The sequence below is a fragment of the Artemia franciscana genome, unplaced genomic scaffold, assembly GCF_032884065.1.
Source record: "Artemia franciscana unplaced genomic scaffold, ASM3288406v1 Scaffold_986, whole genome shotgun sequence".
NCBI lineage: Eukaryota > Metazoa > Arthropoda > Branchiopoda > Anostraca > Artemiidae > Artemia > Artemia franciscana.
The window spans coordinates 1-64,809 of record NW_027069065.1 but is presented as its reverse complement, the minus strand read 5'-3'; the positions used below and the strand labels follow the sequence as shown (position 1 = coordinate 64,809).

Sequence of the window (64,809 nt, the reverse complement as noted above, 5' to 3'; positions counted from 1 at the left end):
TTGAGTTTATTTGATAATTCAAAAAAAATCATCCAAAAGCTATTGAGTACCCAAAAATTTTTGCACAGATTTCTTAGTCTTCAACAGAGACTACTAATGCTGGGTTGTCACAAATTCAGTTGTAGACAACTAAAAAATTCTGTTTCTAGTTTTTTTTCGACTGCTTTTATAATAAACATGAAATTTGAGTGAAATTGCAGTTATCAGCTTTTGTCCAGCTTAGAATACTGTTAATCCAAGTTAATAAAACTTTCAGGAATAGCTCTACAGTCCAAATTAGATTCCAAGTAGGTATTTCCAATCGTCCACTCTGCCTCTGTTCTCCTCCAGGACACTAACTTGTTCATAAGCTTGGAACAACTTTGTGCTAGGGGAATCAAACGCTCAGAAATGAACGTACAGCCTAAATAAGGGTATAGTAAGGAGTTTTCAACAACATACCTCCATTCTTTCTTATCTTAGATTTGAGGAACATCAGTCTGACTTTTTTTTTTTAGTTAGAATCCAACTCCAATGATGAAAATTGCTTGCCCAAGCCTACAGCCCAAGAAAAGGAAAGAAAACTCTTGGCACAAGCTTAAAAAAAAGTCTTTTCACACATCAAGGTAGTTTGAGGCTAGATATCAAAAAAATCTTTTTAGTACAGACAATTACTAAAAAAAAAAACTTTCTGGTGAAAGTAAAGAGCACAGTTGAAACTTAGAAGAAAACAAAATTATTTTCTCGCAATTTACACAATATACATCTGGAAGATTAACTCAAATAAGCCGACTTATGACATCCCCTTGCAATTGTAGAAATTATAGAACTAGTGTAAAACAGCTTGTATTTGTAGAAACGAATACAAATCAGGACAATGAGAAACATAAAACTCCTTAAGCAATCTGTAGAAAATACAAGATTAATTTACAAGGCTCCCAACAGTCTTTCACCAGCCAAGATATCAAATACTTTTAGTATATTATTCAAATTTGCTATAAAAAATAAGAAAAAAAGAAAAAAGTAAGCAAATATCTCAATAAAGCGATAGTTTTTTAGAATTATAGACAAATTGCAAAATATCATGAGTCAATTTATTTGAGCTAGTTTTGTAGATATGTGTTGCATAAACCACAGAGCAATAATTTTTGTTTATTTTGAGTTTTAACTTTGCTCTTCATTTCCATTAGAAAACTTAATTTTTTAATCTAAATTAATTTTATTACATTAAGTCCTTTAAATATACACAATAAACCCTACAAAAAATCTTTATCTGACTTCGGATGTGAAATTACAGAAGTCAACAGGAGTTGTTGTTATCATTGGATATTAATATAGCTTTTACGTCCAAACTCTCAAACTTTCCAAAATAAATATATGCAACTTTGTCACATAAAAAAGAGTTCTAAGCATCATATGATGTCCAGTATTTTGAGGAGTTGAGGACAAAAATACAATTATTAACGAAATACTGCTCTTGAATAGCACTATATTTTTATGCAACTCATTAACATGAGGCACAGTATCAGAAAAACTTTCACACAAAGCACTGCATACATTTGTGCTTACATTCTAGAGTTCCTCATATAGAGTCTCATTAAAATTATGTACTCATGTTCTTAAAAAAAAAAAAATAATAATAATTTTGCTTTCATCCTTTCAACTTTCGAAAATTCAAAAAAAACATCAAACATCAATCCATCTGGCTCGTGAAATAATCTATCACCTTGAAACACATAAATTTACTGGAGTCTATTTTAACTGGCTAACTGATGTTGGGCTTGTCAGCTGATGAATTTGAAAGAGTCTTTGAGACAAGTCAAAATGGTTAACTTCTCTTGTTCTGAGCATTGGTTTTGGATGCTTTGATTCCTGGATATTGCTTATAGTCAAGAATTCGGTTGTGTTTTAGCTAAAGTTTTTATTGGTTATCATTTCTCAGCTTTTGGAGTTTCTTGTATGTCCTGAAAATTATTGTAAGTGCCTTACAAGTCAACATTTACAATTAATAACACTTTTTCCATTAATTGCAAAGTTGCAACAAAAGAGGTCAAGTTGATTTTTTTCAGTAGTCGTTTTGCTTCACATGCTGCCTCACCATCAGAATTATCAGGGACTACTGCTAGTACAGAAACAATACAATCAAGTCTGACCTTCAGCTTGAAAATATAGTGGCATGCATAAAACCAGCAAGTTTGGGCTGTCCTCTGAAGCTCCAAGACTTTTTGCCTGCTGACACACTGAGATTCCACAAATAGTCCATTTTAAGTGCTGCTACATAATGTAATTCTTTGCACTACAGAGAAAAATTCCGAAAGTTACTTGACATTTTTCAGATAATCAGTCAAAACCAAGTGTAATCTGTGGTCAACACAGTGCCAAAACAAAACTTCATGAGGCACCTTCTTTCTAAGCTTTGCTTGAACTCCAACTGGTAGCACTCAAAATAAACATGGGGCTGGGTAGAACATCGTTGATTTTCATTAACGCATGTAGTTTTCAACACCTCTTTTTAATCATTTTAAGTATTGCATAATCGTTATGATGGATGAGCTTTAAATAAAACGAATGAAATGTGACGGAAACACGAAACATTTCCTTTCATGGTTGCAGCAATAGCTATAACCTAGTAAAGAGTGATTCATCGACCCCAGTAACCAAAAGTTGAAAAACACGGCTCAAAAAAATAAAACCAGTGATAAACTTGCAGATTCAGGAACGGTAACAATTATTTTGATTAATCTTAATATTAGAATTCTATTGCGAAAACAAACTTACAGGAAATTTGTAAATCAATTCGCGTGGTTTCTCTTGGCCCCTCCTAGACCCAGTATTGAGGCAGACTTACCTAATAGTCCCAAATGGAGAAGCAAAGTGGCCAACACAAATTCCAAATAATCGACGGCAGCAAGGACAAATAATACTAGACATGGACGCGTCTTCAACTAGACTTTTGATAATGTGGAGTGCCTGTGCTTGAACCCTGTCTAAATTATCATTTGAGCTAGGAGACACTGATGTTCTCCCTTTTTTCTCCCCCTTCTTCCTCTTCTGCTTCTTTTTCCCAAGGGTGATGATACGGAACCAGTCGTTGAAGAATGCTGGGAGAGGACTCGCTTGAAAAAAAAATACCATGTCTGAACCTTTTCTTAAGAGACAAAAGAGGTTTTTACGCTAAAGTTTGACTCTTTCTCACAACTCTACTGTTTAAAAAATAAAAAAAAACTTTAGTTTAAAAAGCCTGTTGTTGAGGAGGGAGCAGCCCCTTTCATATATAGAATAATTTCTGCTCGTTAAAGTTTTTATGTTGCTCCTTACTTTCAGTTGAAGAAAACTTGTTATTGTATTAATCAAACAGTTCGTGGTAACAAATTGTAGTAAGGAGTGACCCGGCTCAATAGTAACCGAAACTCTAAAAAATGGAATTTTGATACCAATAGTTAAATCAAAAGGATCGTTTCCTCCTCAACGCCCTGCTCTTTACGCTAAAATGTTTTACTGTTTTAAAAAGTAGAGTTAAGAGAAAGAGTCAAACTTTAGCGTAAAGAGCAGGGCGTTGAGGAGGTAAAATCCCTTTCATATATGGAGTAATTTCTGTTCGTTTTAAGTTTTAATGTCGCTCCTTACTTTCAGTTAAAAAGACTTGTTTTTTTTATTTAATACACTAGAGGCTCTAGATGTCATGGTCGCTGAAAGACTATTACGAAACTTATAATTAGTTGTTTTTTTTCTCTGCAAGCTAGTCTCAGAATTTGCTTCTAAGAGAGTATATTGTTTTTTGGGCCAACTTTGTGCTTTCTGTAAAGGCCTAGTTTTTAGAATTTTTTTTATATTGGAAAATACCACAAGTCAGTTTATTTGAGCGGTTTGTAGACATATTTTGCATAATCGATGTTGGTGAAGCAATAATTTTTGTTGGCTTTAAATTTCAATTTATCTCTTTACTTCCGTAAGAAAAACTTAGTTCTTTAAATTAATTTACATACAAATACAGCCAGGTTAATCTAAGGTAAAGACACAAGCTAGCTGAAAGAATAAAGATTGTACCCCTGATAAAATTTTTAGCAACACTTTTGGCAACAATGTCACTGATGTACAATATGTTTGTGGTGTCTATAATTATTTATGAGTAATGTTTGCGCTTGTTCAAGATGAAAACTGACTTATTTATGTACGTTTATTTATTTTGAAATAAATATTTTACGTTTATTTGTATATTTATTTTGTGTTAATTATAAATTTATATTATGAATTTCATTTATTTATTTATCTCTGGTTCTTTTTATGCAATGCTATTCTAAGTCAATAACAAATGGACAAAGAAAGAAGCTGGATAAACTACAACTAAAGTAGAAACTTGTAGAGATATTGAGCTCTATTTTTTCAGCAATTTTCACAAATGCTCGATTTTAGATGCTTTGGCAAACCATGCTAAATTTCAGAGTTAGTCTATTTTCAGCACGAAAATGCATATGTCATTCAAGCAAAAGTGAATTTACTTTCATTGACGATTTCGATTTTGTGGTTATAAATCTTACGGAAATGCCTTTTTCAAAGTAGATTTTTACTTTTTTTTTTTTTTACTGTTTTTCTCATAAGTAAGTCACGAATCTCAAAAATTAAGTATTGCACAGTAAAATTGACAAAAAAAGCTTTTTCTTTGTAGGGTTATCCCAAATAGGTCCATAACAGACATTCTAAGTTCTAACTGTGAGTGGAAATGTCTAATGAATTATCATCTTAGAAACATTGCCACCTATTTTTCCCAGAAATCTTCCAACAATTAAAATTTTCAAAGATAATATTCTTATAATTAAGAGCCTTGGAACAAACAAGGGCATATTTGACGACATTCGCAGAGGTTTATCCTAGAATTCAAGAAGAGGTTTATCTTCTAGAAAAGGTTTATCCTGGTAATATCAAGACCGAAAATAGATTAAAGATCCAGCCAGAGCAGTACGAGAAAATTTCGTGTTTATAGAAGCATCTCTACTCCTCCAATGGTTGAAGCAGAACAAGCTTCAGCTAGGTATTTTCAAAGGATTAGTGTAAGTCACAAATCAAATCAGTCACAAATGGCAGTAAAACTTATTTCCCCACGAATATCTTTAAGAGGTGATTTTGGGTAACTAAGAGTCAATACATTACGTTAGTACAAAATATAAAAGAGAAGAAAAGCGAAAATGGGCTTTATAAGGCCAACAAAAATACTAGAAGAAACAAAAACGGATATTTGAAAAGAAAACTGCTTCCCTGCTTAAGTAATACAAGAGAAACCACCCCCCCCCCCAAAAAAAGAGATCAATTTTACATATTCAAAAAAGAAGAAACTATTAAGACAAGAAAAAAGAGATTAAAAATACAAAAACAAAAGACGCGGATATCAAAATTAAACAAGACCTAAATTGGAAGAATTAAAAAGCTATCAACATGGATTAAAATAAAACAAAAATTAAATTCAAAGTAATAAACCCAAAGCAAAAAAGGTAAGCCAGTCAGAGTTGAATCTAGAGCAAAATCTTGGGGGGTGCTCAATGTGAAAAGGGTTCCAATGTGGAAAACCTTGGGAGAGGTGGGATATTACAAAGGTGCCAATAATTGACCAAATTGTTAAATCTATTTTTAAAAATGATTAAAAAAAGAAAAAAATAAGGAAAAAGGGTGCCAGAGAAAAATTTTGCTGGGGCCCAGGTTCCTCCGGCCCCCTAGATCAGCCACTTCAGCCATTCACTGGAAAAATAACGACTAACGAAGTTCACAATTAGAATCTTTGCAAGCGATTATCATCTGTAGTTTACCAGACTATAAAATCTGTAGTTTAGAATATAAATTTTACCTGTTACTTTGGTTTAATGCAGCTCTTTACTTTTCGTCGAAATACTTCCTTTATGCAAAGTTTTTTTTTACAATTAATTTGTATTCGTATTAATAAAATTGTCTTTTATTATTGAACAATAAAAGGAATATTTATAAAGTTTGTTTTATTTCTTCGGCAGTATCGGAAGAATTATTTACCTTGGTTGTTTATCTGACGTTTCATTACATCAGATTCTTGATAAACCAAATCGACACAACATCTTTTAAAATCCAACTATATTAGATTTATTTTTCCTTAGCAGTAAAGAACTTTTATAGAATACTAAGCACCAGTATTGAGTCCTGCATTGCTGAATCTGACAATGATGCCTTAGAAATACAGCTACAGCGAAAAGGTTTAAGCAACATGTCGCTCAATACGCTGAAATTTTATGCTGCTAGGTGGTAAATATGGGTTATAACAGCCAGACTTTTTCATTTTCAGAATTGGGCAGCAGCATGGCATATCAATTTTATTATAGGTAAGATGTGTTTTGTGCAGTTTGATAAATGTAATTTCTAATTTAAGTTTATCAGGCATAACTCAACTCTGGACAACAAGTATAAGTTTCATTCAAACTCCTTACGCACAAATGAAGTCACTGGCCCCTACACAAGAGGAAGATGCTTAAGGTCACCTTATGCTACAGGTATTCCGGCAACAATTCTTCAATTACTGATATTTCAACCAGCCCTTTGCCATCTCATTGTCAGTGATCATGTGAAACTGCAAGTGAGGTCACATCCCTTCGTCTAATCAGGCTGATCTCAGGAATCATCTCTAGAACACTCTTTTAGAGAAAACTGTCTCAGTTGCCAATCACTTTGTCTGGAGCGAAATAAATCTGTCTGGAAGCTCCACTGAGATGCTCTTGTTGTCCTTCAAAATAAATCAGGTCATATTTATCAGATGGATCTTTTAATTCTTATGGAAATTTTACACATTTTTGCATACTACTTTCTTTACAAAACAGATTGTTTTCAGCTTCTATTAAAATATTGAAAAAATATTTAAAATATTAAAATATTGAATTGCAAGTTAAATTTTTTACAAACTTTGAATATTTGGTCAAAACTTTTGATCAGCATCTAGTTCTGAGCAATGAATTTCAATAATAGTTTTACTATAAACATTTAAGGGGATGAAAAAGGCGGAGAGTGTATATAGGAATTGAAAATTTGCATAATTCTTCGTCTTCTATAGGGCAGAAGCCTTCCCCATTAAATTTTTAGGGCAGAACCCATTTTATGGAAACAGCTTGAAATATACTTGTACCTTAATCAACCGTTATATTAAAAAGGTTGTTGTCTTATATATTTTGCAATAACTGTCTCTTTGTTTAAATCATTGCATATCAATGTCATTTATAAAAAACAGTTTTGCTTTGCTGTCTTAAACAATATGGACGTTATAAATCAATATAATCAGATGTGTCTTTAATTTTTAGTCTTAATTCAGTTCCTTTGACCCTAATATTTTATTTGGGGACTCTATGCAACTTGAAGTTTTAAATGAGATGAAAAATAGAAAAATTCAATTTTAGAGAAAAGAATCAGTGATAATATTTATGCCAAAATTTGGTGTTAGGTTTCCTTGGGTCCAGTCTACTTATCCTGAAGGATTTATGCTAATTACAGAAAAATAAAACTTTTCCTCTCTTAGGTTGGTTTGGCCCAATTTATATGTTCAGGAAGCTGATAGTCGACAATATAAATTTGGCCTATTTCGGGCATCGGAGAACATTGCAATAATTATTTCAGTAGCCTTTGTCTTCATTGAGGTCTTCTCCTTTCCGTTACATGTCTTATTGCTCTAAGCCATTCTGATAAATCAAAATTTCTTTGGTCAGTTTTGAGCGTAACATATCAACAAAACTGATATTCAAAACGTGTCTCTATCAATTTTATTATCTGCACCTGCCCCAAGTTTCATCCCTTGTAAGTTATAAGCCTAACATAAATAAGAAGCACATTTTCTGGTGTCATGAATTGATACAGTCAAAATTTGTTTCAAATTCGTTTTTGGTATAGTGGTCCACGTGACCAAAAATTTTATGAATGTCTTTTTCAAGCCCATTCGAAAGACGAAATTTAAAACCCAGTTATTGTATATCCCAAACCTTTTAGCATTTTTTCTGAAATGTTGAAAAAATTCAATGTAAACTTTAAACTAAAGTACCATCTAACGAGTTCTAGCTGATCGAAAAATTTGTTCGAACAAGACAATTTTCTTGGCTATTTCTGTGCATATCTTTATTCCTTTGACAGAATATGTCACTTATACAAGTTTGAAGCTAAAGAAAAAGCTTCTATCCTTTTTCAGATGAAATGGTATATAGGAAAAAAAATATTTTTCACTCTTATCGCTTCCCAAGTAGTATTTTAAGCCCTTTTCCCCTCATCATTGCCGAAAGTTATCTGTAAAAAAAAGTACCGAAGCCGCTTCCGCCCTTTTGCTCCTGCGCTATATTACACACTTGACATTCATGTAAAGACTTCAATATTCATCAATTTAAGGAAGAACTTCAATATCAAACTGTAGCCTACCGCCATCGATTGTCAAAAGCCTGTCAGCAAATTATCCCTTTCCTGGAATCCGAGAACTACCACAAGACACAGAGAAAAAGGAAGAAGCCTAAATACTGTAAACTGAAAAGCCCATAAGTAGAAGAGTACAAGTGGCACAGTAGGTGGTTTTCAGAAAAGAGTTGGTTGTAGCCTAGTTCAACATTGCTTGTCTTTAAGTCCATTCTTCATTGACTAGTTCATGGGGTTCAATGTTAAATGACTAGGTTTCTAAGGGTTAGGGGTAAATTTGTAGCTGACAACATAATTAGGTTAGCCTAGCATATAAATGAAGACATCACTTGATTCCCTTCTTCATCCTCTTTTATCATTCAACAATTGTTTGGTAAAATTGTAGTTAATTGACTTCTTGCCATCTCAGAAAGGGTTTAGGTTAGGAAAATGAAACTTTCAGGGATGAATCTACAGACTAAACTATGTCCTGGGAAGGTATTTTGAAGCAACTACCTCCACTTCTTCTCCCTCTAGAGGGCCCTGACCTTTGATGACCTTTAAAAATATGTGTGTTATAAAAGTGGAATCTTGCAAAATAGATCTTCTGCTTAATTGAAGTACAACAAAATTGTTTTCAGTTTCATAACTTTGCTGGTTATGAAGATATGCAAATACATTTCCTAAATTTTGAAAAGAACATTGATATGGCTCAAAATTGTTCTCAAATAACAGGAATTGTATTTTCAGAACTAAAGGCAGAGAAGAAGCAACTAGTAATTGAAAATTAAGGTAAAATGTTGTTTTGTCAAAATTTCAATAGGTATAGACCTGTCATATAGGCACATTTCAGGGCCCTCTAGAGGGAGAAGGAGTATAGGTGGGTATTTTAAAATACCTTCCAAGGACATACTTTAGCCTGTAGACCCATCCCTGAAAGTTTCATTTTCCTAACCTAAACCCTTTCCAAGATAGCAATAAGTCAATTAGCCTAGCCTAACTAGAATTTTACCAAATTCTAGGCAACCTATTTTTGACTATCTTGGAAAGGAATGAGGCTAGGAAGGTATAGCCAGGCTAGCCGACTATGTTAACCCATGGTAAAATTCTAGTTGAGCTACTTTTTACTATCTTGATAAGGTCAATGTTCCTAGAACCATTGTTTTGGGCCATGAAACTATTGTTAATAGATGCATTTTGACTTTTTGAACATCTTTTCTCTCTTGCAAAACTACTGCAAACTCACCATTATGGAGTTATTCCAGCCCAAATATCCTGTAGCCTATTTACACATATAGAATTGCAATCATTTCTGTTTTTATTGATTGGATATTTGAAATTGCAAATCTGTAATAGTTTAGAAACAAATTTGGGCTATATATTTGCATATCAGGGGGGTGGGGGTAAAGCACAGCATATATTAAATATGTAAATTAACCATTGCTGTATTTAATATATGCTATGTTTTACCCCCTCCCCCCCTAATGTGCAAATATATAATAACTTCATAATGGTGAGTTTGCAGTAATTTTGCAAGAGAGAAAAGATGTTCAAAAAGTCAAAATGCATCTGTTAACAATAGTTTCATGACCCAAAACAACTGTTCAGGTAACAGGAACATTGACATTGATAGGAACAAAAACATTCCATGGGAAAGTATAACCAAGCTAGCCTACTATGTTAACCAATGGTAAAATTCTAGTTGAGCTACTTTTTACTATCTTGATAAGGGGTAATGTTAGGAAAATGAATTTTCAGGGATGGATGCACAGACTAAAGTATGTCCTGGGAAGGTAGTCTAGGCCTATTTTGAACTAACTAAGGTAGACTACCTCCACTTCTTTTCCCTATAGAAGACAGTGACCTTTGATGACATTTGAAAATCTTTGTGTTATAAATATGAAACCATGCAAAATAGATCATCTACTTAAATGTAGCAAAAGAAAAGTATTTTCAGGTTCACAACTTTACTCAATCCTAATTTATGAGGTTTCCAAGATCTGCAAGTACATTTCCTAAATTTAGAAAAAAAACCATTGATATGCCTTAAAATTCTACTCCAATAGCAGGAATTACAATTTCAAAACTAACACCAGAGAAAAGGGACTGATCTGAAAATTAAGGCAAAATATTTTGTTTTGTCAAAATGTCAATAGTTAGCCTTTAGCCTAGATAGACCTGTCAAGTTGGCAAATTTTGAGTCTCTAAAGGACCCTGTAAATTTGAGTTTTTTTCCATTAGCCTACTTAGCTATGCATCTTTTATGTTTGTTCTAATTATAATGATTGTTTTCTTTTCAAATTTTATTTTGAGCCCTTAATGTGATACATTTCTTTTTAGCCTTAAAAAGATTACCAGATATTTTGAAAACTATTTTATTGGTAACTATTTCATTTAGAAGTTGCCATAAAATACAGTGTTACCAAATATAGCAGTCACTTCCTTGACAGTTGTAGGATGAGGCTACTTATCTAAGATAAATCAGTAAATTTTCAAATTTTGTTTGCTAGGTAGAAGATGAAGACACCACCTGATGCACATTTTTGTGGCCTTCCTAGACATGTATACATTTAAACATAGGGTGAAATTCTAGTTTAGTGACTTTTAGCTATCTCAGAAAGGGGTTAGGTTAGGAAATTGAAACTTTCAAGGATGGATCTACAGGCTAAAGTATATCCTGTGGAAAGAATTTTAAAGTACCCACCTCCACTCCTTCTCTCTCTAGAGGGCCCTGAAATTTGCCTACATGACAGGTCTATACCTATTGAAATTTTGATAAAACAACATTTTACCTTAATTTTCAGTTACCAGTTGCTTTTTCTCTGCCTTTAGTTCTGAAAATGCTATTCCTGTTATTTGAGTAGAATTCTGGATCCATGTTTTTTTTTTTTTCAAAGTTTAGGAAATGTATTTACATATCTTTAAAACCTTATAAATTGGGATTGAGCAAAGTTGTGAAGCTGAAAACAATTTTGTTGTGCTTAGTTCAAGGAGAAGATCTATTTTGCAAGGTTTCACTTTTATAACACACATATTTTTAAAGGTCATCAAAAGTCAGGACCCTCTCAAGAGAGAGGGAGGGGAGGTAGGTACTTCAAATACCTTCCCGGGACATACTTTAGCCTTTAGATCCATCTCTGAAAGTTTTATTTTCCTAACCTAACCCCTTTCCAAGATAGCCAAAAGTCCCTAAACTAGAATTTTACCAAACATACAAACAAAACAGGTCTTTCTAACAATTTCTTCCATTGAAATCTCCATTTTAAGTCCTTAGTGATACATTTTTCCTTATTTCTTATGGCTTGCACCTTAAAATGATAGCAGTCCATTTTTCTTCTTCATTTTTTAACTACTATTGAATAGGGAATCAAGTAGTACCATTCTTTTGTCCTTATATGCATAGTTCAGAACTGGATTTCTGACACACTATTACCAAGAAAATTGCCATTCAATGCTCTTTTGAATTATGATAACCACTACTATCACAATTGTGTCCCAGCACCCTCTCTATGTCTAGATATAGCCCTAGGATGTATAAAAAGGCTGGCTGATTTTTTTTTTAAATTGGCATTACAAACAAAATGGGGATTAGAAAATTTAGTACAAAAAAGAATGAAAACTGACAAAAATAGCAAATTTGGAGTAATTGCAACAGTATGTTGATTATTATGCTTTGTTAGAGTATTAACTAGGAAATCAAATAATGTATTTTCTAGCAAAGTTATAGTAATTGCACCAGTCCCATGATTATTATGTTTTGTGAGAGTATGGACTAAGAAATCCAATAATATATTTCTTATTTAGGTATTTGATTTGTGTTAGTCTTTTTAGTACTATAGGACAGTGTGACCTGACACCAAAAAACAAAAAAAGTTTGAACTGACCTAGTTGCCTTCTAGAGACCCACATAGAGGGTGACTTTAAACCACTTTAAGTTGCATACCTCTAACTGATTGGCAGTGTGTTGAATGAAAATGAGTGGCTCTATGAAAAAAAGGTAAAGGGTATGGCATTAGACTTTACAGTCCTTACTGGTGGTGCTGATCTCCATTTCTTAGCCCTTCAGCCAGGAAGTGCAATTGGGGGTTGGGGGCCCGCCATCCTGTGCTTTCGCACATCCTTCCTGTTTACCTTCCCCAGATTTCTCCAGGTACCCATTTAGAGCTGGGTCGACTCTGGCTAAGCTTACAGGGTCACACCACTGACCCTGGTCCTAAACCAAAGAATTGGGTACACTGGGATTCAAACCCGTGTCCTCTCAGACAAAGGATCCCGAATCCAGTGCACCAACCCACTTGGCCAGGACGGCTTTTCCAATAAATAGTGGCTCTATTTATTGGAAATGGCAAGAAGTAAAGGACTCTGGATGGTATCATGAGTTAGCAATTTAAAAATGATTTTTAAATAATGGTTCAATGATTTTTAAATCATTGAACCCTAAAGTTTAATAAAGGCCCAAGGTACTTTTGCTGTTCCCAAGATGCAGGAAGTGTATCTTGCAGGAACAGAACACATATAAGATCAAGAAATATCTTCTATTGTGTCTGTAAATAGTTTCTACATTAATTTTATTCAATTATTTTTTTAATTTTATTATTAATTTGATTTAGTTAATTTTATACATTAATTTAAGTGAACAAAATTGCTAGTGCTACCTACAAGAATTTACAATATTTTCTGTTTCTGCAGAAACACAAAAACTAACTGCTTTAAAACTGCAATCAATGACTAATTTTTTGATACTGAGATTTTTCCCCAAAAGTTGAAACATTTTCTTTCTGTTTTATGTAAGTACAATTGCTTTAGAACCATTTTTTAATTCTTAATGAATTTTCTTAACCTTCCAGAAAATTCTTGTGTTTTTGTCCTAAATATTTGACTTTAACTTGATCAAATTCTGCAATAAAATGGCCTGCAATATGTCAAAATGTTCTATTTTAGGTGTGGTTTCATGAGACCTCCATAATACAGGGGAATAGCATTGAAAGGTATGAGCTGGTTTCAAGGCCCCCCCCCTATTTTTCACCACTTGACATTGAATGGCAGAAAATATATTTTGCATTTTTGTAGCCAAGATTATGACTTGCAAAATCTAGTAAAACAAATGAAGCACTTAAAAAGTTTAACCAGGTGTGGTTGAATGTAATGTGGAATGAACCTGGACCAGTATAAATTTAGCTCTCTTTTCAGCTAAGTTTGTCTATTATGTATTAAACATATCCTAGTCAAAATCTTTAAATCAGCTAGCAAGACATCACTTGGAAAATATTTTTTGAAGGAGGCAGGCTACTTGTTCTGAGTTTTGGTTTGAAAGCACAGTTAACACCTTTTTGAATTACACATTATGCTAACACAATTCTTACTCCATTACATTAAAAAAAATTGTATGGGTCAGTTTTGACACCCAGTTTAACTACACCCTCTTCCCTAATACCTAATAATGTGGTCACTTGTGAAATTATGAGTGTCAACCTTAAAGGAATCTGGATGATCCATAAGGATGAGATCAAGACAAGATGATCCATTTGGTCCATGGTAGGTATTGAGTTCAGCAATTTGTACATACCCATACAAAAGAGAAAAATCATACAGTTTTGAGCCCTCCTTCTCAATGTCTTTACCATAGAGCCATATGCTATGGTGTAGATTGAAATATCCATGGAGGATGATGGCAGATTTTGCATAGTTGCCTTAATATAACTAAGAGAGGTTTCAAGGTAGCTAGTAATCTGGCAGGTTGGAGGGTTGTATATAGTCCCAATGACCACAAACTTATTTGGAAGGGTTGTCCAAACCCAATGAGCTTCATCATCAAAAGAAAGTCAGGTTTTTAACCATACCTTATGGCAAGAGGGTATGCTAACAACATATTTGGCCAAACTGAAGTGAGAAAGACTAGGATTTTTTATCAAAACAATCTTTACTTTCTAGGCTTTGTTCTTGAACCTGGTAACCTTCATCACTTCTAAAAAAACATGTCACAATCACATACAGTCCATCTAGTTATGTCCTGTTAGAAGCCACCACTGCACTTGGAAATGGAGGGATGACTGCAGACAAACATTTCATTCACAAAAAAATTCCAGCTGCTTTCTACCAAGACATCCTTCCTGTAATAGGCCAAAGAAGTTTTGAATAATTGGCTAATGGTAATTTAGCAAATCTAATCACCACCTATAACCATTACACTGACAACACTTTTGAGGCCATTCTTTCATTTGTTTATCAAACTGCTTTCTTGAACAAGTAATGGTGTGCAAATGCATCTTTTTGAAATTCAGGTTTCTAAGGAGATTTTGGAATCAAACTCAGGAAATCTGTGTGGATCTCTTTCTAGAACCTCAGGATTCAAGTTCTCTATAGGAGTGAATATGGAAAAAAAAAGTTTATGTTGCTTGTAGCAGTTCTGAACTGGATGAAAAAATTTTTTGCTAAAAAACTGATATAATAGAAGATTCTCTGGTTAGCCTCTTCATGACTGTTTGCTAGAATGTAGCTTTGGCTTGTAGTGATAGGACCAAAGTGAGTTATATTCAAATAAGAGGAGAGACCTTAATCACAATATCGTTTTACTCACAAAAGCTATCAGATAGCTCCTCCACAGCATACAAAGATAGGTTGTTAAAGATTTTATCTTTCCTAAAGTTGAAATCTTTACACATGGCATTAATTAATTCAATTCAATTTATTTCTGACCTGTGAACAAAACAAGAGGGTTTGTAGCCCTAGTGATAGAGGAAAAAAAATAATAACAAGAGAATATTAATTAAAGAATATGTGAACTCCCCTAACAACAAAATCACTTTGATACTGGGAATTTTATTGATTAAATTTTTTCTGTCAGCTCCAAGTTGTTCTGGCTCAACAATTTCCTTATCCCTTGTTTGGAATATTTGTTGTTAAATTTGAGCAACTGTGTGACTGATACACTTGCTCCTAAAAGTCTTGATTGACAACCAGAGCACAGAACTAACTTTACTTTTATTTCATGTTTGATGGTATCTTGTAAAATCTCACTGCTCATTAGTAGCCAATTCTTGATAATTAAATCTTTTGAGCTAATAGTTACAATAGAAACCCATGAATATTGTCCTTAGATTTGTTCATTGTTTGGTGCAAGTTCCAGTTTTTGCACCGTATTGCATTTATTGCTACCATTGAAGTGAATGGACATCCATAATAAACAACACCCCACATTGCAAATCTGTGATCTTCTCTGCCTTCTGATTTCAAATTCATCATATGGTACATCAAGACAAACAGCTTTTACATCTTTCACATAAGAATACTTGGTCTAGTCAAAAATTATCCTTGTGCAAGGGACAGGTACTACAAGCCACATATGTCAAAGTTGGTTTTACATAGAGACATGTTTTAAGGAAAGTCCATTGATAGTGAAAAATATCAAGGAACACTGCATACCCTTCAACATCTTGACTGCCTTTGCTTACCTCTCTCTGTACTTTCAGGTACAGTTTTTGTTGAGAGTTAGGAACACTATATCTTGAGCTTCGTAGATCATCAATCCTTTTTTAAGCATGCCCTTGAATATGTTCATGTTGGTAGACAGCCCTTGGGTAACATCCTTGTGTTCAGAAGGTAAATTAGGTGCAGGTTATATTTTATATTCTCCAAGTACATTATCAGACATTTGCTTGCAGCAGTGTAATTCTTTAGATATATCACCTAGAAAGTTATCCACAACAAGATCGGAATGTTTATTGTTTTCTTCAGCCAAACATTCAGAAAGTCACTTTCCTAGTTTCTGTGTGAACATTTTTCTAAATTTCAGATATCCCTGGGCCATTTTGTGTCAAAAAAGGTTAAGACAGGAACTCATATGAGCCCTACAGCTTACAGAAAGCATACTTCACAACCCACATTTCAGTAAAAAGCCAAGAAAGTATTGCTCAAAAACCACAAATAGTGCAAAAATTCACATCAGATCTACTAGGATTATGTATCTGACGACTTGAATCAAAAGAAGAAATATTCTGTTCCTCAGCATAACTGGTATACTTTCTCTAGACACGTTGAAAAATGAGAAAAGGAAATGCCCAAATTACCCATAACCTAGCAAAAATATAGCATTCAGGTAACTGTGAAACTAGAGAATTCAAAATCAAGTCTTGTTTGCATTTTTATGCAATAGAGACAATTCCCTGTTTGTCTGTAATTAATTCTAATGGAAAGATGATAGAGAACTCAAGTCACTTTCAATATTGGTTAGGTAAAAGTTAAAGAATACAGTATTGAATTTTACAATCCCTACTGATGGTGCTGATCTCTGTTTTATGGTCCTTCAACCTGGAGATGCAAGGGGGGTTGGGGGCCAGCCATTCTGTGCCTTCACACATGCCTCTTGTTTACCTTCCCCCATTTCTCCAGGTACCCATTACAGGTTGATTAACTCTTGCTGAGCTTACAGAGTCACGCCACTGATCCCTGCTCAAGCCAAATAACTACAAACACCAGGAACCAAAACCCTGTCCACTTGGACAAAGGATCTCAACTCTGGCGCACTAACCACTTATGGTTAATGTGGTCCTAACCACAAGTGACCAGGGCTGTACAAAAAAGCTCTAGTTTTATAGGAAAATAAGTTTTTTTTTGACAATTACTTTTCTTTCAGTAATAATTCACCACCAACAATAATAGATACCTGGCTCTAATGGAAAGAAGGTTACATATAAGTTTGGTGCCTGTGTACTAACTGGTGGAAACTAACAGGAAATTTAGTAAGTGCCAATCTGAATAGCTGGCCAGCTGAATAATAATATAAGGTATTGGAGCAAAGCAAAGCTAAGATTTTACTCTGTAAACCAGCAGTAGTTAAAGATCAGCATGGTTCTTGGTAAAAATCTAAAATTCTTCACCAGATCTGGGCAAGAAGTTGTATCCAGTGCCATTTTGGAGCAAAGAGGAAATCAATCATCTATTCTTTTAGAATCTAATGCCATACTTGAAATAGGTAAGTTGTCTGTACTTTTATTTATATTTCACTAAAAAAGGGACTTTTCCCATGTAAGTATGGATAGAAATATAGTACAATAAAAATATTCTGCAACTATTCTGGGTTATTTTATGCTGGGTTTTATATGCTTCTGAATAAAGGTGACTTAAAGAGGGACAAGATGGATTACTATTGGTATTGTAAGTTCTTACTTTATTTACCATTATTATTTCAGAACCGAAGGTTAATTAGTAAATATCAGGCAATGGCTATTGTTCTCTCAGTGGAAAAACTAAGTTCAAAATTAATCGACGAAGTTCCAATCCGTCTTGGTCCTAACAATCATCTTATCTGCCTTTTTTGCTAAATTTTTATTTCTTTTTCTTGTATTTTGTGTTATTTGTAGTTCTTTATTTCTTTTTCTCCTTGTACTCCACTTTTTCCCTTTTGTAAGTGGGTAAGAAATAAATTAATATTATTATTATAATTCGCAAGGTAATGATGGTTGTACATGATAAAACGAACAAAAGTGGGGGAACTATGAGGATTAAACCAAACCGAAAAATTAGAAAGAAGCGGTAAAAGGTGAATATTTTGGCCTGACCTTAGGCTCGGACATGGGTAGAATATTGAGCTTTTGCTGTCCATGTCTTCTATGCTTGTTTTGTTTTATCCTTTTTTAAAATGTCTTCCCCTTTGATTCACCCCTCTCACATATTTGCATGTCCAACGTGTTTTTATTTGTCCGTATCACATTTCATTGGATTTGTTGTCAGCTTTTTGTCAACATCTTTTTATTAATAATAAGACTTAGAAAATTAACTTCTCATTTTCTATTTGTTCTGAGGCATTCCTGGTGACTTTTGACAAAAAAAGAGAACATATTATAAAAAATTAACCAAAGAAAACAAGGGTAATTTCAATCGAGGTAATAAATGAGTATTTGCCAAACGCGGCTTTAGAACATATTTAAGTTTTGGTGATTGCCAAAATCATGTCAGTACATGTCTAACTTGTTTGTGAGTTCTTCTTGGTCTAGAAGCTTTGGCAGTTAGACAGTCCCCAGAACAGGCTCCACTGTGCTGTATCTATGATGTTCTTTATCTTCTTTCTCTGCACCATTTATCCCTCATCATGTAATAGTTTTGTAACCTTCTTAGTCAGTGAGGATAGAGATTCGAACCCTAGTATTGCTGGATATTTGGTTTGGAATGAGGGTCAGCGGCGCGAATCTGTAAGCTCAGTGAGAGTCGACCCAGCTCTAAATGGGGCCTGAAGTAATCTCGGATGTGTAAACATGAAGAGTGTGCGAAAGCACAGGATGGCTGGGCTCCAGCCCCCCATCACACTTCCTAGCTTAAAAGTCATGAACCAAAGATGAGCATAGCAGGTAGGGACTGTCAAATTCTGTATTCATTACCTTTTTTACCGTCTTAGTCAGACTGACAGAAGTCTATCTGCGTATGAATCGACAATTTTTCTTCTCTGTTTTGGCTCATCAATCTTATTCACTGCTCAACAACAAGAATACTGTCCTTATTTTGGAGGTATGGAATTCCTGAAACTAACTCTGGAAGCTTTGGCAGTTGGATAGTACCTCACACAGGCCACCATGATGCTCTGTCTATCATGCCCTTGATCTTCTTCCTCTCCGACATTTATCCCTCATCGTGTAATAGTTTTGCAACCTTTTTAGTCAGAATTACAGAAGTCTGTCTGGGCATGAATACAGGCTTCTGTGGGATTTCCTGGCACTTGATGAGTTAGATTCATCAGTCTCTCTTCCAGAACCATATGTACATCTTTTAAATCAAGTGCAATATAGAATTATTTTGGTACAAAAGCAGATCAGTAATCTGTGGTCAATACCAAATCGATTTCAAACAATTTTGAAGTTAAAGAAAAATAAGATATTACCTGAAATTTAACATTTCACTTTGGAACATTTCATTGAACTTGCACTTTGGACCAAAGAATGAAAACGCAGTGTACTCAATGTGGAATCCTGAGAGGCGAACAAGAATTGATCTTCAAACCCACAATGAAGAAAGGGACTTCGGTGTACTCGTTGATAATCAGCTCAAGTTTCACTCCCACATAAGAAATGTGGTTTCTAAGTCTAATACAGGACTTGGCCTACTCAAGAGATCTATTACAAGCATATCACCCAAAGTCTTTCTTAAACTTTATAAGGTCATCGTAAGACCGAACCTTGACTTTGGAAGCTGTATAGCCGCTCCCCAATATAAAGGCGACACGAGACTTCTTGAGGGCGTGCCACCAAGGCTATTACCTCCCCTACGATGAAAGACTAAAAAAAAACTCAAATTACCCACTCTGGTGCACCGCCGCAGACGAGGTTATATGCTGCTTACCCATAAATTCTCTAATGACACATCTAGTCTCCTCAACCTGAATATGTCCTACCAATCCCATACAAGGGGCCATTCAAAGAAACTTCCTAAATGCCTTGTGAACACAAGAATGCGTCAAAACTTCTTCTCCGAAAGAATTGTCAACGACTGGAATTCCCTCTCCGAGTCTACAGTGTTAGCAACCTCACCTATAACTTTCAAGAAGTCACTGGATAGTAAATGATCATGCAGGAAGTGGAAATACTGCTGGCAAGATCCATATCAGTAACAGATGTCACTCATCATCACTTACAGAGCAACACAGATCCAATAGCACAGCTCTGAAGTGCGAATTAAGGTAATTAAGGTAATTTCAATTGGTTGTGGTGTCTGTTTATATAAATTATTCTGGTAAGCCATGCTATGTGGTCTCTCCAGTAGGTTACGAGTCTGTACTTCTCTGGCTGCAAATATGTCCTGCAAATAAGTTACAACACTGTTGATTCTTTGTAGGAAATTCCTTGTCCAATTTCTAAGAGACTTAGATTCTACCATAAACTATAGTTGATCTCCCAAATGAGGTTTAGCACATTCCTTAGCCAAAGCATAGTTAGATTTCCTGAGCAAAGTTCTAGTAGATTCCTAAAGGAAAATTCAAGTAAACTAACTTGCCGAAATTTAAGTATATTGCCCAAATACGCATTGGCACTTTTTTTTTTGAGACACAATAGAAACAAGTACGCTGAAAATAGAATAGAAAGACTGCCCATGCATATGCCTGAGACATATTCCAGAACACTGTCTGCAAAATTCCAGCATCTGCTAGATTTCCTTAGTGACATTTAGGGATAATAATTGAATTATAATTTAGTATATTTCCTAAAAGGCGACAAGTACAGGTGTTTTTTTTTAAACCTTTCCTCTACATCGAGTCACAAAAAAAGTTAGGGGGTGAGAGAATACAAAAAATGACCATTGAATAAATTAACAATAATTTTTTCCTCAGAAATGAAAAACTGGTCTTTATTTCAAGGGACCAGTTTCAAATATTGGTCCCTTAAAATAAAGGGGCCAGTTCAATTTCAGTATTAATCACAAGTATTTATTTTTAAGGGACCAGTTCCAAATACTGAAATTTTAAATTTATTAAATTTTAAATTTATTGAATTCAGTATTCTCAACGTATATCGCATTTTGAGGCAAGCAGAAATTCTTGTAAAGAATGAATTATAGTCGCAAAAGGATTTTTTAACCGTTTTATTCCCCTTGAAGAACTACTGTTTCTGTTCTAGTAAGAATCCTAGTTATATAGTGAAATAAAGAAAATTTTATTTCACTATATGAAAAACTTATACTACTAGATGAAAAAGTGAAAGCTAATTTCTAAGATAGTCTCAATTTTCTTATAAATACTTGTTTCTACTTTGAAAATGATTTACCATCGTATGAATGTATTGTGTATATATATTAGCTATTCAATACTTTATTTAATCGTCTTTTTTATTCTGTAGTCGTTATGTCTATAGTCGATTGGTTTGGGGGACAAATTTTAACAAATTTCGCTCTCTCTCTCCTTCTTCCCTTATATGAGAAGAACTGATGTTTCTGTCCTGGTAAGAATCCTAGTGGTTGGACGGCTGGAAATTGTAAAATTTTATTTCACTATAAGAAAACTTATACTACTAAAGAAAAAAGTGAAAGCTAATTTGTAAGATAGCCTCAATTTTCTTATAAATACTTATTTCTACTTTGAAAATAATTTATCATTGTATGAATGTATGGTGTATATATATTAGCTATTCAATATTTTTTATTTAACTATCTTTTTTATTCTATAGTCGTTATTTCTATAGTCGATTGGTTTGGGGGACAAACTTTGACAGGTTTTGCTGTCTCTCCCCTTTTTCTAAGCTGCTGATTTGTTGGAAATACACATTGACTTTTAGAACACCCTGTAATGTACCTTGAAGAGTTTTGAAGTCGATTGAAAGACTCTGTAAGTTAAGTCATGTGAGATTGCTGTTTGTTTTAAAATTATTTAAAAATGCAAATTTCTGAAAAAGAACTTTTTCAAAGAAAAGTAAAGAGTCATATTAAACTTAAGACGAGTAGAAATAAAGCTTTATAATAGTTCAAAACGACCAAAAATTACTATCAAAGAATAATCGAAAACCAAAAAGAACAAATTAACACAAATAACCATATAAACCCTAAAGATAAATAGGTAAATCTTGAAACGAGTGAAGTTTAAATCGAATAGTCAGGGTAAAATTAAAACGAGCGAAAATTGCTACAAATATAAGTTTAGCTACTGCCCCTCTCCCCTAACCAGAAAAATTTTAAAGCTTATTGTATCATTTGCATTAAATGAAACGTCGATATTTGCAAAATATCGACGAAAAGTAAAAAAAAAAATCATTCTAATGATAAAGATAACTGGAAATAACTAATGAAAATAAACTAAATGTTTAATGTATATTCGTATTAGTTCCTGGAAATATCAGCAATTCAATATTTATTTAACTGTCTTTTTTATTTTTCAATATTTAATAAAAAAAATGTTGATAATTTATTTTGTTTTTTGTTAGGTGCAACTGACACGATATGCTTTAGAATCTTTACGGTTAGGGTAGCAGAAAGGAGGAGTAGCCAAACTCATATCTTTTAAATTTTAGTTCGTTTTAAGATTTATTTATTCATCTATATCAATATCTGTTATCTTTGTGTTTGAAATGATTATTTATTTTTATTTCTTTTCGGTTTGAATGTTCAAAATTCTGGGAGAATGTTCAAAATATTATATATAAAGGAAATGTGTTCAACTAAGTGCCATTAGCCGTTCCTTAGATATTGCAGATACGCCCTTTTGACAACTAGGATGTGTATAGTGCCTTTTTATTGAGTTCAATATACCCCTTCACCTTTTCTAAAAATTTCAAGCTAATACCTTTAGCTTTTCCACAGTATATAACTTTTCCATACCCTTAACTTTCAATATCTTTAACTTTTCCATACCCTTAACTTCGCATGCCATTTTAATAGCTGGATTTACATAGGAGCTTTAGATTGAGTCCCCTGAAACTTTGAACCAAATACCATTAGCTGATCCTGAGATGTTACAGAAATACCTTTTTGACAACCAGGGATGCATATAGTTTTATTTTGATTAAATTGAATATCACCCTCAACATTCTCTGAAATATGTAAGTTAATGCCCTTAGCTGTTCCTGAGATATTGCTGACATGCTATTTTGACACACGGATGTATATGATGTCTTTTGATTTAGTTCAGCATCACAGTCGACATTTCCTGGAAGTTTTCACATATTAATCTTAGCTGTTGCTGATCAGATGCAGCTACGTCTATTGACAACCGGGATGCGCATAGTTTCTTTAAGTCAAATTCCCCTTCAACAATCTCTGAATGTTTCAACTTAAAACCATTTCTTGAATACTGAAGATATGCCATTTTGACAACCTGGATGCATATAGTGTCTTTGGTTTTGTTTAACAACCCTCTTAGCATTTCCTGAAAGTTTTGACTTAATACCCATAGCTGTTCCAGAGATCAATAGAGATACGACCTTTTGATGACTTAGATTCACTTAGTGTTTTTTGATTTGGTGCAACATCCTCTTGAACATTTTCTGAAATTTTCAAATGAAAGACCTTAGTCCTTCGTGACATATTGCAGATAAACTATTTTGACAACATGGGCGCACTATGCCATTTTGACAAGTAGGATGAATCTAAACTCTTTTGGTTTAGTTCAATAGTTATAGTTGTAGTGGTAGAAGTAGCAATAGTACTTGCAGTCACAGTCGCGATTTGTAGTTGCTGTTGCAAGTAGTAGCAGTTACAGTCATAAGCTGTTGCATTCCAGTCGCAAGTAGTCACGGTAATAGTCAAGAGTAGTTGCAGTTGCAAGTAGTCACATTCGCAAGTAGCCTTAGTCGTAGTTGTAGTAACTGTTATGGTAGTCTGTCCCATTTAAAAATTGTTGCAGTCGTAAGTAGTCGTAGTCGCAAATTGCCGCAATCGCAAGTAGTTGTAGTCGCAATTAGTCACCATCCTAGTGACAAAGTTGTTGCAGTCGCAGTCGGAATAGCCGTCGCCAGTAGTCGTAATCCTATCGGTAATCCTAGTCGCAGTTACAAGTGATTACAATTATTCATATTCGTACTTCCAAGTAGTATTGGGCACAGTTGCAGTCGCAAGTAGTGTCAGTCGCAGTTGTAGCCGCAGTAATATTAATAGCATTGGCCCTGAAAGTTTCAATTAAATACCCTTGGCTGTTCCCAAGATATTTCAGATACGCCTTCTTGATAACCCGGAAGTGTTAAGTATCTTTATTTAGCTTGACATCCTTCTTAATGTTCACTGAAGTTTCACGTTAATAACCTAAGTCTTTTTGACATAACCAGGATCAAACGTTCCCCTCTTTCCCAATGATGAATACTGTAAGTAAACAATGAACAAATTACATAATTTACAACTTCTGCCCCGGGTGCTATGGGGGTGTGACCGTTTGACTATTGTGAACATTTCTCCCTCCCCAAACTTTCGAATAGTGTTTGGGAGGGAACATGTAAAAGGGCAAGGCTGGTTGCCCTCCAAACACTTTCCAAAATCCCCTCAGCATATCTTGAAAGTTTCAACTTAATACCCCCAGTTGTCCCTGAGATACTGCTGATGCGCCCTTTTGAGTATGCTTATAGTATGCATCAGTGTTGCTCAATATCCTTCTCAGTGTTCCCTAAAAGTAGCCGAAAGTAGAAATAGTCGCAGTCACAAGTACTTGTAGTCACAGTCATGAGTAGTCGTAGTCGTAATCGAAATCGCAAATAGCCACAGTTGAAAATAGGTGCAGTCGTAACTAGTTCCAGTTTCAGTCATAGTAGTAGCTGCCCTGAAGGTTTCAAGTCAGTACCCTTATCCGATCCTATGATATAGATACGCCTTTTTAATAACCAGGATGCACTTAGTGTCTTTTGATTTAGTTCAGTGTTTCCCGAAATTCCACCTTGACGCCCTTTCAGACAGCCCTGAGATCAAAGATTCCCTCCTTTCCCAATGAAACATCATGCATATAAACAATGGGCGAATTGCATATTGTACAAAGCTTCCCCTGGGGGCTGTGAGAAGCATGGCATCCCTAGAGGATACCATGGATTTTTAGCAAATGACTGTTTTAAAATTTTTATTAGACTTCTTTTGGGAGAGGGCAGCTAAAAGGGGCGTAGTGAGCCGGTTATCCTCCAATCTTTTGAATTTTAAAAAAGGGCACTAGAATTTTCAATTTCTAATCGAATAAGTCCCCTCTAAAATTTTTACAACCGCTCTTTCCATACTAAGTGGTTCTGAGGAACAACACCACTTTGTAGCCCCATGGTACTTTACTATAGACGACACTCGAGCTTTGTCTTTAACTATTCAAAAAGCTTGTTGGACAACAGACATAAAAAAAAAAAAGAAAAACAGAATATATATTCTCTTATAAGAATCAGTAACCTTAAGGCTACTGACTCTAGTAGTAAAGTGGAAGTTCTTCGCTTCGGGTACCCGTCATATAACATAACGTGGTTGTTCCAGGTTAGTGATTGGCTAGAGTTGTGGACACATAGGAATTACATAGAGAAAGACTTTTTGTGATTGAATTTACTAGCAATCAATGTCATTGAAATTAATTATTCCTTCTGAATAGGTTCTGACGAAGATGAGAGATTAAAAGAACATGGAATTACAAGAAAACAGTTGACGCTTATGCCTGCTTAGGGGTCTTGCAGTTGAATGCTGGTAAGACTTTATTTGAAATATAAGTTTTTTTTTATCTATTGTCCTTTTTTTCTATCTTTCTGTTTAAGGTTAAGCATATATTTTCAAGTTTTAGTTGTTATAGCTGTTGAACAGGTAGAACAAAAATTTATATCTGTGGAAATTTTGAAACTATATGGAATGGATGGAACAACGGAATAAGAATACAAAGGAAAAACTGCTTGAAATTGTCAAGCAACTCTTGGAGAGCTTAAAATATTTGGTTGTAAGAATCAACTTGCTTTTTTTCTAATCTTTCTAATTTTCCAAAACCATGGTATAGTCATTGATGAACAGGGTGAATGATTCCACCATAATTTGAAAGCTATTTGGATATGGTACCTATGTAGGTGAGATGAACATTTGAGGGTAACTATTATGGGAGTATTAAAGCGAGAACCACTTCAGGAAAAGCTATAACCAAAAAAATATTTACCTTCTTGATGCGAATGCTTATAGTTTGGTAAAGTAAAACGCTTATTATTTATATGATTGGAATTGAACTTGCAATCGTGCATATATAACAAAAAAGCGCCTTGACTGAATCCGGAAAATTAGAAAATGCATCTTAAAGTTTTCTTCAAGTGATTTAATATAAGGTCAAACATCGAGTTCACGGAAATAAAAACATTTGGTGATTGCTACCTCATAGGTTTAATAGAAGTGTAAGGAGGACTATAATAAGCGAAAGTTTGCAAACATTTACGCAAGGATTCGAACTTTTGACTAGGCTATATAAATAAGTTGAATACGTAAAATCCTTTTATTAGACAGTGAACGACAACAAAATAACCTCTGGATACTTCGATCGTATATATAGTGGTCGTCATCAGCAGATAAATTCATACAGTTTATCTGCTGATAATGGCCACTGTATATGCGACCGAAATATCCAGAGATTGTTTTGTTGCTGTTCACAGTCATTTTCCGCATTTAACTGTTGTTTATATGTCATTGAAAGGCAGTGTGGTCTCCGAAGATACCTTTGAATAGGTTAAAACGATTCTAGTGGCAACACGAAAGCTAAAAGTCACCAGCTAGTATAGTTGTTAGGATTGGGCTGGGTAGAGGCTAGATAATATCTAAATTTAGTTGAAGAACAGGGTTGACATGCAAGAACCGTGAAAATTCTCTACAGCGTCATAAAAGTATACTTGTAGCATTTATTTATTGAGAGCTGATTAAGCCCAAAGTCCCCCACTCATCTCCGAGCACGACTTGTGATGTTCATGTAATGTAGCATTAAAAAACATTTTGAATAAGATGTGCCATAGATTATAAATTTATTGAACTCATAATAACGTAATTTGAGCTGGAAATTATTTTGTAGTGGTTGAAAAAAGTAACTGAATAGTCAATTGAGAAGTATAAAATAGCGCAGATTTCAGGTAATACCGCTTTAAGAGTTTAGAAGGTCTGTTGAAGGGCTAAAGTAGGGTGGCAAAAATGAAAGTGTCTCGTAAAACTGTTAGAAACAGTGTTTTTTTTTTACTCGCATTTTGTTCAAAATACAAAAAGGTTGCGCGATAAAAGTACTTGAATCATGAAGAAAAAATATAAAACAGGAATAATAGAAACTGGAGGAGATCCTTGAGACCAGTGTTGTGCCAAGTACTTCTTTTTTTTACTCAAGTACAAGTACCAAGTACTGAGAGAAATTTTTACTTAAGTACAAGTATTAAGTACTTCTCTAAAAATCTACTTAGGTAATAAGTACTTTTGAAAAAGTACTTTAGTACTTAAGTACTCAAGTATTTCGATTTTACTTCAATATTCAGTATTTTACTCAAGTATTAATGTTTTACTTACAGTAAATCACACACAAAACACTTCTTTAATATCCATTTCCTTTCCAAGTAGACAAGATAAGCAAGATTCTGCCGAGAAATCGACCGCTTTTCAGAAAAAACGATAGTTTTCATGAAAAAAATTAATTGGTTTCGTGAAAATCGAATTTTACTTCAGTTAAGATATAAAAAGAAAAGAATTTACAAGGTTCATTCATTACAGCTTCATCATAACTTAACTTAATTTCTTAGTTGCTCCTTTCAACAGCAGAAGCTTTTCAAACATACCATCTCTGAGTATGTTTCTTTTTGGAGTAAAAATTCCACCACCTACCGAAAATAGTCGTTCTGCGGATGCAGACAAAGGAATGACACAGTTATACTTCCTGAAAACTTTCGTCACCCTTGGGTACACTTTGAGCACATATAGTTCCTTTCGCCTCTCATTCAAATATGATGAAATCTCCATCTTCACAGAATTGTTTTCACGACCACGGCTGCCAGAATTATAATGAGTTGTTTCTTTATCACAAAGATCAAAGTATTCATCTCCAGACACTAAGTTTTCCAAGTCTTTGGCTAACCAAACACTTGGAAAACTATAGGTTTCTTAGATTTTTGACTATCTACCCTGGTTCTACTGCCCTAGCAATGACGCATGGACGGATAATAGATAGACACATCTATTAACAAATGAACTAACAGCATTTTTATACAATCCTAATGAGGGGGAGGGGGATTAATGCCAGGTCCGCTTCTCACTCTAGTGACAACATAGTTCGACTATGTGTCTTGGCCTTTTCTACAATTAGCCATGACTTAATGCCCACAACTATTCCATTTTAATTCAAAAACCAACAACAATGAGAAGAATGAGAGGCAAACAATCGTCTAAAGTCAGAATGGGGCCATTCTGCATTGAGTTTCAGGCAAGGCAATTGATTCAGTTTATAAACTTAGACTTTTGTACTAATAAGAAAGTTAATTTAATGTTAGTTGAACAGTAAGTTGACTGAAATTGCAAGGGGAATAAGCGTCCAAAGCCTACAAGGGCCTCCTATCTGGCTCGAATGTCATGCAAGTGAACCCAATTATAAGCTAAGACAGTTGGTCCAACAAAAACTGAATTGTCTGTGCTTGTGTCTTGGGTTTGTCTGTCTAGGCTTTTTCACAAGCTCAGGTAGTTTTACCAATAAAAATGCCCAAATAGTCAGTAAAATGGTATTACCCTAGACTAGGCAGCTAAGGAAAGAAAAAAAGCAAAAATTTTCATTAATTAAAATTAAAATTTGTAACCGAAACCATCCACAAACCTTATATGAGGGGGTCACTATAGATACTGCACCATCCTTCTGAATTTTTCCTTTATCACAAAAAACTTTCCGTTCAATATATATGGTAGTTCCACCATGATAGCGTCCTTTTTTGAAATTTTGTACCAGGCTGGGAGCCGCTGTTCTCAAAGACTAAAATCCACCGACATATAGGCAGCGACAAGGTCACATCAGCCCTGCATTATGCTGGTATAATTTTTCTGTACCAAGAAGAAAGTACTTAAGTACTTAAATAACCTTAAGTACTTCAATTTTTTACTTAAGTATAAGTATTAAGTACTTCAGAAATTTTGTACTTAAGTAGAGTACAACTATTCAGAATTTTTACTTAAGTAATTACTTAAGTACTTTACTTAAGTATTTCCCAACACTGCTTGAGACACATGACTTATTTTTAAGAGTTGTGCCTAGATTGATCTAAAGCCTAACCCATGTCTTAATCTGAAAGAAGTAATAGAGAATGTTTATTTCAAGCAACATAAGACATATAATCTTTTTTATTAATTGTGGCAGAATTACTTTAGGGCTGGTAAGAAAAATAGTCCTGACAAAAAATAGCTGGCAAAAAGTCCAAACTTGCACATTTTAATTCTTTGTTAATTTTTTTAATTGCCATTATTTATTAAGATTAGTTCATTCTCTGACCAGGAACATAAGGTAACTTGTTTTGTAAACCGTTTTCCAGTTTTTACACAAAGGATGGTGTAAGAGTACAAGCAGGGAAATTTCTTCCTTTTGTATTTACAATTGAACGCCTGTTTATGTCAATGTATGAAGCTCATCCGACACTGATTAAAACTTTTTTTTCTGTTTTTTTTCCTCAAAAATTCTTAACTGATTATTTTTCTTAAAAACTAATGGTTTTTTTCGTCTCTGTATGTGTGTCTGTTATCTGTTATAAACTTACTATATTTTATTTTGAAAGGTCTGCTCGCAAGTCTCGGAGGTGGTAAGTGGTAATGTTTAATTAATGCGTAGTTGTATTTTTATTCTTTGTCTGTGCATGTGTGTCTGTTATTTTCCTATCAAAATCTGTCAAGACATCTCTAAAGAAATCTGTCATCAAATAGTTCGAGTGGCTTGTACTGTTTCTATGGATCTAAAAATGAAAAAGAATAGGTAGCGCTATCATAGATATTAACAGCCTATTGTTAAAAATATCCTTTTACCCCCAAAATCGAAGAAAAATCAAGGACAAATTATATCCTTCATTCTACTTGGTGTTTGTTTTATCGCTAAGCTATTTAGTAGATTCATTACATTTATTAATGTCTTCGATTGTCCTTGAGAAAACCATTTATGCTGAAATTTTAGAGTGCGTTCGAGCAACCCTTATCCGGCTTATCCGCCTAATATTATCTTCTCCAGATGTAATCTGATTTTTCTTTCGAAGGTTTTTTTTTGTAAAAAGAGGTTTCGTAGAAAGAGGAGATAAGTGACTTCTCTGAAAAAATTATGACCCTCGTACCTTTTCTGAGTAATCTTGTTTTTTGTTTTCGTTTTTTTATTTAGTTTGTAAAATATTTTTTGCCTTCTTTGACTTTCCGAGGTTTTTCTCGGGATTTCACTTTAGTTTAAAGGCCCTATATTTTCATTCTAAAGTGGCAATGCCTCGCCATACTAGTTTATTCCTAAGTAAAAAAGCTGTTGGCCTATTGTTCTTAGAAATAGTCTTAAATTATAATACGCTACCTAATGCTTCATGATTTCAGTAAACGAGTCAGGATTTCGGGGTTAGAATGTGTTATGTAAAATACAACTACCCCACTGATTTCTTTACATGCGAGACATTTTTTATAGATTTTTAGTGACTTACTAGCATACGAGATACACAGATGGATAAAGTGGCAACTGCATTTAAAAACTACCTCCTATGGATTGTTGTTGCTGATCGGTTGCTACAAAATTGTTACACCCTATCACTGAATTTGTATTCAAGTTGCCTGTAAATGAAGAAACGGGACCATAATATGAGATTAACCACTCATTGATGAGCAATGATATAGCCCCCCCCCCCATCTTAAGACTTGCTTCACTTTGGGTAATGGTGGCTTGCTGGAAGAAGATGAAAAACATCGTTATCAGAATTCTTATTTTAAATTGTGGCTAATCGAATCTATTGACCATATTTAACTCTTTTCAGTTTTTAGCTATTGTATGGTTGTCCAATTTAATCCCAAAAGCAAGAAAATGAATTCGAGACGAAAACAGGTAAGCTATTGCTCTAAAATAATCACCGCAGGAGTCCACAGACGTATGTTGATAATTGTACCTACAGCCACAGTCTTTTTGACCAATCCAATAAGTTTTGATAAAATTCCATGACGACTTTTGATTTTTGGAACTTTGATTTGCTTCGGGGAAATTGGGTACTTTCTGGGAATTCCTCGATGGTTTTGGGATAGTGGAAGCACTGAGGTAAAATAAATATACCGTCAGGTATAACAAAACAAAAACAAAAAGCTGGTCATCATGGTACGCTGGACCTTGGGTGAATGGTAGTCCGGTGCTGGGAGAAGTAAGTGTAGGTAAGTGTAAGTGTGGCACTAAAGTAAGTGTAGAAGTAAGCGTGGCACTAAATGTGCAGTGCCACAGGGATTGTGGGTCTCTACTGCTGTAAGCTATTTTATTATTATTGACACAAAACATAGTACTGCAACGTTATGTAGCTCCATTTCCTGTCCAGTAATATCGCATGTTATGCTTGTTCTGCAATACATAATGCAATTATGCTAGTGGTATTTTCCCACTGAAGTTATAGTTCAGTGTAATTCTGCTCGAAAGTTCAGCAGTTATTTAATTATGGAGCGTCATGGGGCTCAACCAATACGTAGGGTTTGGGTTGACTGCCCTAGTCACTACTGTCCAAATACCGTGTTTGAAAACACAGAACAACCATAGGAAATTTAAGACTTCTTTATCTGAACAGTATTTTTTCTAGGTCAAGACACAGTTTTGTTCCTGGCTTTAGTAACTGGTGTGACATCAGTTGGAAAAATTGGTGAAGCAGAAATATTTCGTATTACTCAAGTTTCATTATTATCCCTTCGGAATCATTCCCAAGATGAAGAGCGTGTGGCTGAGCTGCGACGACTTCTAAGCTCAGGAATGTTTTACTTCTCATGGAATGACAATAATGAGACAAATGACATCACTCTCTGTGCTCAAAGACAAGCCAATGGAGCTCCAACTGACAGTCGTTTTTTCTGGTAAGGAGCGTATTTAAAAATTTTCAAGGTGGCGAATGTGGTCCACATGTCACACGGTCATTTTACCAAAGCAATTACCCGGTTTCGCTATTTTTACCAGTGCGCTCGCGAACTGGGAAGATTTTAGAAATTACACCATACGTCCCAACATTGGAACCAACGGTTTCACCTAACCGTTTCTTGTTTCTCTCTTCAAGTTTTAATAGCTTTCAGCAGGGTGTTAAGATTTCGGTGAAACGCTTGGCTTTTCGTAGATATGCTAATTTTTACCATAGACTGCCCCCTCCCTCTTGGATGAAAACAAACCTCTAAAATGCCAGAATTCAGGAAACATTCTATTGCTTCCACAACGTAGATACAACAATTTGGTACAATTGTACATTAACCATCGATAGTTCAGTGGTAGGATGCTTCTCTACCACTGGGATAGTTAGGGTGCGATTCTCACTTGGTACATATTTTAGAAGTATTCCAAAGATTGAAATACCTTTTACCAAAACAAAAAGTTTTATTTTAATATAATTAGCAGACGAGGGTGAGGTAATGAGCAAAATATGGCCCTGGACTTTGTACAAAAGTTTGCTCTTTGTTAAATTACCATTATTAGGTATTATGAACCTACGGCTGATGAGAAATCCCCCCCCCCCCAAAAAAAAAAAATCATAAAGTATGCCATATTAGACATGCCTTTTTATTCAAAGATTAATAATTCATAAATGGCTAAATCTGTAGTGTAAATTTGTATGTATATGAGATGCCACACTTTCATTCTATCTGACACCTGACGTCCATTGAAAACTATAATACAGTTGATGAGAAAGTAAAAAAAAAAAAAAATCTTATATGTCCACCTTACAAGTAAATATGCCTGTTCGTTCTTAATTGTTAATACCAGAGAAATGGCTAAATTCACTGTCAAAATGGTATTTTTTTAAAAGCCAAGTTTTTATTTTATCTAAGCAGCACCCCTTGAAAGTTATAAAAAACTTGATAAAAAAGGTAAGAAAAAGTATGTTTATTTACCAAAAAAAGACAATTACACAAAGCTGTTGGTTCCAATTAAGCATCGGCACTGTTTCTGTTTTCTGTTTCTGTTTTTTCTTGCCTGTTTCTGTTTTTACAAAAACAGAACAGAAACAGGCTACCTGTTTTTGTTTGATCTGTTTCTGTTTCTGTTCTATTTTTTTTTCATCTGTTTTTTTCCGTTCCTGTTTTTTTTTATCTGTTTTCTGTTTTTTTTTTCGAATGCCGCGCTATCTAGCGGGCATGATACCGAAATCGTCCTTTGTCAACAAGAAGAGTAATTTCTTTGATATTCAGGTGAAATCATAGCGACATCTAAACTAGAAGCTCGATTTCTTTGCTAACCTTCGTCTAATTTTGTGTGCTGGAGCAAGCATCCAAAAGGTAAAAATTATGAATAGTTAAATTAGACCAGCCATGCTAGTCTATTTGAACTTTTGTATGCATGAGGGTTCTAGGCCTATTGTTATCAGTCAGCTCATTCCAGATACAGCACAAGCCCATTTAACTTCTTCCTTTTTTTTCGTTTTTGTACTATGCTGTAACTCAGACTTATTTTATCCCTAGTACCACACAATTGGACATGCAGAATTCAAATATCACATTGATTTAAAAAAAAAAAAAATTTTTTTTCAAAAGAATCATCACAACATTGTCGATAACTACATTGTATGCAAAAATTAGTCCTTCCTTCGTCTAATTTTGTGTGCTGGAGCAAGCATTCTAAAAGTAAAAATTATGAACAGTTAAATTAGACCAGCCATGCTAGTCTATTTGAACTTTTGTAGGCATGAGGGTTCTAGTAGGCATGAGTAGACATGAGGCATGAGATTGTGATGATTGTAGGCATGAGCACTTTTGTAGGCATGAGGGCCTATTGTTATCAGTCAGCTCATTCCAGATACAGCACAAGCCCATTTAACTTCTTCCTTTCTGTTTTTTTTTGTACTATGTTGTAACTCAGACTTATTTTATCCCTAGTACCACACAATTGGACATGCAGAATTCAAATATCACATTGATTTTTTTTTTTCAAAAGAATCATAACAACATTGTCGATAACAATGTTGCAAAAATTACAATTGCAAAAATTAATTTTTGCAATTGTATGCAAAAATTAGTCACCCTGACTGGGTGTATCAGGATTCTTGTAGGAAAAATGCCTGTCTGTAATTAAAAAAAAAAAAAACTGATTCATATGACTTTTAGGCACTACTGCAAAACTGTCATGGATATTTCCTCTGATGAAGAGGTAGAAGTTTTACCCAAAATCATAAAGAAAAAGCCAGTTTGGGCTAATTATGATGTGAAAGACAAATGCAGCATCACCTGCAAGGTTTGCGAAAAGACTATCAAGGCTAGTGGATGTTCTTCAACTACTTTTGTCAATCACCTGGAAAATGTTCATAAGATTAAGGTGAAAGTACAGTCATCTGCCTCTACTGCACCAGCACGGCAGGTCATGGATAATGTTGCCAGTGGCCCAGAAGCTGTTGTTTGTCGTACAGTACAGGGTTCATTGCCAGGATGTGGGATAGCTGAAGAACAGCCAAAGAACCAAAAGAGCAATTTTTCTTTCTCTAGAAAAGGAACTAGAGATATTCGTTCTCTGATGTTGCGCAACCGCTCAAGTCAACTTAAATTGACAAAACAGTGTGTAAGAACAGTACTTGCAGACAAGTTACCATTTTCCATTTTTGACAAGCAAGCCATGCGTTGACTGATACACTCCTTGACAGGCGGTATTTTGCCTCCATCGGGTCGTACCATAAAAAGGCATGTGTTTCAAGCAAAGAAAAAGAAACTGTTGAAACTGAAATTGGATATGAATCAGGCACGAAAGGTATCTCTAACATTTGACTGCTGGTCATATACAGGGGGAGGATACTTGGCAGTGACAGTACATTACCCCAAGCTAGTCAGTGGAAAATGGGTAATTCACAGTTGCATCTTGCACTTTAAGCGTCTCAAGGTTCGGCATACAGCAGCAAATATACTTGCAGCAATCAGAGTAGCCCTGAAGAAATTTGAAATTGAAGACAAATTGTTCTGTGTTGTAACTGATTCTGGCTCGAACGTCGTAAAAGCTTGTCAAATTGGTGGAATTGAACGTTCATCTTGCTTTGGCCACTGCCTCCACCTCAGTGTCACAAATGGCCTCAAATTTGGGGAGAAATGAATTTGACGTAGAGCAAACACCGGAATGTGATTCAGATGATGAAGGTGAACCCGAACAAGGCACTAGTAGAGAGCAATGTTCCTCAGAGATTGGTCTGACAGAAGATGACTTTCCTGATATCAGATTCAGACATTGTTGACACTGCTTCAGATGTATATGACTTGGAAGAGTACGACTCCGACACAGAAACTAAATGGGATGAATGGGCCACTGGTGCAAATGATTTTACTGAAATTGAAGACTCAGTCTCACTCAATGGTGCACTCAAAAAGTTGCGTCGGACAGTCAAGCTGCTAAAAAAGTCAAATATTCAACACGACCTCTTTGAAGGGCTTTGCAAAGAAATAGGACTTAGTGGTCACATCCCTCATGATATGAAAGTGCGTTGGAATAGCACTTACGTGATGATTAGTTCCTCGTTACGCAGAAAATCTGCTCTACAGAAATTTTATGATGTAAATGTTCGCAATGCGAAAATTAGAGAACTTGAACTTACTGAGCAAGACTGGTCACTTTTAGAATGTGCAACAAGTTGTTTGAGCCCTTTTGAAGAGGCCACCGAACTGGCTAGTGGGTCCACTTACACCACTTCAAGCAAAGCATACATGCTGATCAAGGGATTTGTGAGCTTCTGTGAAGCAAGATCGACGAGGCCGCTTGAGAATCGCCTGAAGGATCAGCTGCTTATGCAGTTAAAAGTATTTTGTGCAAAATCCTAGATTCAAGTTGGAGCTCTACCAGCGTGCAGCTTATCTTGATCCTTGTACATATGAACAAATGACTTTAGAAGAAAGAGTGGCAGCAAGACAGTCCCTCATATGTTTACTTAGCCCACCAAAAGGTCGTCCCACCTAAAGGTCGTAAGTACCAGTAGCCTATAAAGAGTGGGGGCTAGAGATTTTTGACAACCGTGGTGTATAAGTCTGCTATTCTTATTGAACGTAGAAAAATCTTAGTAATGTCAAGCAAGTTCGAGAAAACGAAAGAAATGTAAAAATTTTCGTCCCCGGTTTAGGCAGGGTTTAGGGGACGAAAATTTTTGTTTCTTTGCCTTACTGTTGGCTCTTACAGAAAAGCCTTCTGAATTCTATGTTTGGAGAAGTTAAGGGAAACTTGAAATTAAAACTATATGTCATTAATGTAAGAGGTCTTGCTATTTTTCCCTCTCCCCTTTCCATTCCGTTGTCCTTCTGCCTCTTGTTTCTAACCTAATTAAGGTGATGCTTTTCTGCAAGGTAACGGATCCGTTCGACTTCTGGAGTCAGAATCGATTTTTTTTCGACAATCTTTTATAATAAATGAGTGACAAAGAATTTGAGAATAAATGCAATTCGGCCGTTAGGCCTAAGAATTTTTGGTGAAATTGCACCCGATTGGCCGCATTTTATGACAAATTTTGCCGAATTCCGCCCCCCCCTAAAAATACGCTAGTGTGCTGAATTACACGAAGTTGCTCATCTTTTGTATGTAACTAAAAGGATTTAACAAGAAGAAGTTTTCTTTCCTATTAGAAATAGAAGAAGTAAGGAAAAAAAGGAAAAACAGCTGTTAAAACAGCTGTTTTTTTTTTAAAAAACAGCTGTTTTCTGTTTTTTCGAAAAACAGAACAGATTACAGAAACAGGTCACCTGTTTTTGTTTGACCTGTTTCTGTTTCTGTTCTGTTTTTTTTTTCTAACTTTTTTTTCTGTTTCTGTTTTCTCAAAAACAGAAACAGTGTCGATGCTTAGTTCCAATGTTGGGACGATTGGTACTGTTTCTAAAATTTTTACAGTGTGCAAGCGGACTGGTAATAGCAAAATGGGGAGGTGACGCAAATGAGACGTATGGACCACATTATCCACCCTGGGTATTTTCAAATGCTCCGTAGAAAATTTTATCCGTTGCAATTTTATGTGCATAATATTGCTTTGGGTAATGTATTGTTCAAATGTTTATCAGAAATTCCTGGGAAAGCACAAATTCAATTTAGCACAATTCAATGGCAATTCTTCTGCCATTGTAGGATTTATACTAAAATTTCTCTTTGAATCACCCCCTTATATACTTGTAATGACGTCATATACAAAGCCTTATATACTTATAATGACGTGATTACACGTTTTTAGTGGCCTCTGAGCTTTCGTTCCTGTTGTATTTTAAGGGTCTATTTGTATATTGGGACAATAGAGCGGTGTAATGGGCATGGGTGAGACTTCAGCGGTTATTTGCTATCCCCCAATAAAAGCCCCAGTGAGCTTTCAGCAGGTAAAATTCTAGACAAGCTATTTTTGGCTATCTTGGAAAGGGAAAATGAAACTTTCATTAATTAACCCAGGGCCAAAAACATTCTGGGAAGTTATAGTCAAGCTAGGCTACTATGTAAACCCTTAGTAAAATTTTAGTTGCTAAAATTCTAGTTTAGCTACTTTTCATTATCTTCGAAAGGGTCGGATTAGAAGAACAAAACTTTCAGTAATGAATCCAGGGCCAAAAACAGGATTGCCACTTGGTGAAACAAAATATACTAGATTCCTGTAAAAAAAGACACTTAAATCAGCACATAAATCACTAGATTTTTGACTAGAAATCAGTAAAATTATAATACTCTTTATCTTTGTAATTGATAATTTTTTTGTTTTCTACCATGTTCTATACAGAAGCACCTAAAGGAAGGATGTAAAATTACCCCAATAGATGCGGAAAAATACTTTTACATTGATGCCTTTTTGTATCTTTATGTAGAGAATTGAACAAAATCCTTGCTTCCTCCCTGTATTTTCCCAAATTGGTACTCTTAGCTTATACCCCAATCACTGAAAATTGGATATCAGTAATCTAATCAAAATGTTTGCTTTCTCTTTTTAATTTTTTTTTCCCTTGTCGATCCAAAATCCCAGATTTTTGTTTTCCAAAAAATATAGAAACTATTTTCTTTTTACTCTTGTTGAAATAGCACAATTAATGGGACACCAGCTACAATTTTGAAAATGGCCTTTTTATATTTTCATGGAAAAAATGTGTCCCACCCTTCACAAATTTTGATACGCCTCGGTCTTATTGCTTCTTTAATAAAAAAAGAGGTAGTTTTGAATTATATGGAACACACCCAAGAAGTAAAGTTATGTTAATCTTAATAAAATATGCCAAGATATGACCAAAATAAAATACTTTAATTTATATAATAATATAATTTGCGACATATATTTGCACATTAGGGGTGCGTTGGGGTAAAGTAACCTAACCTTGCCCTCACCCCCCTAATATGCAAATATATAGCCTAAGTTATAAAAGTATAATGCATTCTCTCACCCGTTATTTGTTTTCTTGGCTATGAAACTAGTTTTCATAGGTCATACATTATCTTTATCATCCTTAGCATGCGTTTATCCCCAGACCTTATCTCAGGGCTGGGGCATCGTTTTTTTTTTGTTTTTTTTTTTGGGGGGGGTGGGGGGTAATTGTCTCCCAATAATTTGGAAAAGCATACTACACAGCCCATGCCCCTCGACTATCCGAATGTGAACTCCTTTTGTCCCCCTCCCCCCCCCCCCAATAAAAATGCTGGAAATTTATTCCCACCTCAGGGACTGCATAAGCAAACAAAGCAAAAGCAAACTTTCGCATGCAAACCGATTAGGGTTCGCGTAGCGCAGGTGCCGATCTCCTGATTCTCCGCCCTCGGCCGGGGTGCAATGCGTGGTTGGGGGCAAGTCATCCGACGTCATTTCAACTGTGCTGAACAAAATGGCTCTCTGAAACTTTTGATCAAACAATTTTTGGGGAAAAAAGGGACATGGGAGGGGGGCTAGCAGCCGTCCAATCTTTTTGGTCAAATAAAAAGGGACACCTGATTTTTGTTTCTGTTCAAATGAGCCCTCTACCAGTGTTCTATGACTGTTGGTTTGATTCAATTACCCTTAGGAAAAAAAAATTAACACGCATCCATGATTTTTCTTCTGGCAAATAACACAAGATTCAACACTTTGGCAAATAGGGACTTGAAACCTTTGAAAAATGTGTTGGAAAAAACTTCTTTTTTTTGTTTAGTTGTAGTTTAGATATGGTTGGAAAATCGAGTTTATTGAAAATTGTCTTTTGCCTTCAGCATTGTAGTATCTACAGCCTGTGCAATTTTGGCCTGCTGGTATCCTATGGTTATATTGTGATTTAAGACGCGTATATGTATAAAGCCATTGGTCCGTCCCGGTTAAAATGAAAAAGTGCAGCTAGAGGTCACTACTACTAGATTAGAAATCTTTTCGGTTACTTTAAGCCTCCACTCCCTCTTCCTTGTTTTGCCAGTGTGATTGTATGTATATACGAAAACTCATACTGCTACTGCGGTATTGTACTGCGGCTACTGCGGTATTGCGGTATAGTACTATTGCTACATACTGCAAAACTGCTACTGCGGATACATACAAAAAGAAAAAAAAACAACTAAAGAGTAATAAATAAAGGACTTTAATCATACAGGTCTCCATCTCCGTTATCTTCAAAGTTGCCCTGCCCGGAGGCACCCGTTGGCTGCCCTGCACCTGCTCCACCACCAGCAGGAAACCTGAAGTTAGTTCCTATACCTCGGGATTGTTGTAAAGTCTGACTGAACATTTCATACTTCCGTATGTCAGCATCCGAGACGGAGCGACGAGCAAACTTCATGGCTTCTTCGAAATGGTGCTTGGTTATTTCTGGCACAGGGTCCTCATCCTCCACCTCCATATCCATATCTGGATTCTCCTCCCTCTCTTTAGCTCTTCTAATATCTGCCTCGATAGATTCACGAATGGCCGTTTTAACAGCTCTTTGACATATTTCTGTCAAATCAGCACCGGAAAAGCCATTAGTACTACGAGCTAGGAAAACCAAGTCAATGTCATGGGCGATTGGTGATTTACGAAGGTTTGCCTTTAAGATGGCCTCACGGGATTTCTCGTCAGGGAGAGGAATATAGATAAGCTGATCGAGACGACCTGGTCGCAGGATGGCAGAATCGATAATATCGGGTCGGTTGGTTGCACCAATGATAAAAACATTCTTCTTTGCGCCCATCCCGTCCATCTCTGTAAGGATTTGGTTGATTACTCTGTCAGCGGCACCTCCTGCATCACCCTGAGAGCCACCTCGAGCTTTTGCAATTGAATCCAACTCATCGAAGAACAAAACACACGGCGCCGCAGAACGTGCCTTATCAAAAACATCCCTGACATTGGCTTCGGATTCACCAAACCACATAGTGAGTAATTCTGGGCCTTTGATGCTAATAAAATTAGCCTGACATTCATTAGCAATAGCTTTGGCTAAAAGCGTTTTACCACATCCAGGTGGACCATAGAATAATACACCTTTTGAGGGTGACATGCCAAACTTTAAGAACTTCTCAGGATGTTCAACAGGATATTGAACAAGCTCTTGGAGCTCTTTCTTCACGTTTTCTAATCCCCCAATATCATTCCAGGTAACGTTAGGTACTTCCACAACTGTCTCGCGCAATGCGCTTGGAGTAGACTTACCCATGGCATGCCTGAAATTCTCCATTGTCACAGCCAGGGAATCAAGAACTTCAGCATCAATGATGTCCTCTTCTAAATCAATCAGATCCATCTTTTCTCTAATCTGCTGCAATGCTGCTTCTGAACAGAGGGCTGCCAAGTCTGCACCAACATGACCATGAGTTTCGGCCGCAACCTGCTCTAAATCAACATCATCAGCCAGTTTCATATTCTTAGTATGAATTTGCAGAATTTCAAGACGCCCTGTTGTATCTGGGATTCCAATGTCCACTTCTCGGTCGAAACGTCCAAATCGTCTTAAAGCCGGATCGATGGAATTCGGCCTATTAGTTGCCGCCATTACAATGACATGTGCACGTTGCTTCAAACCGTCCATCAAGGTCAAAAGCTGGGACACTATACGACGTTCTACTTCACCATGGGTTTTTTCTCTTTTGGGAGCAATAGAATCTAGCTCGTCAATGAAAATAATCGCCGGTGAATTTTTCTCAGCCTCTTCAAAGGCCTTTCTAAGATTTGATTCGGATTCACCTGCCATTTTTGACATAATTTCAGGCCCATTGATCAAGTAAAAAAAGGCTCCCGTCTCATTGGCAACAGCTCTAGCTATCAAGGTTTTGCCAGTACCTGGTGGACCGTAAAGAAGGATTCCTCTGGGTGGTTTCACACCAATAGCCTTGAACAACTGAGGGTGACGCAGCGGCAGTTCCACCATTTCTTTGATCTGGGCAAGTTGTTTTCTTACACCGCCAATGTCATCATATCCAATGGCATTCAGGGCTTCTTCTTCCTCCTCACGTTTGATCGGCGTGCCTTCACAATGGATTAGCGTATCTGGAGCAACAATGCAATATGGACTTGGGTCGGTGTCTACTAGTTTAAATTCAACTGCCCTCATTCCTCCTCTAACTATGAAAATATCGCCTTTCATAACTGGTCTGTAGGCTTCCAAGAAATATGGCTTAAGGTAGACATCAAAAAGCGAGCCTGTAAGTCCTTCAACAGTATCATCTATGGGAAGAACATGAATTCTTTTGCCATATTTGACCTCAGGGCATGCCTGAACTGATATCACGTCTCCAAGTCGAACCCGAAGATTATTTCTGATGACTCGATTCATGCGGATCTTCTCATTTGGCACTTCTCCATCCGAAAGCACAATACAAATTGTCTCCTTTCTTTTCTTTCCTTTGACTAGAACTGTGTCCCCTTTGAACATATTTAGCTGGTCCATTTTGGCCTGAGACAAGCCTATCACAGAATTGTCATCATTGACGGCATCTTCAACAATAAGCCGATTTGGACGGACTTTCTTAGAATCCAGAATGGCTGTGGCCAGATCATCTCCTTTCTTATCACCCATTTTCAGTGGTAAATCAAAAAGGTAAAGTTGCTAATGTGGTACAAACATGTTAATTTTCCAAAACAGGGTAATTTACTAGAGATTACCTCAATGAAAATGATAAAAAGACAGTGGCTTAGGCAAGGACTCATAATAATGAAAAAAATTATGCATTTGTAGCTTTTGTCCTTAATAATTTAAATGTTAAAATAAAAAGCAGCTTCGACAAAACTTAGGACACTGACGTCATCACACAACCTAGTAATCTACAAACCACGGTCCATAGTAGCCAAAAACAAAAAATTAAACAGGTTGAACATGGTTAAGTCCAACCCCTTATCGTATTTTTTCAATTTAATTTGGTCCCAAAATCAGTTTGGAGTTGCTCAAACAATAAAAACTATTTGATGTTGCTCTTGTTCATACTAGTAAATTCTTCACAATCCAGAAAGTTGGCAAAGTTTTGTTGCTTCGTTTAGTTACTGCATCAAAGTAACCTGTATGAAGGAGGTCAAACTTACCCCATAGTCTGGGATGACATTGACACCCCCCCCAGTAAATTCTATGCATGCAGAGATAAAAATTGCGTCACCCTAAGACAAGACAAAGGATACCTCTATGAATGAAAAACCATACAAAACAAAACTGTTGTTAATAGTTTATATGTGTCACAGTGGAACGCACGTTTTCTGCTTACAATGGAGAAATTCGACAATGTCAGTCTTACCCCATAGATAGAAGAAGTCTCTGAGAGAGGTATTTTTTCAAATTATTAGCGTAAACATGAAGAAAAGTACACCATACTTCAAATAATGTGGGGGAAAATTCCAATTAGTATCAGTCAAGTTATATTTTTATTTTTTGTTAATAAGTAGCCTTTATTGAAAACAGTAACTTCAATTGGTATTAAAGGAATTGAGATGGCAAACTTTTGTTCACTTAGACCCTAGTGTGATTCTTGTACAGACTGATGACGTGCTGAATTTGGGAAGATGGCATAGTGAAGAGACCTGCTCCAGAAACCTTCAATAATCTGGTAAAGATGTATATTTCTTCAACTTCGTCAATGTAATTTTTTTTTCGACCAGTCACATAAATAGTCAGCTAGGCTCAGGCAGCCAAGATATTTTATGCGAACAAGGTCAGGAGCATCAATTTGCAAAAGAATCATTTTTGCATAGCGAAAAGAAAGCAGTTAACTTTGTATCCGGTGGATTCAGGGCTCCTTGTTGTACGTTGGATTCCGAAAAATAAACACGTTGACCATTCTGTAAATGTAACGCTAAGTGAACAACAGCTGGACTACGTTCATGTATCGGAAATGAAAGAATTCGCCAAACAGCTTCATTACTGCTTATGTATCTTCCAGCCTGATATTGTACGATTTCGTCGATATCTTTGATTTCGGACTGCAAGCCAGAAACTGCCATCTCACTGCCTTTATTGACGTATTTATATATGTAGTTGATTGCCTTTACGGAGTTACAGTATTCAACGTTTATGTGTGCATTAAATATTTTTGATAATAATGGGGAATAAAGAACAACCCACTGGTTATCTACTTCGATGGTGGTACCGTTACGCTTCTTTATTATTGCTGTTTTACCACCATCTTCAGTAGATCTTCTTCTATATTGTGGGTAACCATCATTGCCAGTAATTGTGTTGGATACTAAAAGTCGAGGATATTGCTTTGTGCACCTTCCTTTGGCCATGCATGGTGAATTTTCGTTCAGTGCACCGCAAGCTCCATGTATCATATTTTTTACAACAATATCATATAACCCCTTATCGACATTTTCATCAGGTATTTCAGCGGAAATCACATCATCAATTTCGTTTGAAGTAATTTTATTATTTAGCCATATTTGTATATATGCGTGTGGCAAACCTCGTTTTTGCCATTCCACTGAGTACATCCAGCATCGCACTGACCCAAACACTTCAAGTTTTACTATCAGTGATTTCAACTTTTGCCGGAAGACACGGGCCGTAATGTCATGTCTATGATCCGCCGATTGTCCTTGAAGTAAAAGCTGCTGTATCTTGTCCCAAGATTGATTACTTGTAAATGTAATAAATAAATCTGGACGACCATAGAGACGAACATACGCAATAGCATCTTGAGCATATTCATGCATATGACGGGGACTTCTTCGGTGGGGCAGAGTTGTTCAAGCACAGTAATTTTGGTACTAAGACTACCATTCATATTCCAGGAGACGAAACGCTTGTCAATATAAAATTCATTCATTTTGGGCGTTTGAGGTAATTAACTTCACTGACTTGTTAGATGGGCAGCTAGCATGGTAGCATGTGTGTCGGGTGCTTGTACAGCTTAGGCACCGCATCGCATTCTGGCTGGCATTTTCTTTCGTTGCTCCATGGTTATTTTGAGCACAATGGGCACACTTCGATACGTTTTTGCACTGGGCCGCTATGTGGCTAGATTCATGGCAGTTGTAGCAACGTTTCGGAAGAAAGCCAAATTCTCGAATTCTGAATCTTTCAAAGCCCACTTTCATTGACAGTTTTGTGGCAGTATCAAGGGATTCACGACTTGGAAAATAAAGCTTGAATGCGCGTGATTTTCCACATTGTTCGGCTTTCTCACATCCAGAAACTAGACTTTGAATGACCTCTGCGTCAAGGGGTTCAGGAATCCCTTTAATCAGTCCTATGTACAAAGGGGTTTTTACTTTGGCATCGGATTCTGAATTTTTATTTTTGATCGCTAGTGCTATTTTTTCTTTCGTAGCCTTGTGAGCTACAGTCATGCGCCAACCATTCCTTCCAGGCCTTTGTTCAACTTTGGAGGCGTCTAGAGCTTCGCCACATGCAGATTCGATAAAGTTTTTTCGTTCCAGTGGTGTTTTCAAGGGTGGAGGGTTTTTTACAACGACTGAGTATGATAGCTTTTGCGGAGCGTAAAGTTCACTAGAGGGGCTGGTATGAGTAGAAACGTGGAACTCACCTTTGTTAATACGTTCCATAAGGCCGTCAAAACGACGACACATGTCGTTTACTTTAGTAGTTATACATGCATTTATCTCCTCCATACAAACCGGGACTTCTGTAGGTTCAAAAATAACGAAGGTAGGCAAGGCACGATTTTCCTTTGCTGACTTGACAATGAATTTGGCTATATCCAAAACATTTTCATCATCTTTCAGAGACTTGCGAAAGGGGTCCGGTAGACCAGATTTTAACAGCAAGTTCTTTTGCACTTAGAATGTCATCTCTACTGAACTGGTGTGACATCAGTTGGAAAAATTGGTGAAGCAGAAATATTTCGTATTACTCAAGTTTCATTATTATCCCTTCGGAATCATTCCCAAGATGAAGAGCGTGTGGCTGAGCTGCGACGACTTCTAAGCTCAGGAATGTTTTACTTCTCATGGAATGACAATAATGAGACAAATGGCATCACTCTGTGCTCAAAGACAAGCTAATGGAGCTCCAACTGACAGCCGTTTTTTCTGGTAAGGAATGTATTATAAAATTTTCAAGGTGGCGAATATGGTCCACACGTCACACGGTCTTTTTACCAAAGCAGCCACTCTACTACTACTACTACTACTACTACTACTACTACTACTACTACTACTACTACTACTACTACTACTAATAATAATAATAACTCACTGCAGCACCAAGCCGCCTGATGCCAACACAGCTACGCACGCTCCTCCTTCAACCTATTCTATTTAAAGCCTCCCTCTTTACACCCTCCCAGGAAGTTCCCATTTCCTTTAAATCTTTGTTTATGACATCCTCCCAACCCAGACAAGGACGACCTGCTTTCCGTATAGCCCCAGACGGTTGGCCAAAAAGGACAATCTTCGGTAATCTGTCATCCTTCATCCGTAGAACGTGGCTTACCCATCTCAACCTTTCTTTCATTATAGCCCTAGAAAGCGGGATTGAACCACATTTTTCGTACAGCCTACTGTTTGAAATACGGTCAGTCAGCCGGGTACCCAGAACAATCTGTAGGCAATTTCTATGGAAAGCATGCTCGGTCTCGCTATTTTTACCAGTGCGCTTGCGGACTGGGAAGATTTTAGAAATTGTGCCATGCGTCCCAACATTGGAAGCAACGGTTTCATGAAATTCCTTTTTTTTGTAAATAGACGTTCTTTTTCTTGCTTCCCTCTTCGGGTTTTAATAGTTTTCAATGGGGTGTTAGGATTTCGGTGAAACGAAAGCTTGGCTTTTTGTAGATATACCAATTTTTACCATGGGTCTTCCCTCATGGATGAAAAAAAACACTAAGATGCCAGAATTGAGGGAACATTCTGTTGCTTCCATAACATAGATATAGCAACTTTGTGCAATTGTACATTAACCATGGATGGTTCAGTGCTATAATGCTTTGCTACCACTGGGATAGCTAGCACTCGATTCCCATTCGGTACATATTTTAGAATTATTTGAAAGTTTGAAATACTTTTTATTAGAACAAAAAGTTTTATTTTAATATAGTTTGGAGGGAAGGGTGAGGCTAATGAGCCAAATATGGCCCTAGACTATGTACAAAAGCTTGCTCTTTGTTAAATTACCATTATTAGATATTATGAACCTACGGCTGATGAGAAATCCCCCCCCCCCCCAAAAAAAAAAATCATAAAGTATGCCATATTAGACATGCCTGTTTATTCAAAGATTAATAATTCGCAAATGGCTAAATCTTCGTGTAAATTTGTATGTATATGAGATGCTACGCTTTCATTCTATCTGACACCTGACGTCCATTGAAAACTATAATTTAGTTGATGAGAAAGTAAAAAAAAAAATCGTATATGTCCCAGCTTACATGTAAATATGCCTGTTCGTTCTTAATTGTTAATACCAGAGAAATGGTTAAATTCACTGTCATAATGGTATATTTTTGAAAAGCCAAGTTTTTATTTTATATAAGCAACACCCCTTGAAAGTTATAAAGAACTTGATAAGAAAAAGTATGTTTATATACTAAAAAAAGAAAATTACACGAAGCCGTTGGTTCCAATTTTGGGACGATTGGTACTGTTTCTAAAATTTTTACACTGTGCAAGCGCACTGGTAATAGCGAGATGGGGCTTACAAAACAGTTTATGGTAGTTATTTTAAAAATTTAAGCACATGAAATACGACCTTCATAGGTACGGTGGTTTAAATTCATTTACACATTTTCATTTACGCAAATGGGACGTGTGGACAACATTATCCACGCTGAGTGTTTTCAAGTGCTACGTAGAAAATTTTATCCGTTGCAATTTTATGTGCATAATATTGCTTTGGGTAATATATTGTTCAAATATTTATCAGAAATTCCTGGGAAAGCATAAATTCAATTTCCGAATGAGCTTTCAGCAGGTAAAATTCTAGACAAGCTATTTTTGGCTATATTGGAAAGGGGTTATGTTAGGAAAATGAAACTTTCATTCATTAACCCAGGGCCAAAAACATTCTGGGAAGTTATAGCCAAGCTAGGCTACTATGTAAACCCTTAGTAAAATTTTAGTTGCTAAAATTCCAGCATGCGTTTATCCCCAGACCTTATCTCAGGGCAGGTGCATCGTTTTGTTTTTTTTTTGGGGGGGGGGGTAATTGTCCCCCAGTAATTTGGAAAAGCATACTACACAGCCCATACCCCTCGACTATCCGGATGTGAACTCCTCTTGCCCCCCTCCCCCAGTAAAAATGCTGGAAATTCGTCCCCATTTCAGGGACTGCATGGATCATATTAAATGTAAATGTAGAGTTTCGGAACCTTTCAACTGTGCTGAACAAAATGGCTCTCTGAAACCTTTGATCAAACGATTTTGGGGGAAAAAGAGACGCCTGATTTTTATTTCTTTTCAAATGAGCCCTCTCCCAGTGTTCTAGGATTGTTGGTTTGATGCAATTACACCTGGGAAAAAAATTAACACGCACCCATAATTTTTCTTCTGGTAAATAATACAAAATTCAACACTTTTGCAGATAGGGGCTTGAAACCTTTGAAAAATGTGTTGGAAAATATTCTTTTTTTTTTATTTAGTTGTAGTTTAGATATGGTTGGAAAATCGAGTTTATTGAAAATTGTCTTTTGTCTTCGGCATTGTAGTATCTACAGCCTGTGCAATTTTGGCCTGCTGGTATCCCATGGCTATATTGTGACTTAAGACGCGTAAATAAAGCCATTGGTACGTCCTGGTCAGAATGAAAAAGTTTAGCTAGAAGCCACTACTACTAGATTAGAAATCTTTTCGGATACTTGAAGCCTCCACTCCCTCTTCCTTGTTTTGCCAGTGTGATTGTATGTATATACGGAAACTCATTGGTAGTTTCATCTTGTTTAAAGCACTAATTTTTGTAGGAATAAGAGTTTCCACAGCTATTTTATCCGTTTTGGGATTGAAACTAACCAATGGCTAGTAAAGATAACCTGTGGCAGTGCTGAAATACGAACGGTGTATGCTGGCCATCTTCAGGCAAAGACGGCTGTTATATCAAGGCTTAGCTGTGAAAGAGTTGGAACGAGGTAAGTTTTTTTTTTCTTTTGCTTGTTGTTTTTTCTCCTTTTCTTTTTCTCTATTTTCTTTTTTTTGAGACTTTGCTTTCGGTTAACGGTCGTTTTTCCTCTTTTTTTTCTTTTTTTTTTGGAGACGTTCGTTTCGGAAGACATTCTTCTTTCCCTTTTTTCTTTTTTTTTGGAGATGTTCGTTTTGAAAAACATTTCTTTTTCCTCTTCCTCTTTTTTCCTTTTTTGGAAACGTTCGTTTTGGATGACGTTCTTTTTCCTTTTTTCTCTTTTTTTGGAGACGTTCCTTTTGAAAAACATTCCTTTTCCCTCTTTTCTTCTTTTTTTCTTTCTTTTTGGAGACGTTCGTTATGAATAACGTTTCTTTTTCCTCTTTTTTCTTTTTTTGAGACGTTCTTTTTGAAAAGTTCCGTTTTCCTCTTTTTTACTTTTTTTGGAGATGTTCCTTCTGGATAACGTTCTTTTTTCCTCTTTTCCTCTTTTTCTTTTTTTTGAAGACGTTAGTTTTGAAAAACATTCATTCTTCGTCTTTCCACTTTTTTTTTCAAGGCTTTCGTTTTATAAACGTTCTTTTTTTTTCTCTTTTCCTCTTTTTTTCGAGACGTTCGTTATGAAAACCATTCCTTTTTCCTCTTTTCCTCTTTTTCTCCTTTTTTGTAGACGTTCTTTTTTCATCTTTTTTCCTATTTTTGAAGACGTTCGTTTTGAAAAACATTCATTTTTCCTTTTTTCCTCTTTTTTTCGTTTTTTGGAGACGTTCGTTCTGGATAATGTTCTTTTTTCCTCTTACGCCTATAAACATTTTCCTAAATTCAGGTAGCATTTATTTTCAAATAATCAAGGGTATCCTGAGGTTACCATTCACACAGTCCATGGCCTTTTTCAGAGGGACCTGGATCCTATTGTCAAAAGTTTGCTTTTACTGAGAACTTTCACTTCATAAACTATACATAGCGACTAGCTTAATCTATTCGAACAACCACCAAATTTCAGTAACCATGTCAAGTTAAAAAATGATTCTTTTTCGAAGAACGTTCTTTCTCCTCTTGTAGTGTAACTAAAATCAGATAGCATCCATTTTCAGATAACGATGGATTTCGTCATGCTTTTGATGCCTTTGATGGTTTCAAAAGGGGAATAGTAACCTTAGGAAATCCTCAATAGAGGAATTTCTAAGATTGTGATTCCACCCAAGGAAAAAATTCGCTTAGTCAATAGAGTATTTCCTAAGGTTACCATGATGGATTTCGTAAGCCTACAATAATGGATTTCCTAAGGTTACCATGATGGATTTCGTAAGCCTACTATAATGGATTTCCTAAGGTTACCATGATGGATTTCGTAAGCCTACTATAATGGATTTTAAGGTTACCATTCCCTCAAGGATAAAAAAAAATCGCTTACTCAATAGAGTTGCTAATAAATAAATAGATTTAAAAATCTGTAAAAGTAAAATAAATAAAAGAAAATAGTTTTTCAAAGCTATTCACCTAGTTTTCAGCTTGTCGTAAGGTTACTGATGGAAGATTAATTTCATATTTTCTGTTGATGAAATTATTTCAGGTGCAGGTTTTTATTATGAAATTCACAGTCTCGTGAAAACCAGAAATGCATGGATAAGTCCAACTTGGCTGTTGAATGAAAAAAGGAGAAGCTGCTAGAGGGAAAATATCAGGGAGAGAGGGCTTTGGAGAGAGAGTGACAGGAATGCTAATAAATCACTGGACCTGGTGGTTGATCTGAACGAGTGGCGTCTTTGTGTATGTTCTCCCACCTCTCTCTCCCTTCTCCTCCTCTTTGTTTCTCCTCTCTCTCCCCTTCTCTATTTCTGCCCCCCTCTCTCTCCCTCGATTCTCTCTTTCTCTCCCTTCTCGTTCTTCCCTCCCTCTCTCTCTATCTTATCTCTTTTCTTCTATCGATATATCTGTCTATGTACTTACATCTATCCTCTCTCTCCTCTCTTTCTTTTTGAAATACCAATTCAGACTTTTGAGTAAATTTATAATTTCTGGTGCTCCTCTTATAAAAAAATAGTGTTATACAAATATAATTAATGACACCGGGCTAATGGGCTAATGAGTGACACCAACAGCAGATTTCTAATTTTCTCATCATAATAATTGCTAACTTCTTCTTTATGAATGAGGTCAGTCTGGACTAAGTTGTCAGGAGCTTGTTCATTCACAGACTTTCTTAATAAAACACATTCAGTTTCCTATAGGCTATTTAAAATGCACTCCCAACTTGATTGTATTTGTTAGAATTTAAACTTACTTATCATTCGAGTCGGGAAGCTGTTGTATTAAGACAACATTCCTTATATAATTTGAGAAGTTCAGTTTATTGAATTGCAATAGAAAAAGTAGAGTGCTTAACTATACCGTCTTAAGCCTTTTTTCTTTAATAATTTTAGGATCTATGTAGGAATAGCGTATTAACATATATATACTATGTTAACATGTTACTATATTAACTATAGTATCATGTATATAATCAACAGGTACCTACGTAGTAATTTATTTGACGGCCGGGGAAAATCCGGATATTTTATGATGTCCTTGCTCCAAATAGTCCCCTGTGTGTGTGGCAGCGTGCCGCCATGTGAAAATAAAGGGGGTAAAATATCAGTTAGTATTTATACTTAAAATCTTTACCTTAAAGTGGTCTATGCTTGAATATATCTAGAATAGCTTTTCATTACATTTTATTCTGTTTTCAGAGGAATTGAATTTTTTGTCATTTACGAATAATATAGGTAACTTATAAGAGCGGAATCAGGTGCTAATGTTGACAAAAAAGGATGTCAACGCCATCTAAAATTTGGTGTCTCTTAGTATGTTCCCAAGCTTTGTAATCGTTTTCTGTCAGAAGCTGAGAATTGATGACTACACTAACTTTACCAACTACATCTATTAAAAATAAGGTTTCTTATTGTTATACTGACATAATTGCACAGAAAAAAAATTGCACTCAAATAAAGTTCCCATGCTCTTTGGTCCGTTATATAGTTTTTTGAGTGGACCCTTTTAATTATGATAAATAACTTAATCTATAATGAAGATTCCAGTACCCACTAATTATCAGTCAATGTATTATGTTCTATTTAAGTTGCTATTCCTATTTCCTGTATTCTCTTTAGTTTTATCCTAATGACTAATGACTAATTGACTAATTATCAGTCAATGTATTATGTTCTATTTAAGTTGCTATTCCTATTTCCTGTAATGTCTTTAGTTTTGTCCACATGCGTTTTATCTCACTTTAAAACTCCATTCCCGGCAGTGCTAATCTAAATCATTCCTTTATATTTTTAGGTCTTTCGGATGTTTCTTCATGTGTATTATAATCTCTTTTCTGACTCTTATTTGCTTTGTACTTTCTCCTGTTTCTCAACCTCATTTATTTCTTGGTAAGGAATTGTTTCTAAGTGAGGTTGGATGCCTAGTAATCAGAGAATATAATAGTAATCACATTCCAATTTTTGATTACCTGAAATTTGTTTTTATTTACATACGTCTTGTACGCTAAACAGGGCAGTATGTACACCCTCTACAAAGCTAGTAACATTTTTTTTCTACGATTTTGTTGGTTTCTCGGGGCTATGAATATGATTCGATAGGCGTGTATGTGCAATTGAAATTACGGATTTTTTTTTTTTCCCTTGCTATTTCTATATGGAGATGTAACAAGAACCATAATTACTTAATATAAGTGAAATCCCCTCATTTGCGGCTTATTATATGTTAGTGTTTATTAACTGCTGGCCCTGTGTTTCTTATATTTTATTTTGTAAGTAAGAGGGCCATTTAGTCGGAGTTTATTCTTGACTTCGGCAGCTTGTGTCAATAAAATGATTTTATTTTTTTTTATTTTTTTTTTTTATCTGACGAATAATGTTGTTTTTCCTTTTGACAGGTTCAATGTTCGTGGAGTGAATGATGACGGAAGTGTTGCGAATTTTGTTGAAACGGAGCAACTTATTTATGTTGACAATCAAATAACGTCGTTTCTTCAAGTGCGCGGTTCTATTCCTCTGTTTTGGGATCAACCAGGAGTACAGGTATTTCCGTTATGGAGCGTTGCCTAGAAATTCTATTTTTTTTAGGGGGAGGGGAGCTCTGTTTCAGAAATTTTGCGGCCGCCGGAACCAAATTTATGCTTTGTCAATAACTCGCTAGGCAATATCCTCTGAACAGCTAACTATCTCCTCAGTTCGACAATAAGGACCTGAGATAAACTTATTTAATATCAGCATTATTTCTTTTCCTATTTAAATACTGTGGAGTTGAATAGTTGAAGAATAGTTTTCATAAAAATTATTTTTGTGTTTTGTTTTCATCTCTTTTTAACTATCCTGGACGGGGTGAATAATTCCTAGAAATTGTCAATCACTCTTTTGACACCATCTTTGTCAATAACTCGCTAGGCAATATCCTCTGAACAGCTAGCTATCTCCTCAGTTCGACAATAAGGACCTGAGATAAACTTATTTATATCAGGATTATTTCTTTTCCTATTTAAATACTGTTGAGTTGAATAGTTTGAAGAATAGTTTTCATAAAAATTATTTTTGTGTTTTGTTTTCATCTCTTTTTAACTATCCTGGACGGGGTGAATAATTCCTAGAAATTGTCAGTCACTCTTTTGACACCATCTTTGTCAATAACTCGCTAGGCAATATCCTCTGAACAGCTAACTATCTCCTCAGTTCGACAATAAGGACAATCTATGTCAACCTTGAACCGGTTGATTCTTCAAGATAAATTTGACAAGTTTTTCTATAACAATTTACGGTTGTAAGTAGTTTTTATGTCTGTTCAGGAAGGAAAAAAATTCACATTTCAAAATATAAATAAGATAGATAGATGTTTATTAAAAAAAAAATCCTATCACAAGTCCGGAAAGGCTGAATTCACATTTTGGAGCCGTAACAGAACAATATAAGCAAAAAAATTCATTAAAAAAATATGACAATGAAAAAAAATAGCAAACAAGGCCAAATGAACAATATCAGAATGACTAGCATTCCTTAGTCAAAAATAACTGTCAGAAATAAACTAGTTGACGAAATCTAGAGATCGCTACAATGGTTCAAAAAGAGAACAAAAAATGCTACCAAATGAAGAGATCACAAAATCCTAAAATAAAACTTTAAATTAGCAAGTGCATCAAAATGAAATATTTTAGGCCCCTGGTTTTATTGTTTAGTCTATTCACAACTGGAAACTGGAATCTTTTTTACGGATTTTTCTTTTGGTTCTTTAAGATTTTGTAATTATTAAAGATTTGTTTCTTAACTATTGAATAAAATTTTAACTAATAAGATTTTTTTTGCGTAAGTTCTCCCCATACATGACGCATGAAACAAAGAAAAGAAAGGATATAATAAATGAAAAATTAAATAAAATAGGTGAGCAAAAACGAGGGTTTTTCAGCCAGTAGTAAACTATGAAAACGAAAACAAGCAAGTATTTCGACGAGGTCCGCCGCCAAGTCGTCCTCAGTGCTCAGAAAAAAAAAACAAAAAATAAAGACAAAATCTAACCTTTTGGCGTCCTATAACCAACTATCAATAAATAAATGAAACTCAAAACGAACAAATAGCCGAGTCAAACTCGAAACGAGCTAACAATAACATGAGTAGGGTTGACAACCCCCATGCCTTCTTAAGACCAGAACATAATTTATAATTTACTGAAAAAACAAACAAATGACGGTGGATTTGTCAATTAAATTGACATGTACTGACAATTTTTCTTTAAAGTTTTGATAATTTTTCGTTTATGAAAGTAAGGAAGGTGAAAACAAAAGTTCGTTACATAAGTTAATTCGTAAGACATATATTTATTACTAATAAAAATATTCGAAAAAAAATTAAAAAGTTCTAGTTGTATTTTTAAATAACCAAAATTGTAGGACAACTAGGCCTCCTCACCACCCCTTTTTTTTTATCAAAATCGTCCGATTGAAACTATGAGAAAGCCATATAGCCAAAAAAAAAAATAAAAAAATGCAAATTTCCTTTTAATTATTCATGTGCGGGGAGCCAAAATCAAAACAGGCATTAATTCAAAAACGTTCAGAAATTAAATAAAAAAAAACAAGTTTTTTAACGACAACGATATTTTTTTCAAAATCGTCCTAACAAAAATATGAGAAAGCCATTTATAAAAAAAAAATAATAACATCCAAACTTCGTTTTAATTATTCATGTGGGTGAGCCAAAATCAAAACATGCATTAACTTTAAAAATTTCAGAAATTAAATAAAAACACAAGTTTTTTGTAACTGCAAGTAAGGAGCGACATTAAAACTTAAGACGAATAGAAATTATTCCTTATATGAAAGGGGTTGTCCCCTCCTCAACGCCTCGCTGTTTACGCTAAAGTTTGACTCTTTGTCACAGTTCTACCTTTTAAAACAATAAAAAACTTTAGCGTAAAGAGCGAGGTGTTGAGGGGGGGGGGGGCAATCCTTTCATATACGGAATAATTTCTGTTCGTTTTAAGTTTTAATGTCGTTTCTTACTTCCAGTTTAAAAAAAACTTGTTTTTTTTTTAATCTTCTCTAAGAATCCATAATATGGGCTGCTATTTGTATGTTGGAAAAACTTTTTCAAAAATTCCTAATCCTGGCGCAAACAGTATTTTTTAATTTAATTTTATAGCTTCTGAAATTGATCTGAAAAATAAAACTTAATATCATTCCAAAAAGATTACATCTACGCTCTTTTACAACTTATCCCAAAATTTTCAACTTAATAGCCCGAGTCGTTCTCGATATATTGCTGAGGTGTCTTAACGGAAGCCATAAACGCAATGCCTTTTGATTTATTTTAAAGCAACATATAGTTTTAAAATATAATGGGCCAATTGCATAATTGTGGGGGGTTGACATGCCTAATATCCCTGAAGACATAGTTGCTGGACCGTTCTACTATGCTGAACCAAAGTGCTGTTTCAAAATTTTCACTGGGTGCATTTAGAAAATGAGTCGGCTTGAGAGAAGGGCTACTTGCCCTCTCATCTCTTGTTACTCTTAAAAAGAGCACCAGACACCCGCACTGTAATTGGAGCGCAAGGGGGAGGACTTCCCCCTTCATAACATTTAAAAACATTAAAATAAATAATTGTAAAAATATTTTAAACAAGTAAAAACAAAGTGAAAAACATTTAAAATATATTTTGTTTTCACTAAAGTGCAAATTATGTTCTGGTCTTGAGAAGGCATGGGGGCTGTCAGCCCTACTCATGTTAATTTTTACTCGTTTTGAGTTCGACTCGGTTTTTTATTGTATGATTTATTGTATGATTTTAATAAACAAAATACATTTAAAATGTTTCTTACTTTAATAAATTAAAAATTATTGAAACTTTAAGGAATGTATATCAGTATATGTATACTAAAATGACAATCCAGTCATTTTTTTTCCAGTAAAGTACAAATTATGTTCAGGTTTTGAGAAGGTATGGGGGTTGTCAAAGACATAATTTCAAGACCTTTCAACAAGACTGAACAGAATGGCTATCTCAAATTTTTAATTTCATGTGTTTTGGGAATTGATGGGTGTGGGGAGGGGGTGGCATATTGTCCCTCAATCACATCAGTTTCCAATCGATTGAGTCTTTTTTTTAAGTTTCTACGACAAAAATGGCCGTCTAAAAATTCTCATCAGATGTAAGTATGGAAATTACGAGGTTTGGGGGGGGGGGTGTATCCACCCACCGATCACTCTGAATGTTAAAAAGGGCACTAGAACTTCTCATTACCAATACAACGAGTCCCCTCCCTTTCTATACATACCTTATATGCCCCCAGGGCATAACTTATTTTGCCCTTAGGGCGGTGGGGGTCATCCTCAAAGACATAATTTCTGGTCCTTTCAACTACGTTGAACAAAAGGGATATCTCGAAATTTTTATTGGATGTGTTTGGAGAAATGGTGGGCTTGGGAGGGGGGTTAGTTGCCCTCCAATCATTTTCGACTATTTAAAAGGGCACTCGCTCTTTCAATTTCCAACCGAATGAGCTTTTTTCGAAGTTTCTTCAACAACAAATGGCCATCTCAAAATTTCTATAAATTGCATTTCGGGCAAATTCGAGGTGTGGGGATTATCCACCCTCCGATGACTTTTAACCTTAAAAAGGGCACTAGAACTTCTGATAATCAATCCATTGTACCCCATCCAAAGTTTAAGCGATTACCCTTTCTGTATATTCCTTGTATGTGCCCACGGCATAACTTACAACCCTTGCCGCCCGTGCCCTGAGGGCTGTGGGGGGTTGTCATCCTCAAAGACACATTTCTGGACCTTTCAATTACGTTGAATAGAATCGCTATCTCAGATTTTTTATTGAATGTGTTTAGGGAAATGTTGAGCATGGGAGGGGTTAGTTGCCGTCCAGTCTTTTCAACTATTAAAAAGCGAACTAGCCCTTTTCATTTCCAATCGAATGAGCTCTTTTTGAAGTTTTTACGACAACAAATGGCCATCTCAAAATTTCTATCAGATGCATTCCGGGAAAATACAAGGTTGGGGGGGGGGTATCCACCCCCCGATCACTCTGAATCTTGAAACGACCACTAGAACATCTGATTTCCAATCAAATGGGCCCATTCCGGAGATTTTACGATCACCTTTTCTATGTACCTTATATGCCCCCCAGGGTATAACTTACCTTGCCCTGAGGGCTCTGGTAGAAGGGAGACTCACCCTCAAAGATGTAATTGCCGGACCTCTCAACAACGTTGAACAAAATGGCTATCTCAAATGTTGATTGAATGTGTTTAGGAAAATGGTGGGCATGGAAGGAGGGTTAGTTGCCCTCCAATTAATTTTGACTATTAAAAAGGGCACTGGCCCTTTCAGTTTCCAATCGAATGAGCTCCTTTCGAAGTTTCTACGACAACAAATGGTCATCTCAAAACTTCTCTATCAGATGCATTTTGGGAAAATACGATATGTATGTGGGGATATCCACCCTCCGATCACTCTGAATCTTAAAAGGGATACTAGAACTTCTTATTAGCAACCCAATGAGCCCCCTCTGACATTAATGCGATCACCCTTTCTATATATACTCTAAATGCCTCCAGGGCATAACTTACAACCCTTGCCCTGAGTGTTGTGGGGGGGGGGGTCATCCTCGAAGACATAATTTCCGGATTTATTCAACTAAATTGAACAAAATGGCTATCTCAAAAGTTTTATTGAACATGTTTGGGGAAATGGTGGGCGTGCGAGGGGGGCTAGTTGCCCACCAATTTCTTTTGACTATTAAAATGGGCGCTAGCACTTTCTATTTCCAATCGAATGAGTCCTTTTTGAAGTTTCTACGACAACTCCTTCGATACGAAGTGCCCTGGTCTAAAAAAAAAAAAAAAAAAAAAAAAAAAAAAAAAAAAAAAAAAAAAAAAAAAAACTACCTATGATATGCTTTTCTCTTAGTTTTATTTACTCCGCAATGTTTTTCTTTGAGTATTAAGTCGACTAATATTAATTTTTGTATGTTATTTTAATTTTTTTTATAGATATTTATTTTATTTGTATTTATGTCTTATTTTATATCTTATATTTTAATTTTATCTATAAAATTGTTATTTTCATTTTTATATTAACTCCTAACAATTTTTTTAGATAATATAAAAAACTATAATTTTTTGTTTTGTTTTAGGTGGTGGTAAAGTTCCCAGCAGACTACCCCTATTCTCCGCCACATGTAAGATTTGTTACTAAACTGTGGCATCCCAATGTTTATGAAGTAAGTACCCGTTTTCATGTTATTCTTTATTGTTGAAGTAGAAAAGATGTAGGTAATCACCCCTATTTGGATTTTGTTTATTTCCAATTTATTTGTCTTCATTCCTTCCCTTTTTCCTCATTTTGAGTCTTTAGTCATTGAGTCTTGAGTCATTTTAGTCTTGCCAGGCAAGAGTCAAAATACATTTACTTCAAGCATTGATGCTACGGTCATGTAAATTTCCTTCTCTTCATTTAGTAAAATGATGTGCAACCCTTTTTCTACCTTTTTTCTTTTTTCAATCCTTTTTTCACGATGTGCAACCGTTTTTCTACCTTTTTTCTTTTTTCAATCCTTTTTTCACAACCTTTTTCTGGCTTTACAAGCATCTGGCCTCATATTTCGCTTAAAACAAATTCAAAGAAATGCTATTATAATTTATGGTAATAGTAAAAGGTACCTGGAAAAATATGGGGAATGTAAGCAGGATGGGTGTGCGAAAGCACACAGTGACTGACCCCCTACCTTCCCCCCTCCCCCCCAATTTGACTTCCTGGTTGAAGGGCCACGCAGCGAAGATCACACACCGCTGGTTTGGACCTTAAGGGTCTAGTGCCGTCATACTTACTTACTTGTTTTTTTTTAAGATTTAACTTTTATCGTTTGGGCTCTAAAATTCAGTTCTACACCTTTTTTCTCAAAATGTTTGATACATAGACACCATTCCATAGAAAGAAAAAAACTCAAAATAGTCGAATGGCGTAATAAATGGAAAAACGAGATGGCATCAAGATAATGAGCCTGTCTGCTTGTTTCCTATGGCAGGAATGTCGTTTGGGATAGGTGAAGGGGGAATTAGGCCCTTACTAATCAAGGCTTTTTGACTCCTCCTCCCCCGAAATGTAAAAAAAAATATATATTCCAAAGCTTAAACATTCATGAAAACATGCTTGAGTAAAAATGCTTTCACTTGTCTTGCCATCCTTTGCTATTCCAGAAAGACTATGGACCCTTTAACCCCCTTCCCTGCCTTCCCTCATGAGCTGACAAACATTTTCTTTGCTTATAAAAATTAGCTGTTTGTTTATGGGTTTTGAAGCAGATAGATGGGTAGGAAACCCTCTCCCAAGGAGAATTGAAGGACCCCTTCTGTCTAAAGACTCCGGAAAAAAATGTTAATAACCTTGCAGAGATATACGGAAGGAGGGGAGCACGGACCTCTATCGGAAATCGGAAATTATGCTGGATTTCTGAGTGCTTCCTATTCAAATAATCAAATTAAATTTGTCTTTTTGATAGCCTCCCCCTCCTGAAAAATTTCCATGTACGTGCTTGCGAGCTTGGATGTAAGAACATTGTCCTCTAAAATGTCATTTGCTCCATTTCCTTCTTGCTTTAAAGTTGTAGGTCTATCTGTGTTAATTTCAATTAATTAAGTTAATGTGCATTGTTTGTTTCTTCCTCAAATCGTTTCTGTCATTGAACCAGAGTTTCGAAACTGGCCTTACGTATCCCGGGTCTCTAACCGAGTCTCTCGGCCATTGTGATTTAATTTATAATTTCTATTTATAAATTTTTCGGATTTTAACTTTTGTTTTTCATCGTACAAAGAATGTGTCAAGTGTTTTTTCATAAGACGGCTATATTTATTCTTGAGGGATATGAAAAAGAAACAGCTAACGGTTACTTCTGTAAAGTAACCCTTAAAATAATTTATCAATTTTTTTCAGTCTTCTTTAAATTGTCCCTTAACAGATTTTTAAATCTGTACTTTATTCGCTATTATTGTTGAATTTAAATCCACATAGGGGCCTTTTTTCGCCTATTTCTACCTATTTTTAGTTCAATATACTGGACAGAAAGTAAGTGAAAATAAATCGTGAAAGCGACTGTTTAGTGTCTGCACAATCTATTTAAGTGTTTGTGCCACTATTTACTGTTTCGTGTTAGCATTATTATATAGTGTTTAGTGTTTTCACCACTATTTAGTTTTAGTTTTTTCCACCTATATTTCGTTTTTGAGCCATCAGAATGATACAGGAATCGTTGAAAAGTTCATAGATATCTAGAAGTATATATTTTTATAATTAAGTTCTATAAAATTTTGTCATTGTTCACATAAGTGTGCCCCTCAAAGAGTGGTGGGACCGGAGTTAACAACAGGTATATTCTTGCACCACCCTGCATGCCTTTATGAATACGGATTATAGCACATCCCGCACATCCGGATTATAATCTGGGATGACAAGCACTTCCGGGATTATAATTTTTCTTTTTCACTCTAAATCTGGTATCCAACAGTTTCGTTAATTATGCGTTGAACCTCTTAGTTTAATTTTGCATGGAACCAAATTTCAAATTTAAAAATAATATCGTTATTATATACGTAATGTGTATGTGGAGGGGGCAAATAACTGACAAGTACAAAAATTGTACTAATGCGTGTGCAATACTACTAACAATAACTGAATATTCCAGCAAAAGAGATATCAGTATCTTTTTAAAGACTGGTAGTTATGATTTTTAAAAGTTAAAATATTATGATTTGACACACTTTTAAAAAAAATGGAGAAGGGAGGAGAAATTGGACATATTAGAGGTAGGCCTACAACTCCCATACACACACACATGCGTGTACAATTGTACTAATGCATGTGCAATACTACTAACAATAACTGAATATTCCAGCAAAAGAGATATCAGTATCTTTTTAAAGACTGGTAGTTATGATTTTTACAAGTTAAAATATTATGATTTGACACAATTTAAAAAAAATGTAGAATGGAGGAGAAATTGGACATGTTAGAGGTAGGCCTACAACTCCCATACACACACATGCGTGTGCAATTTGGGGAGTGTTTTCGTAAGATTTTTCTTGCGATTTCTTCTTTGTTTGTCATAATCTTTATCTGATCTCTCAAAATTTGAAATGTATCCTGAATCCCACCTGCGCAAAGAAACTCGTCCAAATAACCTTGCTCCTATAGTTCTTCTTTTTTTTTTCAAACTGACAAAAAATAAGTGTTATTTTATATGCGTTCCGTAAATTTTTAACTAAATTTGCTCTAAAAAAATTCCTTCTATAACAACTATTTTTGTAACAGTCTTGTCAAATTAAATTTTAGAACGGTGACTTGTGTATATCAATCCTACATCCTCCAGTGGATGACCCACAGAGTGGTGAATTGCCTTGTGAGCGATGGAATCCCACCCAAAACGTTCGGACAGTTCTGCTAAGCGTCATCTCTTTACTGAACGAGCCTAACTGTTCATCTCCTGCCAATGTAGATGCCTCTGTAATGTACAGGAAGTGGAAAGAGTCAAAGGATAAAGAATATGAAAACATTATAAAGTGAGTTCACCTTCTTTATAAAGTTATTTTTTATATTATTTTAAATTTAGTTGGCTTTCTTTTTTTTCTTGAGAGGGAGATATGGATGATGATCAGGGTCGCCACCCCCAGTGACGTATCACTATTCCTAGTGATTTGCTTAAACAAAAAAAAATCACTAAAGTTACACATAAATCACAAGATTACTGAAGAAAAGGTGTCCCCTCTTCAACGACCCGCTCTTTACGCTAAGTTTGACTCTTTGTGACAACTCAACTTTTTAAAACAATACAAACTTTAGCGTAAAGAGCGGGGCGTTGAGGAGGGGGCATCCCCTTTCACATAGGGAATAATTTCTGTTTGTTTTCACTTTTAATATGGCTCCCTACTTTCAGTTTAAAAAACTTGTTTTTTTATTTAATTTCTGAAAGTTTTTGAATTAATGGATGTTTTGGTTTTGGCTCACTGCACATGAATAACTAAAACGAAATTTGTATTTTTTTTTTTTTTTTTTTTTTTTTTTTTTTTTTTTTTTTTTTTTTTTTTTTTTTTTTTTTTTGGCTAAATGACTTTCTCATAGTTTTCATCGGACGACTTTGATAAAAAAAAAATGGTGGGCTAGTTGCCCTCCAATTTCTGGTTACTTAAAAAGGCGACTAGAACTTCTTATTTTTTTACGAACGTTTTTACTAGTAATAAATATACGTAACTTACGAATTAACTTGCGTAACAAACTTTTATGTTTGTATATTTTTATTACGCATATGAGGGGGTTCGCCCCCTTGTCAACACCTCGCTCTTTCCAATAAAGCTTGAATTTTGTCCCAATTCTTTAAGGTTGACCCTGAATCACAAAGACCGTAGAATAAATAGTTGAAATTACTAAAAATACTTTAGCTTAAAGAGCGAGGTATTGAGGAGGAAACGAAACCCCTTATATACGTAATAATTTCTGTTCGTTTTGAAATTTAGTGGTCTTTCTTACTTCCAGTTGAATTTTTTTTAATTTATTTTCTCATTTAAAAAAAAAAAAATAATGTTAGAAAATCCTGCGCCCCCTTCATGGAAATTCTCTTCCCTCGTGATAAATTCCTCCATGAAAATATCCTCCAGCGTAACCCCTTTCCCCAACCCATCCCCCCCAACGCGAAAAAGTCCCCCTGAAAACGTCTGTACATTTCCCAATAGCTATTACTATATATTAAGAATGGTAAAAGTTTGTAAATTGCAGCCCCTCCCCCGGGGGATTAAGTCGTCCACAAATACATAGTTATTAGGTTTTTCGACTTTTCCGAACAAAATGGCTATCTCAAAATTTTGATCCGATGACTTTGGAAAAAAATGAGCATGGGCGGGGTCCTAGGCGCCCTCAAATTTTTTTGGTCACTTAAAAAGGGCATTAGAACTATTAATTTCCGTTGAAATGAGCCCTCTCGCGACATTCTAGGACCACTGGGTCGATACGATCACCCCTGGGAACAGTAAATAAACAAATGAACACGCATCCGTGATCTATCCTCTGGCTAAAAATACAAAATTCAACATTTTTGTAGATATGAGATTAGGATTCTCTGATACGCTGAATCTGATGGTGTGATTTTCGTTAAGATTCTATGACTTTTAGGGAGGTTTCCCCCTATTTTCTAAAATAAGACAAATTTTCTCAGGTTTTTAACTTTTGATGGGTAAGACTAAACTTGATGAAACGTATATATTTAAAATCAGCATAAAATACGATTCTTTTGAAGGCATCTTGAGAAGGGAACATGCTAATAAAAAAAGAAATTCTTATTTAATAATATCCAGAGAATTGTAGTTAACACTTTTTGAATCTGCTAACCCCTCTCCTTCCCCCTGGTGTGCAAATATACAGCCCATATTATGTATTTCCAAATATGTGTTGTTTTTTTCCATCAGTTTCATCAGCGTTTATTCAATTTACGGGCATTAAGTTGAAACAAGAGTGACGCAATGACGTATAGTGTGAGTTGTATATTTTCTCTATTTTTTGTTGTATATTTTGGGGTAAAGCATGATGGAAGCGCCTTAAAAATGTGTTAGTTACAATTTTTCTGCATATTCTGAAGTAAGAATTGTTTTCTTAACATGTTTCCTTCACGAGAACAACCTTGCATCAATATCAAAGTGTGGCTTTTCTATCCAGATCAGATTTTGAATGAGTCTAGTTAACTATGGAGCCAAATTAAGGTTGCTAATGAAATAAGAGGATATGTTTTCTTTCAGATTGTTTAAAAATAATTTAGGATTTAAGCTAATCGATGAGGTGCCCAACGTAATTATATACAGATGGAATGGTTCGAACCATTAGTGGTGGTTCTGGTCTCTCTTGTGCACGAGGCAAAATCTTGATTAGTGCCCTCCCCCTCCCTGTCTCCCAAAAATTTTCAGGCCAAGTTTTAACAAAATTTTCATTTATTTACATCAGAATAAATTTACTTTCAGTCTCCTTGCTTTTCAATGAATGGTGACTATTTGCTTATCAAACAGTTCGTGATTACGAATTTTGTGGTTTTTGCAAATTTAAATAACAATAACATAGGTTTTTTCCAAATTTAAATGTCTAACGCCAAACGTAACCGAAACTTTAAAAGCGGAATTTTTATAACAATAGTTACATCAAAAGAATTGTATTTTAATGCTGATTTTAAATATATCCGCCATCTGCGGACTAGGGCGATGATGGTGAATTCAAAGTATAATATTAAGCACATTTCAGACATTGATTCTGCTTTGTGCAAAAATATACAAATATAAAATAAATAAAAACATGTAAAAAAAACTCCACAAAACACTACCTGTAAAAACACTAGAAAACATACATTGCTGAGCTGGAGACTGATTGGACCCCCCTCCCAGCAATTATTAAGCTCATTCCAGACCGAGACGCCGTCTGTAATCTACACATGCGTCTTGATCTGAAGTAAGGTAATGGCCGTTTGTTATTGCTCCCACACCGTCCGCGTGCACATAGACTTTATCCGATATGGCTGACATGGCATTTTCTCGACTTTAAATGTATAATTTTTAAAATTTAAAGAGCGAATGGCCATGACACTCGCTCTTGGAACTAAGTTATTTTCTTCACAGTTCCTATAAACACTCATATCGAAATTTTCCTTTACATAGTGTTAAGGCACCCCTTTCCAGACTTCTTTGATACACAGTACACTTTCGGACCTGCAAGCTCACGATTAGATATCAAGTCGCTCTCCATCTCGAATTTTAAAAATAATGACTCAGTTGGGGCCTGGCGCTTCACTAGCTCCGGGAAATGGACTCGTCCTAGTTGGTGTAGTTCATTCGAGAGCTAATGTGCATACCATTTCCAAATCATCTAATAAGTTCTCTGTTTTAGCTTTTAACAATA

The 64,809-nt window shown here is 35.5% G+C and overlaps 2 protein-coding genes across 2 annotated transcripts; one reads left to right on the top strand and one right to left on the bottom strand.

Annotated features, from left to right (window-relative positions):
* Positions 1-19,723: 19,723 nt before the first annotated feature.
* LOC136043780 (synaptojanin-1-like) lies at positions 19,724-61,897 on the top strand. Its single transcript, XM_065728694.1, has 7 exons — positions 19,724-19,895; positions 23,666-23,794; positions 31,536-31,803; positions 48,185-48,349; positions 52,265-52,409; positions 58,025-58,111; positions 61,216-61,897. The coding sequence occupies exons 1-7, from the start codon at positions 19,724-19,726 to the stop codon at positions 61,444-61,446; spliced, it is 1,197 nt and encodes a 398-aa protein (XP_065584766.1). The 3' UTR covers positions 61,447-61,897.
* LOC136043783 (transitional endoplasmic reticulum ATPase-like) lies at positions 39,037-41,865 on the bottom strand. The gene has a single exon (XM_065728696.1). The coding sequence runs from the start codon at positions 41,860-41,862 to the stop codon at positions 39,451-39,453; it is 2,412 nt and encodes an 803-aa protein (XP_065584768.1). The 5' UTR covers positions 41,863-41,865; the 3' UTR covers positions 39,037-39,450.
* Positions 61,898-64,809: the final 2,912 nt, after the last annotated feature.

What these genes read in the sequence shown, in the direction of transcription:
- LOC136043783 (XM_065728696.1), bottom strand. Translation starts at nt 41,862, where the DNA reads ATGGGTGATAAGAAAGGAGATGATCTGGCCACAGCCATTCTGGATTCT.
- LOC136043780 (XM_065728694.1), top strand. Translation starts at nt 19,724, where the DNA reads ATGTCCTACCAATCCCATACAAGGGGCCATTCAAAGAAACTTCCTAAA. An exon ending in ACTGACAGTCGTTTTTTCTG is followed by an intron (nt 31,804 to 48,184) that starts GTAAGGAGCGTA and finishes TAATTTTTGTAG; the next exon opens with GAATAAGAGTTTCCACAGCT. An exon ending in TGTGAAAGAGTTGGAACGAG is followed by an intron (nt 48,350 to 52,264) that starts GTAAGTTTTTTT and finishes TCCTTTTGACAG; the next exon opens with GTTCAATGTTCGTGGAGTGA.